At 37.1% G+C, this 72,089-nt stretch overlaps 2 protein-coding genes across 2 annotated transcripts; both read right to left on the reverse strand.

Annotated features, from left to right (window-relative positions):
• Positions 1 to 5,373: 5,373 nt before the first annotated feature.
• Positions 5,374 to 5,993, reverse strand: LOC108544220 (MICOS complex subunit MIC26-like). The gene has a single exon (XM_017895259.1). The coding sequence runs from the start codon at positions 5,991 to 5,993 to the stop codon at positions 5,436 to 5,438; it is 558 nt and encodes a 185-aa protein (XP_017750748.1). The 3' UTR covers positions 5,374 to 5,435.
• Positions 5,994 to 14,524: 8,531 nt separating this feature from the next.
• On the reverse strand, positions 14,525 to 52,600 carry YTHDC1 (YTH N6-methyladenosine RNA binding protein C1). The gene is made up of 18 exons (XM_017895260.1): positions 52,218 to 52,600; positions 39,838 to 39,941; positions 39,139 to 39,465; positions 38,591 to 39,017; positions 36,804 to 36,809; positions 34,916 to 34,999; positions 34,408 to 34,461; positions 33,717 to 33,811; positions 31,587 to 31,695; positions 31,394 to 31,511; positions 25,519 to 25,603; positions 23,832 to 23,998; positions 21,221 to 21,303; positions 20,007 to 20,043; positions 19,871 to 19,910; positions 19,700 to 19,762; positions 17,496 to 17,630; positions 14,525 to 15,517 (listed from the first exon to the last, which is right to left on the reverse strand). Exons 1-18 carry the CDS (start codon positions 52,243 to 52,245, stop codon positions 15,293 to 15,295), a joined length of 2,187 nt encoding a protein of 728 aa, XP_017750749.1. The 5' UTR covers positions 52,246 to 52,600; the 3' UTR covers positions 14,525 to 15,292.
• Positions 52,601 to 72,089: the final 19,489 nt, after the last annotated feature.

A 72,089-nucleotide genomic window follows, 5' to 3' on the forward strand; every position in this document is an offset into this window, starting at 1 on the left:
AGTTCCTTATATATTCTGGATATTAACCCTTTGTCAGATGCTTAGTTTGCAAATATTTTCTTCCATTCTGTTGTTCGTCTGTTTACTCTGTTGATAGTTTTGTTTTGCGGTGCAGAAGCTCTTTAGTTTAATTTGGTCCCATTGTCAATTTTTCTTTTTGTTGCAATTGCTTTTGGAGTCTTTGTCATGAAGTCTTTCCCAGGGTCTACGTCCATTATGGTATTTCCTAGGTTTGCTTCAAGAGTTTTAGTTTTAGGTTTTACACTTAAGTCTTTAATCCATCTTGAGTCAATTTTTGTATATGGTGAAAGGCAGGTGTCCAGTTTTAATCTTCTACATATCACTAGCCAGTTATCTCAGCACTGTCTTTGTCAGTGTTAACAAATATTAGATAGTTTTAGGCATGCAGCTTTATTTTTATTTGGGCTTTTTTTTTGTTCCAAATAAATATTAGAAATTTTTTTCTAATTCTGTGAAAAATGTCATTGGTACTTTGATAGGAATAGCATTGAATCTGTAAATTGCTTTGGGCAATATGACCAACCATTTTAACAATATTACTTTTTCCTATCCATGAGCATGGAATGTTTTTCCACTTGTTTGTGACATATCTAATTGGAAACACATCTTAAGTGTTTCCTGAACTGAAACACTTAATATTTTATTAATGACAATACTGCCACAAATGATATATAAATTCAATGCAATTCTTATAAAAACCACAGCTGACTTCATAGCATAAATTGACAAGATGATCCTAAAATTTATATTAGATATTTAAGGGGCCTAGAAATAACAAAACGGTCTTAAAAAGAACAAAGTTGGGGGACTTATACTTCCTGATTTTGAAGTCAACTGCAAATCTACAGTAATAAAGAAAATGTGGCATAGGCCTACAGATAGATGTATAGATTGATGGAATAGGTTTTAGAATCCTGAAATATACCATATGTTAATGGTCAACTGATATTCGACAAGAGTGCCAAAACAGTTCAATAGGGAAAGAGCCTAGTAAACAAATGTTGTTTGTTTTGACAATTAATAACACGTGTTGTCAAGGATGTGGAGGAATTGGAATCCTCATACATTGCTAATGAGACTGGAAAATGGTATGACCACTTTGGAAAACAGTCTAGTAATTCTTCAAAAGTTACACATAAAGCTAATATGTGACCCAGCAATTCCATCTCTAGGTATATACCCAAGAGAAATGAAAATATGTCTACACAAAACTTGTACATGAACATTAATAAATAACATTATTCATGATAGCCAAAAATTGGAAAAAACTCAAATGTCCATTAACTGATAAATAATAAACAAAATGTGGTATATCCATACTACACGTTATTTGGAAATAAACATGAATGAAATATTGGTATTTAAATAACATGAATGAATCTTTAAAATATTATGAAAAGTGAAAGCCAACCACAAAAGACCACATATTGTATGGTCTCATTAATATGAAATATCCAGAAAAGGAAAACCCATAGAGACAGATAGTAGATTAGTGTGTGGTTGCCTAGGACTCTAGAGATGCAGAAATTGCACAGGGTGGGGGCTGACAGCAAATGGTAAAGTTCTTCTTTTTGGGAGATGAACCTGTTCTAAAATTATTTTCTGATTTTATAAGTCCGTTAATATACAATGAAACATTTAATTGTACACTGATATGGCTTGGCTATGTCTCCACCCAAATCTCACCTTGAATTGTAATAATCCTCACATTTCAAGGGTGGGGCCAGGTGGAGCTAATTGAATCATGGGGGTCGTTTCCTCCATACTGTTCTTGTGGTAGTGAATAAGTCACATGAAATATGATGGTTTTATAAATGGGAGTTCCCCTGCACAAGCTCTCTGTCTTGCCTGTTGCCATGGTTGTGAGGCCTCCCCAGCCATGTGGAACTGAGTCAATTAAATCTCTTTCCTTTATAAACTACCCAGTCTTGGATATGTCTTTACTAGCAGCATGAGAACAGACTAATATACATATATTAGATTGGTGAATTGCATAGCATGTGAATTATATGTCAAAAGTCATGACTAAAGTGTTTTATAAAATACTCTAAAAAATGCTGATTCATCCATATAATTATTTTATCTCTAGTTCTGTGTCAAGGAGACTGAAGACAAAAGAGACTCTATTGCCACTACTTTTGGTAGTATTCTAAATTATATTACACAAATGCGATGACTTGTTCATGCAAAATCATTGATCTTAGCTGGATGAAAGTACTTAAAAACATAAAAGAGACATTAAATACATTTGTGTAAACACCGGGTCGTCTACGTTTTGTTTTTCTATTTGCCATTGACATGTTCAGACTACTTATATAATGTATTTACTTCAAGGGGTAAGAGTTATATTTTAACTTCCGGATTAATTCATCCTTGCATAAAAACAAAACGTCAGAATGGCAGAGGGAACAACAATTTAAAAAGAGGCATTGTGTTTTATCAAGATGGCTATGAAATGGACTTCAGCTCTTCTACTGATACAGCTGAGCTATTACTCTAGCTCTGGGAGTTGTGGAAATGTGCTGGTGTGGCCCACAGAATATAGTCATTGGATGAATGTAAAGACAATCCTGGAAAACTGACGCAGAGAGGTCATGAGGTGACTGTTCTAACATTGTTAGCTTCTATTCTTGTTTACCTCAACATAACATCCGTTACTAAATTTGAGCTTTATTCTACATCTGTAATTAAAGATTATTTTGCAGGGTTTTTCTCACACAACATATTACTAAATGGATACATGAACTTCCAAAACATATATTTTGAACATATTTTTCACTAATGCAAGAACTTCTTTGGGAATATTCTGGTTACACTGAGGAGTTCTTCAAAGATGTAGTTTTGAAAAAGAAACTTATGACAAACCTACAATAATCAAGATCTGATGTCATTCATGCAAATGCCATTGGTTCCTCTGGAGAGCTGCTGGCTGAGCTATTAAAAATATCGCCACGGGGACCAATGGCATTTGCATGTCACTTTCTAAATTGTAGAAACTAGATGGAATATTCTTGAAAAACATGGCTATGGCTATGGTAGGATTAAGTGATGGTGGAATACAAAGAGTTTTTAAATTTATAACGGTTACTTTTGTATATTAGAGAGAAAACAAATCTATGTTTAATTCTACAGTGACTTGTTTTAATAATCATTCATGATTTTGTATATACTAATGTGACATTAGAGTCTACCCACTTTATTACATATGTATGAACAACATCTATAAAATATATAAATTATGTATAATATGCACATTTATATTTGCTTTAGCAAAACATAAACAATTTTGGCTATGCTATTTCAAATGATTTTAGAAAATTACCTGGCATATTCACATGACAATTTTATTTCTTTTGCCTTCCCCCTCCCCCGCTTCAGTAAAATGCACTACTACTATCTGAGATCATGGGAAAAGCTGAAATGTGGCTCATTCAAAACTATTGGTGTTTGGAATTTCCTCGCCCACTCTTACCTAATTTTGAATTTGTTGTAGGACCCTACTTCAAACCTGTCAAACCCCTGTCTAAGGTAAACCTATTCCTAGATGTTTTATTCTGTTTGCTTTGCATTTTCACGGGGAATGACTGTATTCTTCGTTCAGAGTGTTTGTCTCATAGTGAGACAGATATGGAAAGTGAGGAAAGTGATCTGCCAGTTAGAAACTGGTATATTTGTTTTCTGTACCATCATAAGTATGTGAATTTCGTTACTATTACAGAATAACCTGAGATACCTGGGAGACTTTGAGAATACAGTCAATTAACTTAAGGTCTTATTATTCAACACATAAGAATCAATTATTCATTTAAAGAATATAGTGACTAAAATATACCAGAAGTGCCAGATTTGCAAAGAAACGAAGTAGACATGGCTTCTGCACCCTATACATCTTATCTTCTACTGTGAAAGATAAAATATAAGTAATAAAAACTGCATGAAAAGTGTCATCTTAAGGAGAGACTACAATGCTAACGAAGCATTTAGAGATTACAGAAAGTATCTCTGAGTCATTAATAATTAACGTGAGCCCTAAACAAGGTGGAGGGACAGGTGAAGGGATGAGAGGGAGAGGAAGAAACATAAAGAAAAGCAGGTAGAAAAGTAAGGACAGTTCCCAGAGACCCTAAGTTTAGTTCTGTAGGAAGAGGCTGAGTAATGAAGCAGATGATGCTGGTGAGGTAGTATAGAGCCAGATAATTATAGGAGTTTGAACATATGTTAAGCGCATGCGGAAGACAGTGAAAAAGAGTTAAACAAAAAAAGGATATTATCAGATTTCCTTTTTTTAAAAAAAATCTCAAGGTTTAGTAACTGGGTTGATTGTAGAGGGGCAGGACTATAGAAAGGGGAATCACTCTAAGGGGAACTTTTGTAAGAATGTTCTTGCAAGAATTCAGGCAACAAGTGACAGAAAACTAGAGTGTTCACAGAGGCAAGACGCAATGGCTTACATGTATAATTCCAGCACTTTGGGAGGGGGAGACAGGAGGCAGGCTTGAGCCCAGGAATTTGAGATCATCATGGTCAAAAACATGAGCCCTTGTTTCTAGAAAAAAAATGTTTAAAAGTCAGCTGGGTATGGTGGTACATGCCTGTGGTCCCAGCTACACGGGAGCCTATGGCAGGAAAATCACTTCAGCCCACGAGATCAAGGCTGCAGTGAGTCATAATCATGCCACTGTATCCCAGCCTGGGCAACAGTTGGAGACCCTGTCTTAAAAAAAAAAAAAAAAAAAAGAATGTTGATAGATATGACTATGCCTACTCATACAATAATAGGCCAACCTCATATTGTGTTGTGTGTGTGGAAAAAAATAGTTAATATAATAAAACACTTGAAATATCTCTGGTACATAGTGATCCAGAGTAATATTGACTCTTGTCATTATTGCTGTTTTGTTTATATTACTAATACTATTAACTAATTTGTGCCAGACACTTTAGATATTATTCCTCATTTTATAGAAACTGGTCTTCTAATAGATTAACATTGCATTCTCAACCAAAATCCTAGAGAACGGATATCCTGTGGATTGGTATAAAGTCAACGTATGGATCAGATGAACAAGTGGAAATGCTAAAATTTTATTGGAAAGGTTGAGGCTTTTCACTTGTATTTTAGCTTAAAAGAAACCATTCCTCAACAATATAAGTATACGACTTCAACTATATTTGCAGACAAAACTAACATTTACTTTCTTTCTTTCTTTAACTTGGGTTTTAATTATATACATATTTTTTTCCTGAAGAAGAAAGCCATTTTAATACATTCAATACTGACTTATCCTCCATTTTTCTGTAGAAATAGTGATTTATTGTATGGAGTTTCCAGTGTTTACCTTTAACTGATTAAAGTGGGTAGAGCATGGAGTTCTCTACTTAGTTCCAGGTGAATTCTTCACATTTCCTGGCTTTTAAAAGTTCTCCTTCCACAAATCTTCTGTTACTATATATCCCCGTAAACCCCAGTCATATAATCTCTCCCCACTGACCTTGGCAAACACGATGGCTTGTTGTGGATAACAGATGGAGGCAGCTAATCCCGTGAAACCAGGTGGACACACTAGCTTCTTTATTTTTGAACCTCTAGCCAAAAAGAGTCCATTAAGGCCAGCAAAACCAATAACACCAAGTCTTGGAAAAAATCCAAGAGGTGCATTTTGGAGATATTCATAGCTGTCTAACCGCCACTGAACCAAACTTTGCATCTTGGGCTTAGTTTGGGAGTATGTTTCCTGACACAAATTTGTATATGTCTCACAATAGCGTTGGAACTGTAAGATGTCTTCTTCAAGCTGGCTCCTTGACTCTTCTACACATTTCGATTGACCCTCAGGAACTGAGTACAGTGAAAGCTCATCAACCTTCACAGGATTTTGGGGAGATGAGTCCTTTTTTGGTGCTGCATAGACTTTGAAGGTGAGCAAGTGTAGGCTGGTTGGCCTCATGGACCTCTGAGTTACTTTGAACATGTCGCTGGCCGTGGTGGCTCTGGCAGGATTTACTTTCTTTTATTCTAGTTTTGTTCCACTTTTTTAAAACTTTCTTTTATTCTAGTAATTCTTTTTTAAACCAATTCTTACTTAAGATCCCAAAGTTTCACATCTTAGAGAATACAATGGTGGTTTACCCTATCAAAGAGTTTTCTGCCTTATGCCCAGACTATAGTACACCTCAGTAAAGCTCGCTTAGGGAACATGGGTCTTGCTATATCATAACTGCTTGATAGAGAAGCATAGAAAAATGTACAGTGCATGTATAATAAAGACCAAATAATTTCTACCACTTGTATCAGTTCTATCAGCATATAGGATGATATTCCTTATGAAGAAACACATGAGTCAACATATTCTAACTTAATATCATACTTTTAAGATATAAGCAGAAAGGCAGCATTCTTTATGTACTATATGATCTAAGATATTATTTTTGTCTATGTTCTTATTGGCAGCAATATAAAAGTGAGATCTTATTCAAGTGTTAAGACTCAATGTTCATTTTGACTGAAAGTTGCTTAGGCTGTATACGGTAACTTTCACAAGGTAAAAAGGTTGAGGTAGGATTGGTAGAATTTCTAACCAATTAACTCCTATTCTTGAAAGATTTCTTCATGCTTATAAAGGGAAAGTGATTATGTTGGCAAGGAGGGAAAAAGAGGAGGCGGAGAAGGAAGGCACAGAGAAAGGTAATAGCAGTATAATGGCAATCATTAGCAATATTAGCTGTTGTTACCAAGTTGGAGAAAGCAAGATTTGAAGCGATGTCAGGAAGCTTGTCCTTTTATTCTTTGTTTTTGATGTTATAGATTGTTATACAGTATCTCATATTGTTGATTATTGGTGTGACAAGAGCTGCTAAAATCTACTTAATAAAAGTCCTTAATACAATTTTATTAACTACAGTCCTCATCTTATACATTAGATCTCTAAAGTTGCTCATTCTACATGTTGGCTAATTTGTATTCTTTGACCTACATCTTCCCATTTCCTCTCACCGCCCACCACCCCTGTTGGTGGCGACTACTGTTTTGTTCTCTGTGTATCTGAGATCTCTTTAAAAATATATATTCCACATGTAAAGGAAATGATGCAATATTTTTGTTTCTATCTCTGGCTTATTTATCTTAGCATGAAGTCCTCTCTGTCCATCCATGTGGTGGCAAATGTTAACATTTCTGTCTTTTTGAGGCTGAATAATATTACACACACACACACATACAAATACATACATATATATATATAAATATATATATATACACACACACATTTTTAAATCTACTCATCAGTCAATGGACACAAGTTGTTTCCATATCTTGGCTATTGTGAAAACTGTTGCAATGAACATGGGAATGCAGCTATCTTTACAAAGTGGTGATTTTCATTTTTTGTTTTATACCCATAAGAGAGATTGCTGGGTCATATGGTAATTCTATTTTTAATTTCTTTAGGAACCTCTGTACTGTTTTTCATAATGATTGCACCATTCTGCACTCTTACCAATAGCGAACTAGGGTTCACTATTTTCTCCACACTCTCACCAGCATTTTTTGTTTCTTGTCTTTTTGATAACATCTATTCTTATGGATATGAGATGATATCTCATAGTGGTTTCATTTGTATTTCCCTGATGATTAGTGATGTTGAGCAATTTTTAATATGCCTATTGGTTACTTTTGTTTCCTTTAGAGAAATTTCTGGTTGGGTCCTTTCTCCATTTTTTAATAGGGTTATTCATGTTTTTTTTTGGTATTGATTTGTAAGAGTTCTTTACAAATTTGGAGTATTAATCCCTTATCAGATATGTAATTTGCAAATATTTTTCCCAGTCTGTAGGCTGCGTTTTTATTTTGTTGATTGTTTCCTTTGCTGTGAAGAAGCATTTTAATTTGATGTAATCCCATTTATATATTTTGCTTTTGTAATCTGAACTATTAGTATGATATCCAAAAAATCACTGCCAACACCAATGTTGAAGAGATTTTCCCTTATGTTTTCCTCTAGGAGTTTTATGGCTTCAGGTCTTACATTTAGATGTTTTATTCATTTTGAGTTGATTTTTGTTGTGTATCTCACATGTATAGTGTGAGATAAGAGTTCATTTTCATTCTTTTGCAGGTGGAAATACAGTTTTCCCAGCACTGTTTATTGGAGACTATATTTTCCCCTTTGTGTCCACTTGGTGCCCTGCTCAAAATTTAGTTGACCATATATGTCGCATTTATTTCTGTGCTCTCTGTTGTCTTCCATTAGTCCATGTTTGTTTTTTACCAGTATAATTCTGTTTATTACACCTTTGTAACGTAAGTTTAAATCAGGAAGCATGATGTCCCCAACTTTTATCTTTCTCAGTATTTCTTTAGCTGTTCAGTTTGTGTGTGCATCTGTCTATATGTATATGTGAGGTTCCACAAAAATTTTAGAATTTTTGTTTCTATTTCTGTAAAAAAACCCCATTAAACTTTTGGTACAGATAGTGTTGAATCCATGTGTTGCTCTGGGTAGTATGGACATTTAAAAAATATTAATCCCATCAATAAATAAGATATATCATTCCATTTATTTGTGTCTACAATTTCTTTCATCTGTATTTTGTAGTTTTCCTTGTACAAATCTTTTACCTTCTTGGTTAAATGTATTCTTTTGTTTTTGTGTGTGCTATTATAAATGGGGTTGTTTTCTTGATTCCTTTTTTAGCTAGGTGATTATTTGTCTATAGAAATGTTACTTTTGTTTCTATGTTGATTTGGTATCCTGCAAGTTTTCTGATTTACTCCAACAGTGTTTTTTAAGCATCTTTAAGCATTTTCAACGTATAGGATCATATCATCTGCAAATAGGGATAGTTTTACCTCTGATTTAGATGTCTTTTATTTTTTTCACTTATTTAATTGCTCTTGCTAATATTTCAAGTACAATGTTTAATAGAAGTGATTAGAGTGAGAATCCTCACCTTATACCAGATCTTACTGGAAAAACTTTCAGCCATTCTCCACTGATATATTATCTGTGTGTGTTTTTTATAAATGACTTTTATTATTTTGAGAAACTTTACTTCTATACCTGAAAGTCTTTATTGAGAAAGATGCAGAACTTTGTTAACTTCTTTTCCTGCATCATTTGAAAGGAACATGCGGTTTTTAAACTTTCCTTCTGATAATTCATGTGTCACATTGGTTTGTATATGATAAACCAGTCCTGCATGCCAGGGTTAAACCTCACTTGCTCATGATGTACGTTCTTTTTGATGTGTGGTTTAGTTGTTTGCTAATATTTTATTAAAGAATTTTGTATAAATATTCATTAGAAATATTGTCCTATAGCTATCTTTTCTTACAGTGTCTTTGTCTGCCTTGGATATGAAGGGGATTCTGATGCCATAAAATGTTTGGAAGTATCTTCTCTATTTCTATTTTTTGACAGTTTAAGAAGTATCGATAAAAATTCTTTTTTGAACATTTGGTATAATTTGGCCATGAAACCTTCTGGTCCTGGGCTATTCTTGGTTGGAAGGGTTTTAATGACTTCTCCAACTGATTTGTTAAGGATTGGTTCAAGTTTTCTACTTCTTCCTAACTCCTTCTTGGTAGGTTATATTTTTCTAGGAATTTATCATTTTTTTCTAGATTATCCAATTTGTTGCATTTATTATTTATTTATTTTATTTATTTTGAGACAGAGTCTCCCTCTGTCCCCAGGCTGGAGTGGCACGATCTCGGCTCACTGCAAGCTCCACCTCCCGGGTTCACACCATTCTCCCGCCTCAGCCTCCCAAGGAGCTGGGACTACAGGCGCCCGCCACCACGTCTGGCCTGTTGCATATACTTATAATAGGCCCTCATAATACTTTACTTCTGAGGCATCTGGTGTAATGTCTCCATTTTCATGTTTTATTTAGTTGAGTCTGCCCTCTTTTTGTCATAGTCTAGCTAGTGTTTTGCTGATCTTATTTTTTCAAAGATTACTTTTTGGCTTTTATTTTTTCTGTGTTGTTTCTGTTCTCTATTTTACTGATTTGTATTATTTTCCTCCTTTTGCTAACTTTGGCTTTAGTTCTTTTCTAGCTTTTGAGGTAAAATGTGGTATGTGCACTGGAAATGTATACTCTGCTGCTCTTGGATTGTAAGTTCTATATGTCTATTAGGTTCATTTGGTGTAGACTGCACTTCAAATCCAGTATTTGCTTAATTTTCCGTTTAGTTGAGCTATTCAGTGTTTAATGCAGGGTACTAAGATCACCGAATATTATAGTATTGCTATTTTTTTTCTTCACGTACATTAAATTATTTTGAGATGGAGTCTCACTGTTGCCCAGGCTGGAGTGCAATGGTGTGATCTCAGCTCACTGCAACCTCCGCCTCCCGGGTTATTTAAGAGATTCTCCTGTCTTAGCCTCCTGAGTAGTTATAGGTGCCCACCACCACGCCCAGCTAATTTTTGTGTTTTTAGTAGAGATGGGGTTTTGCCATGTTGGTCAGGCTGGTCTCGAACTCCTCACCTCAGGTGATCTGCCCGCCTCGGCCTCCCAAAGTGTTGAGATTACAGGAATGAGCCTTCGCGCCTGGCCAGTATCTATTTAGGTGCTCTGTTGTTGGGTGCATATACAATTCTTATGTCATCTTGATGAATTGGCCACTTTATCATTAATGACCATCTTTGTTTTTGTAACAGTTTTTACCTTGAAGTTTCTTTTATCTATTGTATATTATGCCACACCTGCTCTCTTTTGGTTACTATTTGTACGGAATATATTTTTCCATTCTACTTTCAACTTTTGTGTGTTCTGGAAGCTGAAGTGGGTCTTTTAGGCAGCCCATAGTTATATTGTTTTTTAATCCATTCAATCACTCTGTTTATTGGATAATTTAATTCATTTACAGTCAAGGTTATTACTGATAGGTAAGGACTTATTTTGCCATTTTAAAATTGTTTTCTTGTTTTGTAGATTCTTTGTTCATTTCTTCCTCTCGTTTACCTTTGTGATATGGTAATTTTCTGTAGTGCTAATAAGCTTTGTCCTTTATCGTTATCTGCTGTAATTTTTTGCTTTGTGGTTACCATGGGCTTACATAAAACATGTTATAGTTGTAATACACTATTTTAAGCTAGCAACAACACAGATCATATAGAATTATTCCAGATTTCTACTCTTCCCAATGCATATTTTTGTTGCCGTAACTTTTTTTTTTTTTTAAGACGACTCTTTGTCGCCCAGGCTGGAGGGCAATGGCACAATTTTGGCTCACTGCAACATCTGCCTCCTGGATTCAAGCTATTTTCCTGCCTCAGCCTCACGAGTAGGTGGGATTACAGGCATGCACCACCATGCCTCGTTAATTTTTGTATTTTTAGTAGAGGAGTGGTGTCACCATGTTGGCCAGGCTGGTCTTGAATGCCTGACCTCAGGTGATCCACTCACCTCAGCCTCCCAAAGTGTTGGGATTACAGGCGTGAGCCACTGCACCCAGCCTGACATTTTTTTATGTTGTATATTCCTTAGCTTTTCAGAGCTATTATTTTTTTACTATCTTTCAAATCTCTAGTATGAGGGTTACAAGTGAAAATATTTAAGTCAAGAGTCTATGTTTAAGACAGTCAATAGTATTTAAGATATTAGTATTTAATATATTGATTAGTATTTAATAGTCAATAATCTATATTTGACACGGAAGAAACTGAAAAGGAAAGAAAAAGTGTAAGATTTAGACACAAGAGAATCCCCACCCCAAAAAATTAGAGATTAAATGATCCACATGATAGATAACAGAATACTATGCATGGACTGCTTATACTCTAAGGATTCCTATTCCTACTATAAGGAACTTGGGGACTAAACTTGAGCTAGTTCTTTTCTATGTGCTTCAATGTTAGTATGTTTCAAACTGCATTTGGAATGTTTCCTATCCAAGTAACAAAATCTTAAAACATCAGGATAAAATTATCCATGTGTGTCACAGTCACCTTTACATTGGGTCAGGGAACTCTAGCTTGGTCAGTTAAGTGCTGGCAACAGTTCCTTCTTCCTTTCAATTCCATACCCCTGACATGCCTGAGGACTCAATGTTTAACATTATAACAAGACAGGATGTATGTGACCTTCAGAAAGACCACAGCATTCTACAGCAGAATACTGTAGAGATATCTACGGGCAAGAGGCCAATACTCTGAAAAGTGAGAACATTCAGGTGTTACAACTTGTATGAGATCCTGATTTAATGGACATCTGCTACATTTTCTCTGTCCATGTGTTTTGGAAACTCCTTCCTGATGTAATCCTCACAGAGGTGACCATATCATTTGCCTCTCTTGCTTCCCATGCTGGGAGTCAAAGGACCCCATTTCCCTGGAAATACAGATTGGTTTACGGCTTGCTCCAGAACCAACATGGCTGTTCAGTCCTTCGCGGGAATTGACATGGACACTGGGAGGAAAACGGTCTCTCCTGCCACTGAAACTACATAGATAACGGAAGCTTGGAGATAACGGCCATTTTCTAAAAAATTAGACCGTGCTTGATAAAAAGCCATTATGGGGGAATGAAATCCAAAAATTACATGCTTGAATTGTTACTCCTTTCAACTATTACTCCAGCTAATAAAATCCTTGACTGGATTTCTAAACTCTGAATGACTGAATTTTCTGTTTTTCACCTGAATACATCATACTAATGGAGATTTTTAGAATCACAGCACTGTATAGTACATGAAAGAAACCATGTCTCCCATGGTGACAAAAGCTGTCATAAATGTGTATGATTATTTAAAAAATTCTGATTTTTATATACTCTCCTGTATCTTCCATTTTTTATACAATGTTCCTGTAAGTTTATTTAAAAAAAAAATCAGGAAAGGATAACAGTGATGATTACATGAGCCAACATAACTGTTAGAGTAACACCAGATACTTGGTAAAAACTTGATGGCTTTTTAAAATAGATTGACTCAATACTAAGCTCTTTAACACTCAACATACAAAGCATAACTTAACACCTAATTGGATGGCACTTTAGAAAAATCTTCTGCTGCAAATTAAGCCTGAAGGAAACTTAATGTTTAAAAATCTCAGGCCAGGTGCAGTGGCTCACACCTGTAATCTCAACACTTTGGGAGGTTGAGGTGGGTGGGTCACTTGAGGTTGAGTTCGAGTCGAGCCTGGCCAACATGGTGGAACTCTGTCTCTACTAAAACTACAAAAATAGCCAGGTGTGGTGGTGAGCGCCTGTAGTCTCAACCATTTGGGAGTCTGAGGCAGGAGAACTGCTTGAACCTGGGAGGCGGAGGTTGCAGTGAGCCGAGATCGTGCCACTGCCCTCTAGCCTGGGCGAGAGACTCCATCTCAATGACGCATATTAATTTATATGCTATTTTTTCAAAAGTGATGAGGTGGCTTTAGAAACACCAAATAAAAACATGTATAAAATCTTGGCCCATCAATTACTACCTTTCTGATCTTGGGCAAGTTTACTAGCCTCTCTTGAGCCCATTTAAATGAGTCTGTATATAAAAGCACAAACTGTCTATTGCATACAAAGTGCTCAGTATTTATTACTATTATTTCAGGAAAATACCTTTAATATTACCTACCAGTTTTGTGTAACTGGTTACAGAAATTCTTAAAAAACTGTAGATATCATCCTGACTAGCTTACTGATGAACACAAACAAAATGCCAATGAAGTGACTTAATGTATATCACCAACAGGTTTAATTAAAGACAATGACAAAACTAGAACACAGGTTTCCTTTAAAGTATTTTTTCCTCGCTACCACAATGCAGATTTAAAACAAATCCTTAGGCTTTAGTTTTGTCACTGTAAATAAAACTAGTGTGAATGCAGGGAAGATACTACATGCTGGTATGAATATGAATGCAGTAAAACTATAGTTTTAAATATCCTTTAAGAGTAAAGTGCCTGTGTTCTTTTCAGGTCAATATAAATATAAAACAGTGCAAATCTGATACTATAAAAAAATTAGTCAAACATTCAAATATTCCTAATGTTTATAAAGGCCAAATTCCAAACGCCAAAACTCCAGGTATAACTCAAATTAAGATTCAAAAAATTATTTCATAGATTGTTTTCTTGAGCGGCTCCATTTCTGTGTTGAAGCTGGTTACCACTGGGAGAGCTGGACAGTTAACTTAAAATACAGAATATAAGAGGGTTAAAAGTCTATTTATGAAGTAAAGTAGAAAGCACGTACAAAGTAGTTCACTTACAGAAGACTAAAACAACAAATAGAAAAACTAAATAAACGATTCTGTGATCTGAGTAGACTCAAAAATATTATCAGGTGTGTACTTAACCAAACTATTAACATAACTCTGGTATCTTATGTTAGAAATAGAAGGAAGTTTTTAATACAACAGGCCTAGGTCAATCATTTCTGCTAAAATGTGCCTCAAAAAAGGCAAATGGGGTTCCTAAAATTCCTAAACAAAAAGCATTTTTATGTCTATTATTGCATAATAAAACAAACTAGTAACTGGATAAAAAAATACAAAAGATAACCATCAATCTTTACCAATTTATTTTATACAAAACAGTAGCAATGTAGAATATGGGAATCGTCTTCCGCTGCCACGCACGCAAGTTGTGAACATTCCAAGCCAATGAATACAATTTGGAGGGGAAGGCTAAACAATAGCATCAACCACGCTACTGAACATAGGAATTTTCATTTAAAAGATTAAAATTAGATAGCAATGTCTTCTTAATATTGCTCTCATCATTGAAGACTGAGGAAAATAAAAGTGACTTTATAAGTTTTTTAAAAAAGAGGCAATGGGAAAAAAACAAGAGGCTGCTACAACACTGCCATACAGTCAAACCATCATACTTCAACATTTGCATACTTGATAGCAGCATTATTTTTACTGAACCGTGTGCAACTACATGTAGAAACACATCAAAGCAAAATATCATGGCAGTTATCAATCAAGATCCAAAAAGAAAAAAACAAACAGAAAAATAACTCTAGGATGAACACACTATAAGAACATTTATGGAGAAAGAATCAATATCTACATTCTTGGACTGTTCCATTCTGCCCCAATAAAAGTGTCAATTCAACTGTCAACTGTGGATTTTGGCGGATTTGAGTTTTCCAGTTCTTATGATACTGCATGCTTGGAACAAAGGGGGTCATAATAAATCCTTCTACACAATGAACTTTATAGGTAGACAGCTGAAAATAAATTTACTACTTGTAAACACACACAAAAAAAAATACAAGATTTTTTGTATCTTTAAACAATCAGTGCTTCCAAAGCCCATTATCTTCTATATCGACCTCTCTCCCCTCGGTCTCTGTCTCGATCACATAATCGCTCTCTTTCTCTTTCTCTATCACGTCCTCTATCTCGCTCTCTGTCTCGTCTGTTATCTCTAGGGCGGTCTCGCTCTCGTTCCCGATCTCTTTCACGGGGTCTACTTCTCCGGCCACTGACAACAGCTTGTGTGCGACGAAGGAAATCATCCACCCTCATATCATAATCATGCTAGAAAAGGGAAGAAATGTGTTAGGTACGTCAAAAATGCAAATAGTGTAAGTGGATCCCTGATTTGAAAAAAAAATTATATAAACAATTTTAAAATACAAAAAAAGAAAAAAGTCTCTATATTATAATTGGTGGAGAGAACAATCTAAAGAAATGCAATAATAAATTAATCCACAGAAGGTTAATATGCTGACATGGTTTAGAAAAAGGATGATGTCTCATTAGACATCTACAACAGATTACTCAAATGCAGTTTTCTACTTAACTTTAATGACTTTTTCATCGGATCCTTTCAATAAGATTTAGGCCAAAGAAATTAACTAGTGATGACCTTCAACTATTATCCATATATACTGCCAATTATGCTAAATGTCATCAATGTTTTTCTGGCACAGGCTAGCTCGACATTTTTCCTTCAATTCTACCAACTTCAATTTTACAAACAGAGTATTATGTTCCAGATTTTCTTTCAAACTAAATTGTTACAACTAAGTGATGTGCAAGAAAAGTTGTGGCTGCTCCTAAACTTGGCCTCTGCTCTACTTTAAACTTTCTACTCTTAGTTCTCAGCTCGTCTTACTGATTTTGGTGTTTTCTCAAAATTTAGCCGAAATAGGATTCGAAAACACAATCCTACATTACCTTTTATATATGTGATTATATAAGCAGAGAATATGTATACTAACCAAAACATCACTACATAAAGATCCATAAAATAGAACTTGTTAAAAAGGATAAATACAGTTCAGGAAAACAAACAAACAAACAAAAATCTTAGACTTCCTATTTTAAAAGCCATGTGATCAGTTAAGAGAATTTTTAAGACACCATAACCCATCTAGTCAACTAAGATTTCATATAGACAGACTGTGTATTTCTTTCTTGTATGCCTAACTGAAAATAAACTACTAATTAAAAGTTTGTGAATTAGTTAACTAGTACCCTCAAATTATTTTACACGTTAAAGGTCATATGACTTGATTTAGAGAAAATTACTATCTTTATGAGGATAAGGAAATTACTGACAACACATAAAAATGTCTCAAAGGCCAGAAAGCTACTCTGATTCTCACAAATAGGCCCACTCGTCATCTTAAGCTGGAAAACAAAAGTATCTTTATTTGGCCCCATACACACTCATCACCGTAAGTAGGGAGTGGAAAAAAAAATTCTAACTTGCATATCCTACTTAGTTTAACAACAAAACTACCTTTCTAAGGCTATCAATCTTATATGCATATGAATTATGCTTCCAACACCTGCCAGAAGACAGATTCCACTTTTAAAATAAAAGTACTATTAGGGGGAAAAAAAGCATTTAATAAACTCAGCCCCACTAGTTAAAAACCCAGACAACTCAAACTAGAGTCTTTTTTTCATTGGTCCTGTTTTGAAGCCATCAAAAAAAGCTTTCACATCAATCTTATCAAATAATTAACAGAATCAATGAATAAAGGACATACCTGCTACATATGGTAACATCCGGTTAACATCACAATAACCAGAGGTAAAACAATTCATTAGTTACTAGCTTTAACATATGGTAAAAATAAAAACAAATGACTAAATGAGATTACAGCTTACCAGCTAACTTAATATACACCATCTATCCTATAAAATTGAATCAAAATACAAAAAAAGTTGAAAATACCTATTAATATTAATTACACAGCATAATTAAGGTCTCAATATGGAAAGAACATAGCCTAGGTACTACCTAAAAGGAGTTCTATTTGTAGGCGTTTGCCTTAAGCAGTTTGTGATCTGATCAGTAAAAGAAATATATTCTACCTACATAATCCAAAGGGGCATAATCAGGCATTTTTAATAAAAAACAAACTAGGAATTACTCCAAAATAGTCTGCAGTTTAAGAATATGCAATGGTCTGTCATTCACCATACTGTGGTCTCCCCATATTTAAATTACCTACAGAATTCTAAGTAGTTCCCTCACACCTTTGCCTCCTTGTGCACTTACTACTCGTTTATCTCTGTATCTTGCTTCATGTGGTACTGGATGATGTCCTGAGTAAGGGGGATGAGCTTGAGGAGGTGGAGCATGGTGCTGATAGTAAGGATGGTGTGGAGGTTGTTCCATTCCTGGGTAAGGGGGCTAAAAAAGGAAAATCATTCCCATTAAGAATCTACCAAATACCCTTGTAAACAAGCCATTCTTAGAAACCTTCATCCAAAATGCCAATCCCAAACAAGTGAATCTGTACTAGACATTTACTTTGATGGCATTAAGGTGTTTCAAAATATCCTTTTTGTTTGTTGAAAATTTACACATCTTCTAAGATATAACATGTTTATACTTTTCTACTCCTATCATATAAATACTAAGGGAAATAGAAAACCCTTACATGGTGCCTACTGTGAGCCAGGCATTGTTCTAAGCACTTTACTAGTCTCATTTAATTCTCACAACCTTATGAGATAGATACTATTGTTCCCAGTTTACAAAAGGGAAAACCGAGGCAACAAGCAGTTAAGTAACCTGCTTATAGTCACACTACTGTTAAAGTGGTGAAGCAGACATACGGCATCAGGCATCCTAGTTCTACAACTGGTAAACTGGTTAACCACTTTGTATGTATCTACTCTTAAAAACTTCAACAGGCCCGGTGTGGTGGCTCATGCCCATATCCCAATGCTTTGGGAGGCTGAGGGAAAAGAATCCCTTAAGCCAGGAGTTGGAGACTAACCTGGGTAACAGAGTGAGATCCTGTCTCTATAAAAAAATTAGCCAGGCACAGTGGCATGTGCTGTAGTCCCACCTACTCAGGAAACTGAGGCAGCAGGACCACTTGTGCGCGCCTATGAGTTCAAGACTGCACAGAGCTATGATCACACCACTGCATTCCAGCCTGGGAGACCCTGTCTCTTTAAATGAGACCCTGTCTCTTTAAAAAAAAAAAGGGGGGGGGGGTCAGGAGCAAATTACCTTTTAAATGCCATTAAAAATGAATAGAAGGTAAATTAAAGATTATTTTCATAGTTACTATCAAGATAATATATTAAATTTTTAAAATTTCCCAGAATATAAAGGGAAAGTCTCATAATCATCTGCATACAATAGTATAAAACTGTATACCTTAAACAGACACAAAAGTCAGATGAAGAGGCCATATAACATATAGCATTTAAAATAAAGAGATAAATTAAAATGTAAGAAAACAGTAGAAGCTAAACTTCCAGGTTTTTATTTCTTGAAAATTAATGCACCAGCTATCTTCAATATCTTAAAATATACTCTAAGAAGACAAGTTTTCTTAAAGGAAATAGTTAAAAAGCAGGAATAATCAGGGTTTAATTAATCTTATTTTACACAGAAAATTTATTGAGTATTAGATCAGGCACTATGCTAAACTTAACATGCACTTTGTAAATTTATCTTCTTGACAATGAGAATGACACTAATACATTAAATGTTAAGCTATACCAGGACAATCATGATGTCAATTTCATTCACCATGACATAATCAGAACAAGCACAGTGCCTTCCACAGAGTAAGTACTAAATATTACATTTGATAAGCCAACTATAGAATTTTACAGATGAGGAAAACTAAGAGTTGTATTAAGAAATTTACCCAAGGTCACAGAGATGGGAAGAAAAAGAAATACATCTGAACCCAAGCAGACTTTGCACTACTAATCACTACCATAATATGCTATTACAGTTCTGAAACCTGTACTATTAACACAAATGAGCTTTTGGTCTTTAGTTTGAAAGACAGTATACAATTATTTATCACCAAAAATCTGTATTTTAAGTCTTTTTGAGATGGAGTCTCCCTCTGTTGCCCAGGCTGGAGTGCAGTGGCGCTATCTCGGCTCACTATAACCTCTGCCTCCTGGATTGCAAGCAATTCTCCTGCCTCAGCCTCCCTGAATAGCTGGGACTATGGGCATGCGCCACCACACCCAGCTAATAGTTTTTGTATTTTTAGTAGAGACGAGGTTTCACCGTGTTGGCCAGGCTGGTCTCGAACTCTTGACCTCAGGTCATCTGCCCGCCTCAGCCTCCCAAAGTGCTAGGATTGCAGGTGTGAGCCACGGCGCCCAGCCAGTTTAAGTCTCTTTAATGAGCAACTGTAACAATCATATTCTGAGTAAGCACCTGAAATATTAGAACGGCAAATGAAGTTATGTAACTTATAAAAATAGAATAATACAAACCATTCCTTGCCAAGGTGGTGGTGGTCCCATGTTATGAAATTCCCTCACATAATCATTGTAGGACTAAAATGAAAGATGATAATGTCAATATAATTAAAAATTATCACAGAACTGCAAAATAAATCAGAGCCTGATTTTATCTACATTAAATAGATAAAATGAAATGCTTACCCCATTTAAAAACACATCTCGGCGAACTCCTGAAAATCGTCTGTTGGGAATAAGATTTGTGAAACTAAATTCAGGTAATTCATAAACTAGTTCCAAGAATGTAATTCAAAGCTAGGCAAGAGTGAACCCGACTTACCTGTCTACTTCCTGGTATCGTGGATCCTTTAAATACCCTGTTCAAACATCAAGCATTTTAGTAAATCAAATTTATATTTTTCTATTATGGCATTATAATTAAACCTTCCTTACCACTCGTTTCAATTCTTTCCATGAAATATGTACTTTAAGTGATGCTACTATTGTATTATCCCATTTTCAAATTTTCTTCTCAGATTACATGATAATCTAGGAAATAACTAATTATATCACAGAATTGTAAACTGCTAGAGAAGCTTTCATATACGTATCTTCTACGTTCACAGTCCAAATCTTGCTAATCAGAAAATTTCTTCATTCTGCATCACAGAGAAGGTAAGGGCAGAGGAACTACCTTGAGCACAGTATGACAGGACTTCCTTAAATGTTTACTTTCCACCTTGGGTATATGTAGGCCTTACCAAGTAAACCAGATAAGCTTTTAAAATGTTAACTTAAGGGGAGGGAAAAAAATTGCAAAAGTTGCAAAATGAAGATGTATACACTGAAAATGAAAATCGATGGTGATTAGAAAATATTCCTTCCCCTGCTTCTTTTAGTAAGGACCCAACAAATTAAAATGTAGAAACATATGAGTGGTCATGTTACTGGGGAAAAACTATTTTCACTTTCTACAACAGGATATCCTATTTTGGAAGAATGAGGCTAATCAAGCCACCTGTTCCATAATAGTGCTATAACGATCACCAACATCAATCTCCTAACTGCCTAAGTTTCACAAGTGTATCACTGACTCTGTTCTAAATACATGATATCCCTTCTTGAATATAGTTTGCTATCTCAAACTCCAGTAAGGGATAGATTAATTGAAAAGCTACATTTAGAGATTACGTACCAAATATTTCCCATTCCTCTCCAAAGACATAAAGATTTTTATTAAAAAGCCTGATAGAATATAAGGTAATTGCTTTTCATAACTACATTTAATCTTAAACACATGTGCAGGTAAGTTTCCATTTTTGCAAAATTGGCAATTTCAGGTAATAGCATATGATGAGTTACACTGGAATAGACTGGACAAAAAAGGAAGAATTACACTAATGAGAACTACTAAAATTTCCCAAGATTTAAATAGTCAGGTCCTGAATTTTTTTCACTTTTAAAACTGCAGGATTGTGAGGGTTGTTTTTAATTTTTTAATTTTTTTTTCCAATAATTTGAAATCAAATATCTGCAGGATTATAAAATATTAACCTGGTCTCTGGTGAAACTCAGGGGGATAGTCAATCCTTGGTTTCTTTCTGCTGTTATGAATATCATAATCTTCTGGTCGACGCCTACACAAATTAGACACATTAGAAATTAAACCAAAAACTGCTGGGAGAACAAATAGTAAAGTAAGAGTTTCTGACAGAGATAAGTACAAAACATAACCCATTATTTACTTTAACATATTAATTTTTAGTTTTAAAATTCCTGCATTTTGATTCTCAAATTAATTCCTATAAACCAAACCTTAAATGTACTGCTGGAAGTAGATATTCTCTGCCATCTCATGCTATGATGAGAAAATTGCAGACTAATCCAATCAAAACATGTAAATCACATTTTAGTAGTCTAAACAAAAGTAAACAGAGCCATTCTCAAACTAAATACCAGTTTAACAATTAAAACATTTTCCCAAATAAAGTCTCCATTCAGTTGAAAATAAAATTAGAAAACCTATCATCATTGTACAATATGTAACTCTAAAATCTATATATTTAAAACTTATGTCATTTTAGGTTAAGGTCTAAACAAAATTAAGAATTTATTTTTCCTCTGCTTTTGCACAGAAATTATGGTTTTTACATTGATCATACAGAAAATTTGATACTTTATTAAAAGCACTTTACAGGAAAGGTTTTTTAAAATCTAATAGTTTAAAAAACTAATTCTCTTAATATTCCTTAATAACATTTAGTTTTTCTTTCTACATTTAATGACATTTAAGAATTAAGGGAATTTTTTTTTCCAGAGACAATGCCTTGAAATAAAACTGGCTTTTATAAATTGGCAAGTAATGGGTCAGAATTTTAACAGAGTTCATAAAACTAGTTCAAAATATATTCTTTAGAAGCTGAAATTTTACTGACTACAAAGGGCTGTTCTCTACTGTCTTTCATAAATTGGGTTTACTTAACACATCATTAAATACACTTCAATTTACTTTGCAGCTAATAAAAGTTAAACAAAAAAAAAAGTCCAAAATATTTAGAAAATAAATCTTTTACCCTTAATGTCAAATAAAAACTTGATAACAACCTGGCATTCACTAGTTTTCAGCTATTTGTCTGAATACCAACTACTTTCATTAACTTTTTCAACACAGTTCATTCAAACTGCAAAGTTAAGTGCAATAATCCCAAGCCCCCCCAACAGAATAAAAACAGTTGCATCTACAATAAATAATACTAAGAAAATTAAAAGCTGGTTTAAAAAATAAACATACCGCTTTCCTGTAGTTTGGGGAGTGCATTTACGACCGGTATAAAACATGATAGTAACAGTTCATATAGTAGTCCAACTACTGACTTTAAGCTGTAAGCCACATACATAAATGGAGGCCCTGGCAGGCTTGAGAGAAGGTGTAGTGGTGTAATAAGTATAGTTTGCAGTCCATTGCAAAACTGAGGTAAAAACTTCACTTGTATATACTGTATTGCACTGGAAACCTCTTAGTTTAAAACTTCAAAAGACATCTTGGTGCTCAGTCCTTTTAGGCCAAAAATAAGGGGCTCTGCCAGGTTTCCTCCTACCTACTCGACAGTGTCCTTTTTAAGCTCAAAGAAATGGGGACTCTTGTTGGATTATCTGTACCTACCACAGGATGTTTCCACCAAAAGGAAATTTAACCAAAGGTTTCATCCCATCAACCATACATCCAATAGTCTTTAGCAGAATATTTTAGATTTAGCTGTATGCAAATCTACACAGGGGAAGGTGTTGGGTAGAAGGGCTTAAATCAGTCCTTTGCAAAGACTTCTCCAATTCTGTAACAAGTTAAACCCCCTTTTTCTGGAAAATGCTGTTTAGTTCATAAAGTAGTGATCAATAACCATGGCGATCCTCTAAAAAACACTTTAAGTCCACAGGTACTGCCAGCATCTGGAAAAGTTGTAAACAGACACAGCAACAGCCCTTCTTTTTGGTTTGTTGCCGGGTCTCCCAGGGCCACTTGATCCCCTTTGGAAAGAACCTATTGTTTTCAGAAGCTCAGCAAGATGTGTGAATTCACTGGGTACATGTTAGAGAATATTTGGCAATAGGATTAACACATCACGGTGATAAAATCTGAAATAGTCCCAATAATGCTCCTCTTGAGTATCAAAATAACTTAAAATATTTTATCCTCTAAATGAGGCGTCATCTTCTGAAAAAATATTAGTGATCCTTTATAAAAGTCCCATATCTGATAAGGCTTATCCAGAGACATACCTGAAAGAAAAGGCTTTTAAAAAATATTAACAATTTTGCAAATAAAGACTTCCTCCTCTTCCTCCTTTCTAGCCTGTTCTTAGCAACAAATGCCTACCTCATTTCAATTGTATACATTGTATTATCAGAGTACTATCTAATCTAAACTGGTTATCACTGGTTATACTTTTTTCAGAATAAGGAAAGATCCCCATTTTCCTCTTGAAAAATGACTGAGACCAAGGTGACCATGTGAAATCCTCAATGAAGCCACAAACTAGTCCATGCAGCTTGATTTGAGGATTTTCTCTTTCTTCTTTACCGCAGGACAAACTTTTGACGAATCATATTCCTCCATCATGTTATTCTGATACATGTGCCTATTATCAGTCCAAAGAACGTTTCTAACCTTCCCACATCCCGGACTGGTTCTCGACGGGATGGACGTCCTCGTGATCTGGGCTGAGAATGCATTCTTCTCTTGTGACGCATTTTATGAATGACCTGATACAAGTCAATACTTTCATCGGGGGGAAACAGAAGACAAAGCTGGGTTCCACATTCAAGTTCAATTTCCTAGAATAGGAAAGCAGTAATTTATAAAACAAAAACAGACCCTTTCAACAGACTTGCACTTTCCTGATGTACCAGAACAAAAACTGACTTGGAGGTTTTGTTCCCAAGTTGATGATCATGTGCGATTCCAATAAGATTTCCAGATTTATGAAACATTTCAAAAGTGTTTTGTGTATTTATATAAAGGGTAAAAACTGAAAGTGTAGAATCACCAAAATTAAATACACAAATGCAGTTGCTTAAAATTCTGTGACAATCACCCTCTGAAAAGAAGGGACTATTTCTTTGTGCAAAATACAAAAATACCAGGACAAAGTCATTTAATACAATGGAGAAAAAACACGTTAGTGTGTGTACCAACAACTTTGATAATTATGATCTACTAAGTGCACTGAAATACATTAGATTTACCACAAAGGCAGACCAATCTATGGGCTCTTTAAAATTAAATCATTTTCAGTTATTTGTAATTGAAAAAGTGAAAACATTTTTACTTATGAGCAATAAAATGTCATATTGCTTTTGTGTGGCCAGGCACAGTGGCTCATGCCTGTAATTCCAGCACTTTGGAAGGCCCAGGCAGGCGGATGGCTTGAGGCCAGGAGTTTGAGACCAGCCTCGCAAAATGGTGAAACCCGTCTTGCCCAAAAATACAAAAATTTGCCACTCTCATAATCCAGTTTCCAAAAAAATTAAAATTAAAATTAAAAAATAAAATAAAACAAAACTCCTGGTTCAGAATTACATGTGACAATTGCAAGGGTCAAAGGTTTTGGTTTTCAATTACTCCACATTTTCAATTCCATTTGTAGACTTGAAAACCTGAGTACATATATTTAATCTTTTCAGAAAGCTGCTTTCTACTCAGAAAACTTTAGCACACACACTAAATGGCAATTCTAAAATGTATTACAGAAACTGAAGAATCTGTTAAACAGTGATAATATAGTTAAAAATTTTTTTTAATCTGGCAAATTCTCTTTAGAAATATTTCCTTCAGGCCGGGCGCGGTGGCTCAAGCCTGTGACTAAGCACTTTGGGAGGCTGAGACGGGCGGATCACGAGGTCAGGAGATCGAGACCATCCTGGCTAACACGGTGAAACCCCATCTCTACTAAAAAATACAAAAAAAAAAACTAGCTAGGCAAGGTGGCGGGCGCCTGTAGTTCCAGCTACTCGGGACGCTGAGGCAGGAGAATGGCGTAAACCTGGGAGGCGGAGCTTGTAGTGAGCTGAGATCCGGCCACTGCACTCCAGCCTGGGCGACAGAGCAAGACTCCGTTTCAAAAAAAAAAGAAGTATTTCCTTCAATTATATCAAAAGAAAGTACCATACAAAGCTGCCTATATTTCAACATTAATGGACGTCTTATTAGTCTTAATCAGTTATTATAAACTTCAGGTAAGACTATTTTTTCAAATTCTCACATGATCTCAGATGGTTAAAACAAATACATCAATAAAGATCTCTAAAAGGGCTGATTAAATGTACTTCTTAAAGAATCAATTAAAACCACAAACCTGTCCATCACGTCCGATCTTTACTGGTTTATGTTCATTCCAAGGATTGGTGAGATGAGCCGACTTAGTGAAGGGTAATTCACGCCTAAACACAAAGTAATATCAATTACATTCTTCTGCAGAATCCTTTAAGGACCTTATACTACTTTTAGCAGTGAATTCCTGTATTAATTGTAACTTAAATATGACTAAAATTTTAAAAATCACTTACAGTGGTTGAGTTTATTCCCTACAGAAAGCCTCTTCAGAGACTTTTCCATATTCTCCAGTTTTCTAAAAAGAACTTAAGAGCAAGGGCTTGAGAACCAAGATAACTCGGGGCTTAAACCCCAGCTTGCTCTCTTCTCTGAGCCTGAATCTATTCCTTTGATAAAAAAGAATATCACCATCTACTTTACAGTTGTTTTATGCAGTTTGCAAATGAAATGACACAAAATATTCAGCATATCCCTTTCCTCTACAACCTCAAAACACTTAAAACTGACCAAAAAGAAGCTGGACCTTAACCCAGCTGTTAAAACCAAATGAAAATAGAAGTGTCCCCTATTCTCAGTTGGAGGCTGCTTTCCCTGTTCAAGTGTACTACCTACCTCACTGAATATGGCAATATTCTTCACCACCCATAGAATGGCTTGAGTTGTGCAATAAATTATTTATAAATGCATATATTTATATTAATTATGCCCTTTACTGAAACTCAAAGGCAGTATCTACGTAATTTAAATATTAAAAACCTGGTTTTAAGATCTCTGAGCCATAGGACAAAATGGTCTCACCAAACTTAAAAAGATACCCTGTATTTTTATAGTGCTTTGTCAACCTAACACAATGTCACATGAATACAAAGATGACACAAAATCAACAGTTGTTAGCTGTCAAGATATAATTGTAAATTAACAGTATTTAAGGTTTTATATGTCTGTGCATATAAAACAAATAATGCCAAAATAAATAAAAACTTTAAAGAACTATTCACTGTACCTATAACACAAATGAAACTGTTCAGCCAAAGGACATACAAAGATGAGAAAGATAAAAGAGTTTGCATCCCTAACCTTTCTTCCATAGCCATCAAAGAAAAAAAAAAAAAAAACCAGGCACACACAATTTTCAAAGAGAATGGGTACTATGTGCACAATACAGAAGATTTGTTTTGTTTTTAATAAGAGTGGTCATGTCTATTTTCAAAGAAAGAAAAATAATCACAAAATGCTTCATGAAAGAAGTGGTACATGAGTGAAGCTTGAAAGAAAAATAACCCAGGTAAAGCCTTATGTAGAGAACTAAGGCAGGAATACATCTGAAACAAAGAGAAGGGCTAGAACAGAGGCATAATGGAAAAAGGAAAACATAAGTAACTTTACCCAGTGAACATGCCACATAACCTTACATGAATTTCCTTGAAAGTGAATACTGACTGCTCAGATCTTTCTTTAAATTTAATTTTTTAGAGATTGGATCTCACTATTTTGCCTTGGCTGGTTGCGAACAAATGGGCTCATGCAATCCTCCCACCTCAGCCTCCCAAAATGCTAGGATTACAGGTGTGAGCCACCACACCTGGCCTGAATGCTCAGATCTTATACAACTTTTTTTAAATCTCAGGAAAAACTGACATTTTCCAGGGAAATAGAAGTATTTTAGAGTTAAATTAACAAGGTGGTATGTTCTGTGATGGTAGTAATATATATATACATGGAAGAGTGGTCAGTGAATAATGAAAATACCCACTAAGTATCACTTAAAGGCTTGGTTTCTTTTTCTAATATACACCCTACTTCACCCATCAAGAGTGAGTCAAAAATAGTGAATGTTTTTTTTCCCCTTTTCAGGATGTCAGAAGCAGAAAGACTAGAACAAGTCCACACCAAAGCTTGAATATCCAGAGGCAGATACCTAGTTTTCTTTGTATTCTGTTCAATAATTTAAATTTTTCTTCTAATTGCCAGTTTAGACCAGTTATAGGAAAGGAATAAATGAAAACCTATAGCCAACAAAATATAAGAAGGTTATAAATTAATGGGATTATCACTGTTATTTAAATATCAGCAAGTAAATACCCATGATCCAAGCAGAAGTAAAAGCATAGGCCAAGCTAGATGTATCATTTGGGGTTGAGATTCTTTGGTGGCACTGGTTCCAACTATATTCAAGAGACATCTGTGCACTGTTTCAACACAGTTAATCTCAGCCAGAACATCACAGAAAACTGTGAAGTCTGAGGCAAAACAGGGCTCAGAATTAAGAAAATTGAAGGGTCTGTGATCCATGTATCCTTCTTACTTTATCCTTTCTTCTCAGATCGCAATCATAGAACAACCAAACAGTTACCTTCTGAGCAGCTATGTTATGAAGCATACAGATACAACTTATCTTTACTGTGAGTTCTTTGAGAACATGTAAGGGACTCTCTGACCTAAGTGGTTCTGCAAATACTGCAAATTTAACAAAACAGTGTAAAATTGTGCACAGTTTTTTGTTTTGTTTTGAGACAGTCTCACTCTGTTACCCAGGCTGGAGCGCAGCAGCATGATCTCGGCTTGCTGCAACCTCCACCTCCTGAGTTCAAGCGATTCTCATGCCTTAAGCCTCCCATGTAGCTGGGACTACAGGCATGCGCCACCACATCTGGCTAATTTTCGCATTTTTAGTAGAGATGGGGTTTCACCTTGTTGGCCATGCTGGTCTCGAACTCCTGGCCTCAAGTGATCCACCCACCTCAGCCTCTCAAAGTGCTAGGATTACAGGCATGAACCACTGTGCCCAGCCATGCAGAGGCTCTTACAGGCTGGACAGTAGTTTGCTGATTAATGTTAAAAAGAAGAATGGAGGCCGGGTGCGGTGGCTCATGCTTGTAATCCCATCACTTTGGGAGGCTGAGGTGGGCAGATCACCTGAGGTCAGGAGTTCGAGACCAGCCTGACCAACATGGAAAAACCCCGTCTCTACTAAAATACAAAATTAGCTGGGCGTGGTGACACATGCCTGTAATCCCAGCTACTAGGGAGGCTGAGGCAAGAGAATCGCTTGAACCTGGGAGGCCGAGGTTGTGGTGAGCCAAGATCGCGCCATTGCACTCCAGCCTGGGCAACAAGAGTGAAACTCCATCTCAAAAAAAAAAAAAAGAAAAGAAAAATGGAGACACTAAATGAAAAGAGAAATGGGTTATTTGGAATGGACATGAAAGGAAAATAATATCTAGTCAGTAAATGTAACTCTGGATGAATAATATTTCATAGATTATGCCTTATTTTGAGCTAATTACAGGTGGCAACCTTAGTAAGTCACTTTTTATGCCTCCATCTTTATCAGCTAAAACACTTATCTGGTTGCAATCTTCCATGTGCCTATCAACTACTTGAACCATCAGGAATTTAACAGGTTTGAGGTGGGTCTCAAGATTGTGCATTTTAACAATCAGATGCTACTGATACAAGTGATCCAGTGATCACACTTAAAGAGGCTTAAGTCTAGTTATTATTATATCCAAAGTGTATTTAAATAGAAACCTAGTAACTATTATATCTGAAAAAGAAAAATACATTAACAGCAGTTACTGTTATTGATAGCAAAATCCTTAGCATTTGTATTTATTAAATTTAAATCATTTTAATTTTGAGACTCAAATGTAATTCTCAGTATATATAGCGAATTTAAACTCAGAGTTCAAATGACTTATCTAAGGAAAATACCAATGTTAGAAATATCACATGCCCTCCAGAACTGTAAAGTATTGCAAAATTGCTCTTGAATAGAACTTAGGAGTATTAAAAAAGTTAAAACTATAGTTTTATTATGTAAAAATACTATTTCTAGGTAAACCCATAAACTTACTTTAAAATAATAAAAGCCCTTTACTGCCCATAATTTTACATCTCATGTTAGTAGGATAGACAATTTGAGTCTGTCTACCTCTTCGGTTGCTTAATACGCTTCAAACAAGTCAGTAGAATAGTCAGTAAGTCAATGAAGAATATGAAGAATGAATAATCCACGAAAAATTAAATTCATCTTAAAATTAAGAAACAAATTTCCTTATCAGTAATGTAAAAATGAAGGTTAACAGAACAAATAACATTCAAAACAAAATCTGCTGCACCCACGTAAAAATGGGCAATTATTTTCTCTCCTGTTCTCAAGAAAGCAACACCTGCAAATATGTTACATTACAATGTTTCCTCTAGCCTTTACAGAGCAGTCACATACACACACAAAATAAAATAAATAAAATGTGCATCTCTCTGCTGAAAATAATCACTCCCTTTCCCTATAAATTGTCACCAGATTTTCAACTTTAATTTTGATTTCAAAAAAACTATTAAATTTATATTTTAAAATCCCTGGGGGCAATATAGAGGAGGTGGGAGATAGTACTAACAGTCTCACCACCTAACACTGCATTCCAATACCGTAATTATGGATTTTTTCATGTTATACCTTTCCATGCTGATATGTGCAAGATTACTTCCACATATATTTAACAGACAAATTATAATCTGTTTAACTAATTTTCTATTTCAAAGAATTTATATGATTTCCAACTCTTCCCCACAGAAAGTAATAATGGGATGAGTATTTTTTCTGCACATGGCTTTTTGCTATGCTATTATCAACCTAATACAATTACGTGTCACTTAATGACAGGGATACACTCATCAGGTGATTTCATTGTGTGAACATCACAGAATGTACTTACACAAACCTAAATGGTCTATCCTACTACATACCTAGGATATATGGTATGACCTATTTCTCCTAGCCTACAAATCTGCACACCATGTTACTGTATTTAATAGCGTAGGTAACTGTAACACAATGAAAATACTTGTGTATCTAAACATAGAAAAGGTATAGTAAAATATGGTATTATAGGTACCTCTTACAAATCCTACAGTCTTATGGGACAAGATTCTTCCTTGATGGATATGTCACTATGCAGCAAGTGACTGTATGCTATTTGTAATATATCACCCCCCTATCTTCACAGCTCCCCACTATCCTACAATAAACGTTTAGGCTGACTCACATTCATTCATTCTTATCCATCTTTGCCCTTTGTTCTTCTCTTTTCCTAACCATCTCCTTCATAAAAAAAGGTAGCTCCCTATCCCACTCACACAACCACATGCCCTCCCCACCCACCCCGCCCATAGTTTGTTTCCATGCTCTTCTTGACTTAGGCTGCTTTCCTTCATATGCATAGCATTTTTCTTTTTTTTCACCCAACTCCTTCACGCTCATCAAGATCTAATACCCAAAAACAACTTAAAACTCATAAAGTAACCATCTCCTTTCAGACACTTTTTAACTAAAATTAATTTTATAGGTAACAGATTTGTGTATGCCACATAAAGATCACTTAAATAATGAGCTTCTTGTGTACAATAATTCAGTATGCAGTAAGGACCTAAAAATAGTAACAACTCAGTGTTCAAAATAAGCCTGATTATTTTTCTAATAAATATAGTTAAATCTTAATTCAGTTTTAAAAGATCACAATGGCAACTAAACATCATTTGCTAACCTCCTTAAAAAATACTGTTCACAACTAAACTAGTTACCTCCGAAATTGTTAGCCAAGTCAGAGTACTTATTCCACAATAGCTAAGTGACATGTTAAATCACTAAAATTATACAGATATGCCTGACAACATTTCAAGCAATTGTCCAATTCATTTACTGCTGTATTACTAATATACAAAACAAATCAAATACATAAAATTTCAGACTTAATACACTTTTGTTGTGTCCCACATTAGATAAAGATAGTGAATAAGGTAAGATACGCATACGATGACGTTTTTACTTTAACACATTATTCTAAACTGGCGGCGTATTCAAAACTTCAGTTATCTATACTCAAGTGTTAATTTACCTGCAAATCCAGTCAATTTTAAAGACACCTCCCAGCATTTTAGCACTCATTCCTGCTGGAAGCACCCAGTGTATAGGAGATCCTCCGTGATGTGATTCTGAAGAAAGTCTTGCAAACCCTAAGAGAATCATATCATAATATGTAGATGCTAATATAATTAATGTTTTATATGTCCAAATTATTTTATTCTTACCTTGAAATTTTCCACTCTCTCTGACAGAAAATATTAAGATAACACTCCTTGCAGATCTAAATGCAAGATTCAATTTCTTCTCATTTACAGGGAGCGTGGACCATACACCCTATATAAATAACATAAAGACCAAAAAGTGAAATTAATTACAACTCTTTTGTGTTTCCAGTTATGTTTGCAAAAAACAACAAAAAAAAACTACATATTTTGATGTGCTTTCAATTTAAGTAAGCTATAATGAAGAAAGATTTTATTTATCAGCTGTCAAAATAATAAAAACCTAAGGGAAAAAATAATAGAAAAGGTATAGTAAAATATGGTATTATAGATACCTCTTACGAATCCTACAGTCTTATGGGACAAGATTCTTTCTTGATGGATATGTCACTTCGCAGCAAGTGACTGTATGCTATTTGTAATATATAACCCCCCTATCTTCACAGCTCCCCACTATCCTACAATAAACGTTTAGGCTGACTCACATTCATTCATTCTTATCCATTTACCAATTTACCACTTTACCATTTTACCATTGGTAATTAGACAATTACCAATTTTACAAAATTATTAAAGCAACTAGTAAACACATGGAGATGAGGTTAAAATCTAAGGGACTAGAATTCTACATATTGAAACAAACCACCTACAATTATTTTAATATTACAACGATTTGCTGTGGTAAATACATCCTGTTTGAAGGTGAACCGCAACTTAGAAGTTTGTCTTCTTGAAAACTGTGCCTAATCAAATAATTAAAATTACTGTATTAGTCAAGAATCTAGCGTTTTCTATTTAACTTCGTTTTTTTAAAGCAGTTTTAAATTCAAATTTTATGTATCAATAGTTTGACTGAAGAGGCCTATGTTCTACCTAGAGCTGGAAGATATTTGTTAATTTCTAAAGCATTTTAACCAATTCTTCATTCATAAAAGATAAAAAGAAATGGAATTATAAGGCAGATGCTATCATTCAGCTCACACCAATCTGCTCATACAAATGACATCTCATTCAAACTAAGTGCTTACAGTTGTTCCTCAGTCTCTGTTGGGGAATGGTTCCAGGACCCATGCAGATACCAAAATCTGAGGATGCTCAAGTCCCTTATATAAAATGGCATAGTATTTGCATATAACCTATGCATATACTCCCATATACTTTAAATCACCTCTAGAATACTTACACCTAATACAATGTAAATGCTATGTGAACAGTTGTTATACTGTGTTTAAGTTTGTATTTTCTGTTGTATTATTTCTCATTCCTTTTTCTGCTATTATTTCAATCCAGTTAGTTAAATCTAAAGATGGGGAATCCTGTGGATACCGAGGGCTAAGTGTACTTCTGCCTAAATCCACTTAAGCTAGAGAGCAGAATAAGGCTATCTGATGTACTATTTCCTTCTGTTTGTAAAGTTTTATGGGTAGTCCTTAAGTTAGAAATACAAAATATTGACAGAAATATCGTTAGAAAAATGTCTAACTTTAGTTTTAAGTTTCCGAAAATCAGTTGAAACTGTACTCAATTTAAACCAAGAATAGCAAAACATTATAACAGCTAGTGTAACACACAATGTATTTTGTAGCCAAACATAAAAGAAAATTACAATCTTAGAACATCCTACAGCAACTATGCATATCCTTTTGCAAAGTCTGGAGTGGGCCTTTAAGCTAATTCTTCCTTTTCTTCTAAACACCAATGATCTTAATTTTAAAAAAATAGAAACTCTCCATAAAAGAATGATTTCAAAAGAACCTCAAAGTATACATCAACCATCAACATAAAACAGTAATTGGTTAACTAGAGGTACTGTTAGAAGTGTTAGCACAATAAACGAGCCACTGAGGAAGTACAAAAACAAAAACCAACAGAAACAGGATCTTTTACAGCAAAACTTAAACTGTATAGCCTTCAACATTTAATATTCTGACTCCTAAAATCATCTTTAAAAAAAAAGAAAACTGAAATTACAAGTAGGCTGCCTGACTACAAACCAGATGCTAAGTGGTAACTGCAATGTAGACCTTTAAAGTCGTAATGAAAACCATAATACCTACACTACTTGATACAAGTCTACTTTCCCACTTAAAACTTTTAATATTAGGATAGTTTCAACAGAACTGATGCTAATACCTTAGCTTTGGCAAGAGACACATTCTCATGGTTGTTACTCTTTATGAGGAAAAATCTTGCATCCTGAAGCACATATTTGAGTTTACTGGTTTGATCTGAAAAAAAGAAACCCAAATCAATTAACCACAGGCCATTATCACACAAAGGGATCAAAACTGTACTAATTGAAATTAGCCCTCCACAACCCAGCTAAACTTTTAAAACAATCACCCATTCAACCTGGAAAGCTAAGCCACGACATGTAATAAAGCAAAGCTAAGAAAAGACAACCAGCATACTGCAAGAAAGTAAACCTAACCTAGTGATGTTCCGATATATCAAATTCATATTTACGTATGAAAATGGTTACCAAGTTTTACAGATTTTCTTACTCAGATTCAACAGTGATAATAGACCATTATATACATACATAAATATACACACACATCTATATGTAACACATACACACATATACACACATACACCCATCCCATTTTGTCCAAAAACTAAAATATCCTGAAATGTTTGGTATTATTCTAAAAGATATGCAGTAAGAAGCAGACACAGAGCTTTCAATGTAAGATATTATTTTTTGCTTCATGTAATATATCGGAACATTACTACATTAAAAGCAGCTATTAATGGAGAACCAATAAGGCAAAATAATAACTGTGCAGCATGCAATGAAAACAATTTCAAATTTAAATGATACCTTTTCGGACAGCACGAACGGAAGATGATAATTTCTCATGCTTCTTTTCTGAACCTGTATTTAGCCAAAGTACATTTGTTCAGATTGAGCTTTAATAGAGATAAGACAAAATTTCTACAGTCTTGTCACATAAAATTCTCATTCAAGACAAATTTCTTCCTGGCGCACCCACACACACAAAAAAACTTCTCAATGTGTACGAGTGTTTTGCTTTTTGGGTTGTTTGGATTTTTTTAAAAGTATGTGTTTGAACAGTTTCCCACTCAGAAAACTAGTCACTGAATCATCATCTTCCAAGAAAAAAAAGTGAAAATTCCACTTAAGCAGTAACAGAACAGGATTAAAATAATAAGAAAAAGCTTAGTTTTCTCTAGAATTATTACACTGAACATGCCAAAAATCAGTACTAATGGACATCAACAAGTTCACACTAAACTACAGCCTCCACACGCTTTCTAAAGCAGATTACATTAGAATCAAGTCAGATATGATCACAAAATGAGAATACCTGCATATGACTCTGATGCAGAGCTTCCACTTCTATCAAAAACAATTGGAGATATGCCTCTAGCTCTCTTCCTTTCCTTCTTTTCTCATCTAAAAGAACAAGAGGTTTTTTTTTAAATCACAATATAGAAACAAAGAGAAGTAATCAAACAAGAATGTATCATTACATGTCTAGTTTTTGCATAGCCCTTTAATTAGTCTGTGCTCCTCTCCTGATCCCTCAATTTCCTAAGAATGTTTTATTTTAAAAATACTGTTTTAAAAGTACAGGCATCTTATCTCTTTCATCAGTTTCAATCAAATAAAAACAAATGAAATAACTACAAAGTCAGGGCCTTAACTGGCATATATAGGTGACCCTGAATATTGAATAGTTTTCCAAGAGGGGAAAATTTGCAAAGCAAAACAATTTCTTTCAAAACTGTGTCCTTTCTACACACCAGGTAACACTGTCTTAAGTCCTTATTTTTTGAAACTCCACTACCATTCTTCATCACAATTCCAATTCTGATTCTATCTTAAGAGATTTGATGAACCCCTGAACCCAAAGTTTTACAAATGGAAAAAATATATATACCATAATTAGCGATTCCCTTCTGGTTGCCACTGCTTGTTTTTGTGTCTTCTATTTCATTCTCCTTAAACATTTCCTCCCTGGATTACTGCTCTTATTTTCAAATTCAATTTAAAATTTACCCCTACAATTTTAATGGTAGCCTGTGTATTTCTGTAGAGAGCTGAAAATCTTCAGTAAATAGAAAAGGTTTGGATTACCTGTCATGTAAGAACCAGTCCCAAGCTTAATCTGGAACTTTATAAGCATATACATGAGGACTTGAAATGGAATTCAGCTCTCCTATCTGTTTATTTTTATCTTAATTTTACCATGATAAGCTCCTTTTACTTTTCAGCTTAGAGATAAGGGAATAAGAAGAAAAAAATGCATGCTTATTTTATACAAACAATGGAGAGCTGAAAAGAATAATCAGTGATCATGTATACAGTAACCCACTATATAATGACAGCTATTTAAAAAGCTTTAAGTACTTATCTCCTTTAATTCTCAGAACAAGTTTACAAGATATTCTCATTACAGATGAAGAAACCTTGGATTAGACAAGTGGTTAGGCAACTAGACTAGGGTCCCACAGTTCCTGGGTGGCAGAACCTAGACTCAAGGGCAGGTCCTCTGGCTTGAGCAAGTAGAAAGGATGTTTTATAACTATTTCTGAAAGGGGTTACAGGTTTAACTGGTCTAGGGGCTTTTTTCATTGTTCCTTTCAAAAGTTCTGACATGTTCTAATTTTCCCTCCATGGATATTTCTTTCAGGAGTCTAAGCATTATGAATGGATCAGATTTAGTGTAATTTATCTCTTGTTGCTGTTAAAAAAGAATTATTTTATGGTCCAAAGTACCAAAAAGGGCCTGGTGCATGCCTATAATCCCAGCACTTTGGGAGGTCGAGGCAGACGGATCACTTGACCTCAGGAGTTCGAGACCAGCCTGGGCAACATAGCAAGACCTTCTTTATATAAAGACAAAACAATAATAAAAAAAAAAATTACTAAAAAGATCTGAGATAATGCAGGGAAAATAACAGAAGAAGATCCTACTCAATTGTTTTTATATAATGCTAAACCTAGCATTAGCATTAGAAATCTCCAAGGAATTTTCATCATTTTTGTATGAGTAACTCCCAATGCTCTTAAGTTTATGGCCCTCTCCCCCAACTGTTACTCTTAGGTCAAAAGAACAATGAAAATCATCTAATAAACAAAGCGTTATCCATCAGCCTGTTGCTTTTATAAACTTACCACAAATTCTGAGAATAAGGTAAAATGAACTGGAATCTAGAAAATTCATGACACAGAAACTAAATTGTGATCACTTTTATCTAAAAATGGATGTCTCCTAATGAAGAAATTTCAAAACCACCCCATTCTCTTTCATAAACTATTGTATAAAAAAAAATTCCTGCTTATTAATAAAGTACCTAACGCATGTTCCACATAAGGGAGTTTCCTTTAATAAGGAAAATAAAAATTTCAGGTATCTCTTTTAGAATAAACCTAGTCTAGTAACAGAGTTTTGATATCAAGATTTGTTATAAAACTACAGTTACCATTTAATTTGAAATGTCTTCTCCACAAAAACAAACTGTATCAATCAAGTTACCTTACTATGGTATCATCTAGGAGCCTGTTACAATTGCAGATTTCTGGTCCTACCATTTAAGTAAGTTCCCTTTGTTTCATGTAAACAATACAAACATTAAAGTCTAAGAAATAACACAGACACAAAAAAGATTCCTACAACAAAATGTTCCCTACCCATGGGAGAGGTTTCACACATTCTCCACAATAAATGAACATTCAACACATACTGCTAATGAAATTTTTCTTATTATCTTAAATTATAAAAAATACATCCTATCAGTTTGCAAAAGGCACGACGGAAGCACAGAATTAAAGATTCCACAAGTTTTTACAACAAATCCAACTACTCATCCATTCCGTTTATCTCTACTTCCCTTGAAGAGCCTATCTTAACTCCCAAACCTAGAATTCTAGCGAACAAAAGGTTGAAAGCACTTCAGTTGCCAATCACTAGAAAATAACTGGCCATCTGTTCTACTTGTACTGTATATAGTATAGATATAAACCATCTATATAGTATAAATATGTAATATATATAGTATAGATATGTACTATCTGTATGTAGTATAGGTAGAGCAGATGGCCTTATCTTCTAGTGATTGGCAACTGAAGTACTTTTCTATACTATATATATATAAAAGTACTATTATAAATGATCAAATTCTATAATAATGAAACTGTAAATGTATTTCAAAAAATAGGAATTTTCTTATGTTTAGTACATTTTGCTTATGTAGCAATCTGGTAGCATCTTTACGTAAGACAGTCATACAGTGCTCTGTAAGTACCCTGACCTCACCTTGCTGTACCCTCCCCCCAAGAAAGGTTCCCCTAAGCCTAGTGCCTCCAACTATCTAACAGTCATACATTTTTGTCTCATAGGTATAGAGAGGCAGGATAGATAGCATTGAATAAATGACTCAAGACAGCTCTTACCTGATTTTTCCACAAGAATTTTATTTATAGTCTTCGTCTCCATCTTATACCTTACACCCCAGCCCTCCTGTCGACCCTGTCTCAGCCAGTCAACTGACAGACACAGAATTAGAAGAAAAGTCTGTGCTCCCAGGGAAAAAAGAAATAATTTGTTTTGATTCTGAAGGCATATGATGGAAATCCAGGGATATTTTACCAAGGAAATACCGTAATACCCAGTGGACAGGTTTCATATGAATATACTTCAAGTACATCAGTGTTTAAATAAACTGCTAACTGGTATGAAAATCTAAGAATTTACAGAAATCTGAAATACATTTCCTTATACAGAATCAAATGGACTTGTGCTCATTTACAACGCAACCAATCTGTAGCCAGGAAATGCCTTTACTAAAATATGCAAATCTTATTCAAGATTATTCAAATATATTTATCATATTCAACAGCATATAATTATAAAAGATCACAAGACAATCCTATTAATATCCCCCATCTCCTCAACAATTTTATAATTTAAACATTTTCAAGACCAAAATCTATCAAGTTTTTTTAAAGACAAACTTTTACAAATAAAAAGTAGTACCTGATCCATCTGTGCCTGAACCAGATCTGACGGACCCATCTGTGAAGGAAACAGATTCAGAACCAGAGTCACTGGCCTCACTTCGAGTGTCATAATCATTTCCCTCCTCTTTCTGGTCTCTCTCATCCTGTTCATATTCTTCTTCTTCCTCCTCCTCCTCCTCTTCTTCCTCTTCCTCCTCCTCTTCCTCCTCCTCCTCTCCATCTTCATCCACCTCTTCATCTTCTTCTGCATCTTCTTCTACCTCTTCATCTTCCTCCACATCTTCTTCCACTCCTTCCTCCTCATTCTCAGTGTTGTTGCCTTGCTCATCAGAAGAACCACTGCTGCCAGTCTCATGGTCAGAGCCATATTCTTCAGAGTTCACTTCTTCCTTAGAAGACTGGCTGGATCTGCTTGCACGTCTATCCACTTCAAGCCCAATTCTCTGATGTTTAAAGAAAAAGGGGATCAGCAGTCATATAAAAGACAAGGTCAGGGTGAATAAACAGTTCTAAAGCCTCAAAAAGAATGGCTTTCTGTTTTATATCTGCAATAATATTTACTACCTCAGAACCATCTGGCGTAGGAGATTTGGCCCTCCTTTCAGGATCCCTTTTCCGGACACAGGTTTTTTCAGGTTGATTCTTGTAAGGTTCTCTGGAGGCACTACTTGATAGACGAATTTTCCGATCAGCATCTAGACGCTTGTTTCTTTCAGATCTTTGATATTCCTCATTTTTATACTCTGTGACTGACTTTCCTTTTGTACTAACTATTCTTTTGTTATTGCTAACAGATGAGCTCAGTGGCTTAGAAACCAGTTGTCTTGAATGGACAGAAGGCTTTTGTCGTTTGGTATCAGTAGATTCCATTCGATCACTTTTCTTTTGATCCTTTAAAATACAAAAAAAAAAAAAAGTAGTATTTGTAGTATATTCCATTTATTTCACCAAAGATTGACAATAATATACATCAGGAAGGGGGGAAAAGGCCTCATTTCTTTAAAAGTCTTCTGAAAGATTTCTGCTCCACAGTTAATCTAAAAGAAAACATAGCTTTCAACTACAGGAATAAATCCATATATTTGAAAAGTTTCATATATTAGAAAAAAACAGATTATCCCCATTCATATGGATATCAGTTTGTTATGTACATTTAGTGTTAACTGCCTCAAGGAACAAGTACAAAAAAGCACTGAAGTCATTTTCTTAAGAAATTGAATCTCCTCTATTTATACTGTTATTTCAAAATAATAGAACTCTTACATACCCTTTTCTCGTTTTATCTTGTTCACTCTCTGGATTATACAGTTCATCATCTTGTTCTGGTACTTCAGTCAAAATATCATCTAGAACATTAAGTTCTCCATCTGCAAATAAAATTAAAAATTAATAGGGAAAAATCACTATCATTAAGCATGTACTTTTGAGTACTTACTAAGCGTGAGGCCACAAGTGCCCAGGGAGCTTTTACTTCACTTTTACATTAAAAGCATTATTTTATTTCAGAATCAAGACACAAGATTAATTTCTATAAAACAATAGAGGGTAAAGAATTGGCCAGTCATGGGGGCTCATGCCTGTAATCCCAGCACTTCGGTAGGCTAAGGCAGGCCAATCACTTGAGGCCAGGAGCTCGAGACCAGCCTGGCCAACATGGCAAAACTTTGCTCTGCTAAAAACATAAAAAGTAGCAGGGCGTGGTGGTACATGCCTTTAACCCCGGCTACTCGGAAGGCTGAGGCACAAGAATCATCTGAACCCGGGAGGCAGAGGCTGCAGTAAGCCAAGATCGCGCCACCGCACTCTAGCCTGGACGGTAAGAGTGAGTGTCTCAAAATATATATACATACATAGACACACACACACACACACACATACACATACACATACACACACACACACACACAGAGAAAGAGAAGTCTGGGCTATCTGGTCTACAAAGCCAGGAGTATACATCTCAGAAGGCGTGAAAAGATATATTGAAGCATAAAAAGAAAATGTAAGAATGTCTCTATTTTACCTCATTCTTAAATTTCTAAAATTTCTGATGGCTTAAAAATGTGTATAATAAATTAGTATAGAAATACATATGTACAACCTATAAATACACATTGACCAAAAATGTGCACTCCACAATTACAAAGAGAAAACAACATTACAGTGGAGAAATGTCGCAAAGGCCAAATTAACTAGATAATTAAAGTTAACATCACAATCATCAATGTTGATTGAGACAAATCAACATCATGGACCTCCTGTTACAACGCTCTGAGAACAGAACTAAGCTTTTGTAATGTTCTATGCAAAATGGAAAAGCTGAACCTACATGAGGAAAAAATCAGACAAACCCAAAGTAAAGGGTATCCAAATATGTCACTAGTCATGAAACAAAGAGTAAGAACTATTACATATCAAAGCAGACTAGAGAAGCATGAAAACTGAACACAGCCCACAATATTGGATAACTGGAAAAACTGGTGAAATCTGAATAGTTTGTATCAACGTAAATGTATCCCATTTAACGTGTTTATCAACGTTATTTGGTGAACTCAAACATTTGCACGTCTATTTCTTCATCTACTAAGTAATGAATGATTAAACATGTCTTATTCTATATGATTTGTATATATATTTTAAAATAATAAAATTTTAAAGTGACAAAATATTTTAAAAGTAGTAAGCATTGGTTAATATTTGTTGTCTTGAAAAAGGTTGTTAAGTATCAACGTTATTTTTCTAATTTTGACTGTACTATGGTTAAGTCAAAGAAAGTCCTTATAAGACATATTTAAGTATTCAGGGACAAAGCTGTATTATGTCTAAAACTTACAAATGGTTCAGGAAAAAGTGTGCACACACGCACGTACACACACAGACACACAGAATGAGACAAACGTGACAAAATGCTAACATTCGCAGAATGTGGCTGGACACTAAAAGAAAATTCTTCACACTGCGCTTGTCGCTATTATGCTTATGTGAAATTATGTCAAAAAGGAAGTTAAATGAAAAAATTATCAATGCGCTATATAATAAAAAAACGTTTAGAGCCTGCTGGTGTGGACTGTAAAAGCATAAAACTTATTCAGACAAGGGAACTATGACTATATTGACATATTCAATGATCATGAAAGCATAAAACTCAGTTTTGTCCCCACTTCCACCTTGTCCAACAAGACAAACCTTAGAAATACACACAAATGCCATTTTAAATTTTAAAATAATGTACTAATGCTAATAGTAAATGTTTAAACATTAACTATTCCAATACCAAAAAAATTTTTCCAAATTTAAGTTGTGCCAAAGAGGAAGTATAAAGCAATGAAAACTGATGAGACAGAACAATTATATTTGTGGCTTCAGGGAAAAAACAAAGCCCACCTGAATTACAGCAAGGTCTATTAATTAACCTGGGGGCTATAAACAGGTTAAATGGGATTCAAATTTTCCCCAAAGTGGGAAAGAAATCAGTGACTGAAGAGAATAGTAAATACAAATGATAAGAAGGTTACACGGGAAATGGAAGAGATAACATTTTCCTTTACATTTGAAGACAGACACAGTCTAAAGATATCTGAAAACTACTATGTCTGGAATAGCAAAATTGATTATTTTGGGTGGTACCAATGCTGATATGTACTTTCTATCATTTTCTAAAATGAAAACAGGTTACACGGGTTATTTTGTTTACTTTTAAAATCTTATTTAAAATCCAGATATGTCAAACAAAAAAGCGTCTCTCATCATCTAGATTCATGTTTTGCTAAGACAAAATTCCTTCAAGATCTGAACGGTGGCAAACACCATTTTGGACTCTACATCATAAATAAAAAAAATAGTTTGATAGAAGTAAATCCACATTTTACAGATGTTTAATAAGTACTGGGTCAAAGCTCATTAATCAATAAAAAAGTAGATTCAACAGGTCTTCACAGAATCAAATACATTTGCAGAAAACAAAAAGAAAAAATTTAAGACTATCAAATGAAATAGGCAAATATAATGCTATACAAATCTTTTCATAAAATCACTAGATCTTATTTGGAAATATCACCCCCGAACCCTGAACATTTATATATTATACACTTTAGACATGCTAAATTTAATACAGAATGAATTTTGCAGAATGTTAATTTAAATAAATTTAAGTTTCAAAGACACTTAAAGCCTGGTTTTCCTATAAAAGGGGGTATTACTGTTTTAAAAAGTTTTAATGAATTCAAATTCAGACATTGGTTGCAGTTTTAGAAAGCACCTACAACCTTTTTCAAGACAACAAATATTAACCAATACTTACTACTTTTAAAATACTTTGTCACTTTAAAATCTTATCGTTTTAAAATATATCATATATACAAATCATATAAAATAAGGCATGTTTAATCATTCATTACTTAGGAGATAAAGAAACAGAAGTGCAAATGTTCAAGTTCACCAAATACACTTTTCTAATAACAAACAGATATTAGTATGAAGTTCTGGCTTTACAAATCTACAGTTAAATTAGATGGGGAACAATAAAAGCACCTTTAACCAAAGTATAAAGAACACAAATGCAAAATATTAAAAGGACATATATACTAGAACATAAATTTCAAATCAGTGCACCAGAAAGCTCTATATCTTTAACATTACAACATTTAAAATCTACTGAAATATTCAAAATCAACTATAACATCCTCACTTAAATGATGTACACACTTTTATCCATATTACAGTCCATAACATCAATAAACTGTGTGGTTTTACCACAAACTGGCAAACTAAAACCTACAGGATAAACGTGGCCCACTGCCTGTTTAGAATGGCCTGCAAGAATGGTTTTTACATTTTGAAGGTGCTTATTAACAAGAAAAAAAAAAAAAGCAAAGAATATGTCAGAAAACACAGCACACAAAGCCTATCTGGCCCTTTACAGAAAGTTTTGCCACCCCTGACAAAATACAAATGACCAAATTTTAAGTTACTTTTCTCCATCACTGAAACTCCTTATATATACACTGGAATATGATATACAAGGGAAAAAGTCTTGGAGGTTAAGAAAATACAGGTTATAGCTTACATTTAGGTATCAGGAAATTCCCAGTCTTTCTGAGTTCAAGATTCTTCACCTCTCTTAAGAGGCACTTAAAAAAGATCAGTTTTGGGGACAGGAAAAGGAGGACATTTGAATCTTCTATGAGTTTTCAACTTTTAAGACTCCCCTTCCTTATCACTATCAGACTTTAAGAGGTTGCCTGCCCCAATCCTCTTGCTAATGGGCTACACGATACATATAAAACCTGGTCCAGAACACAAAACAAAATCCCTTCTTCAACAAAACAGATATGGTATATACATACATGTTCTAATTATCTACTGCTGTGTAAGATGATCACCCTAAAACTTGACTTAAAACAGTAACATTTTTCATTATGACTCACGGTTCCAGGGCTGGACCTGGGTCTCCCATGTGGTTGCTGTTAAATGGGGCTAGGGCTGGGGCTGAAATCATCTGAAGCCTTGTTCATTGACAAGTCTGGCTGATGTCTAGGCTGGGAAGATTCAAAGCTGGAGCCTCTCCAATTCTCTCTGTGTGATTACTCATTACTATGGCAGCCACAGAGGAGGCAGACCTCTTACATGGTAGTTTAGGACACTTGTGTCCCAACAGAAAAAGGACCAGGGAGAAATCCAGCATCACATTATTTATTCATCACAAAAGCTTACCTAGGTTCAAAAGGAGGGGACACATACTCTAATCACTGTTGACAGAAGTGTCATATAATAATACATGACAGATGTTTCCAAAATGACTATAGTTTTAAGGATAAATATTTTAATTATATATGTGAAGTGCATTTTTAGTAACAAAAAAATTCATTTAAATAGGTCAGTGTTAAAGCTTATAGTATTAAGTTATAAAACTAATATAAACTGCTTCCTCTGGCCATATCCTTCACTGACTTGAAAAAGTACACCTTCCATACATTTTAATTCTTTTTTCTTAAAGTAGAATGAATTACAAAAGCAGAAACATTTTAATACTCTCACAAGTTACTGCTATTAAAGATAATAATCATCACTGGCATATCCATTTTTAAGAAGAATTATCTCTTTAAGATATGAAGTAATATCCACTAGTTCTAGGTTGACTTTCTTTAACCTACCTGAACAAATGTTTTTAATCATTTCCTTTGTCCTGAAATTTAACATTATTGATATTCTATATAAATAGAAATATGTATGCTTTCAATTACTTCACAATAGTTTGACAGTAGCATCCCAACCCAAGAATAATAACAGTAAACAAAGATTAGAAATGCCAGGTTACGAAAAGGTCTATAAACATACAATTCATGCACTACAAAAATCCTAATTTCTATGACACAAAGCACTTCACATTGAAAGTTTTTTTAGATGTCTACATAGACAACTATACAGATATTAAAAATAACTTTTTTTTTTTTGTAGACGGAGTCTCGCTCTGTCACCCAGTCTGGAGTGCAATGGCACAATCTGGGATCACTGTAACCTCCACCTCCCAGGTTCAAGTGATTCTCCTGCCTCAGCCTCCCGAGTAGCTAGGATTACAGGCGCTCACCACACCATGCCCGGCTAATTTTTGTTATTTTTAGTAGGGACAGGGTTTTGCCATGTTGTCCAGGCTGGTCTCAAACTCCTGACCTCAGGTGATCCACTTGCCTTGGCCTCCCAAAGTGTTGGGATTACAGGCATGAGCCCGGCCTTTAAAAATCACTTTAAATCTCTAAAAAAAAAAAAAAAATTTTTTGAGAAAGACTTGCTCTGTTGCCCAGGATGGAGTGCAGTGATATGATCTCAACTCACTGCAACCTCCACCTCCCAGGTTCAATCAATTCTCCCTGCCTCAGCCTCCCAAGTAGCTGGGATTACAGGCACCCGCCACCAGGCCCAGACAAATTTCTGTATTTTTAGTAGAGAAAGGTTTTTGCCATGTTGGTCAGGCTGGTCTCGAACTCCTGACCTCAGGTTAAAATCTATAAAATTTTGTTCCAAAATTAAGATGTCACAAAAAGATGGATTTTTTAAAATAATGTGCCAGTGCAACAAATAAGCTTAATAAAACAATCCTACATTTAACACTATTTACATTTAGAGTTAAAATTCAAATCCATCCAAAAGTTTTACGCTAGCAGTCTACAGAATAAACTCAGCTCTTGAATGTTGTTTTAAAAAATTCTAAGGATTTAATATGAAAACCTGCTTAAAAAAATACTACTTGATTATTAGGGGCCCAGATTCTCACCTGAAAACAACCAGCTGGAGTAGTCTAGTCTTCAGTTAAGACACAGAGAAGGTAACATATGTCAAAGATTTGCATGAGACAATCTGGGTTTGTATCTGGTGAATCAGTGTATTTACTATCACTACCTGAACAAAGAGCATGCTGGCTCTTTAAAAAAAGACAAAACAAAAAACCCATGATACTATTACCTAATGTATTAAGCAAGCACTTTATCTGCCAGATTCTGGCATGCACACATATCTGCAAACCCTGAATAACACTGATCTTAAACTTCAAAAAAATCCAAGGTTCTGTTTAATATACTAAGGCACAGGAACATCAAACTAGTTTTAGTATACAGAATATAATACTTTGGGAAAGAGGAGGAAAGCTAAAGGGGATAATCCTACTCTACTGCAGATTAACTTCCTTGACAGTTGCAAGCACTGTGTTGTCAGATCTTCCACATTTTCAAGAGGACTCTGAAACCCAGATTTTTATTTGGAATTGCATGACTTTTAAGTGCTGCCTCAATTAAAAACGAAACAGTTGGCTGCTAGATTCCATAGTTGGCTGCTAGATTCCTCCGTGAAAGTATAACCATGCGTGAATGTTTTGTATTAATATTATAAATCACAAACTATTAGCAAAATGAGTTCTGAGGTAAAGGTATAGATTCCCAGGATATAGGAAGTAAACAAGGATATAAAAAGAGTAACAGGTTGGGCATGCTGGTTCACACTTGTAATCCCAGCATTTTGGGAGGCCAAGGCAGGTGTATAGCTTGAGCTCAGGAGCATGAAATCAGCTTGGGCAACGTGACGAAACCCCATCTCTACAAAAAACACAAAAATTAGTGGTGCGCACCGCATCTGTACTATCAGCTACGCAGGAAGCTGAAGTGGGAGAATCACCAGAGTCTGGGAGGTCGCGGCTGCAGTAAGCCCTGATTGCACTACTGCACAACAGAGTAAGTTGTGCAGTAGTGCCTGGACAACAGAATAAGACCCTGTCCCCCCACAACCAAAAAAAAAATCATCATTATTTTTAAAGCCTGTTCAAAAACTGACAAGATGTTAGAAATAACAAAGCTAGGCCGGGCGTGGTGGCTCAAGCCTGTAATCCCAGTACTTTGGGAGGCCGAGACGGGCGGATCACGAGGTCAGGAGATTGAGACCGTCCTGGCTAACATGGTGAAACCCCGTCTCTACTAAAAAATACAAAAAAAAAAAAAAAACTAGCTGGGCGAGGTGGCGGGCGCCCGTAGTCCCAGCTACTCGGGAGGCTGAGGCAGGAGAATGGTGTGAACCCGGGAGGCGGAGTTTGCGGTGAGCTGAGATCCGGCCACTGCACTCCAGCCTGGGCGACAGAGCGAGACTCCGTCTCAATAAAAGGAATAACAAAGCTAGCTGTTTGTTGCTTGGTTGGGGGATTTTTGTTTCAGGTAAACATGGAAACTTAAAATTTACCATAATCTTTACATTCTTGTCCAGGAAGGTCACAAACCTTAACTCCAGGGATACCAGGGTAGAAAATTAACCTTTATCTGGGACAGTCATTTTTTACTGCAGAAGCTTCTGGGTCAGAAGACTGCACTATTTATTAAGATGTGAGGTTCCAGCATCAGACGAAGATTTAGTATTTAAAGAAAGTTAAATATTAAATATATTACACATTTTGTTTTCTAACACAAAGTACCAAAATAAATTATATTTTAACTCATTTAATATAATTTTAGTGGGATCTGGAAATGAAGCAAGATTACTAGAACCTCCCCCTTCTATATCTTGTAATGTACATTGTACGTTTAGACTAGTTTCTCAGTTTTTGTCATTCAAAATTTTCATTCCTCCAAATGACGTTTAAAAACTTAGATTTCCCATCCAAAATTGCTGTCTTCTAAAAAATATACAATTTAAGTGCAAAGAAAGCATTTAAAATTTTCTACCTTACTTCTCCTATAGATAAAATGAATATATTGGAATATCAATTACATACTCTATGCTTTACACAGCCGAAACTAAAGTGAACCAGGAAAGGCAATTTTATCCTAAGAAATTATTATAGTGAGAGCCATAGTATATACACAGTCATCATGTGCCACATTTTGGTCAATGATGAAATGCATATATAAACGACAGTGGTTCCATTAAGATTATAATGCCTCATCTTTACCATTTTGATATTCAGATACACAAATACTTTCCATTGTGTTACTACTGCCTACAGTAGCATGCTGTACAGATTTGTTGCCTAGGGACAACAGGCTATATCATACAGCCTAGATATGTAGTAGGTTATACCACCTAAATTTGTGTAAACACACTATGATAACACAACGAAACCACCTAACAATGCCCACCTTCACTGTTAAATGACACGTAACTGTATGTGTGCGCACAACACTCTGTGTGTGTGTGTGTATATATATATTTGTATATGCCTACATGTAACCGTGTGTATAACAGCTGGGCATGGTGGCTCACACCTGTAATTCCAGCACTTTGGAAGGCTAAGGCGGGCAGATCGCTTAAGCCTAGGAGTTCAAGATAATCCTGGGCAACATAGGAAGACCTCGTCTCTACTAAAAATAAAAAATTAGCTGGGCATGCTGGTACATACCTATAGTCCCAGCTACTACAGAGGCTGAGATGGGAGGATCACTTGAGCCCTAGGAGGTTGAGGCTGCAGTGAGCCATGACAGCCCCCACTGCACTCTGGCCTAGGTGATAGAGGCTGTCTGAAAACAACTGTGTGTATATATACAGTAGTCCCTCACTTATCCAAGGTTTTGCTTTTGAGGGTTAGTTACCCCCAGTCAATTGAGTCAATCACTGTCCAAAAATACAAAAATGGAAAATTCCATAAATAAATAATTTATAAGTTTTAAACTGCGCGCTAAGTAGTGTGATGAAGTTATGCACCGTCCCACTCTGTCCTGCCTGGGAAGTGAATCATCCCTTTGGTCAACAAATATTTGCATTATGTTACCTGCCATTAGTCATTTAGCTAACTGTCTCAGGTAGTAGATCAGCTGTTCACATATGGCAGTGCCAATGTTCAAAGTAACCCTTATTATACTTAATAATAGGCCCAAAGCACAAGAGTAGTGATGATGGCATATTGTAATGACTGTTCTACTTTATTATTGTTGTGGTTGATCTCTTACAGTCCCTAACTCATAAATTAAACTTCATCATAGACATGTACATATAGAAAAAAACAGTATATATAGGATTTAGTAATATCCATTGTTTCAGGTATCCACTGTGGGTCTTAGAACATACTTATCGGCCGGGCGCGGTGGCTCAAGCCTGTAATCCCAGCACTTTGGGAGGCCAAAGCGGGCGGATCACGAGGTCAGGAGATTGAGACCATCCTGGCTAACACAGTGAAACTCCGTCTCTACTAAAAAATACAAAAAATTAGCCGGGCGTGGTGGCGGGCGCCTGTAGTCCCAGCTACTCGGAGGCTGAGGCGGTAGAATGGCATGAACCCTGGAGGCGGAGCTTGCATTGAGCCGAGATTGCGCCACTGCACTCCAGCCTGGGCGACACAGCGAGACTCCGTCTCAAAAAAAAAAAAAAAAAAAAAAAAGAAAAAAAAAGAACATACTTATCAGGAATAAGTCTGGTAGAGGTTGGGGGTGGGGGGAAAAGTGTTGTATAACTTAAACTGAGAAACTCTTAGCTTTGGTTATCACACTGCACGTGTCATATAACCAATCAGTTAAGGAAATCCAACCTGGTAAATATTCAAGGTACTGAAACACAATTACTGTATACAAAGAACCCAGTGAACAAGACAGATGTACTCCGGGCCCTCAGGGAGCTTCCAGTTGGGTAATGTAGAAAACATGTTATTTTTAATGTAGTAACTCATTACACATTACTCATACACGTTTTGGATAGATTATTTTTTAACTGTTCTTTGTAGGAAACTTTGTAAAAGCTTAATAAAATTTATACAAGGTGTCTGCAATAACAGAAAAGATGCATATTTCCTCCTTATAGAGAAAAATGGCATTTAATATTAGTTAACATCAACATTGCAACACCTTTCAAATCCAGTTTACTGGGCAAATTATCACCACAGGAATCACAGGGAGCTAGCAATCTGCCCAGTTATATGGGTTTCAGCTTCTAGGTATGAATATTATAGAAGCATCACTATAGATTATAGAAATTAATGTCTTTATTACCCAGATAGGTGCAAAACCCATTAATTCAAGAACTCTATGAACAGGAGTCTTTTCACTGTTCTGTGATTAATATAATTGCCAATTTCTGCAACTTAGACTCATTCGTTATCAAGATCTTAAACCATTTATGGAATCACTTGAGAAGGAACTTAACGTTTGTGACATGACTGAGATTTTTAGAGGGTTTATCCTTATAATTTCCTGTTTCATAGGCAATAAAGCACTTAGAGTACCATTTTTCCTTAAGAGAGGAAGAGCCAAGTATTGATTCTAACTATAAAGCTAGGCGTGCAATGATCAAGTAAATGATACAACCTGTAGGTTACCTAGAACTCTCCCAAAACGAAATAAACAATTCCAGTAGGTAAGTGCTAGTTCTCCATGCAGCCCAGAAACAATCTTTGTTCTAAACTATAAAGATAAAGCACTTACATAAACTTTTTAAATAAAGTTGTTATGAAAATTAAATTTAAAAAAAACTAAGCAAATGTGAGGCAAAGAACCTTCTCAAAAGTGGGGAAACGTATCCTATGTATAGACAACAGGTGACATCACTCCTTCCCAATAATAGCTATACAGTTTATGCATTTGTATTGCATTATCACCACTAAATCATTTCTAAAGCAAAACTTTTAAAATCATCTACTTTTCTTCTTCAATGTGCATTACTGCGTCTACTCTACCAATGACTTGTAAATATTTTCACCTTAGACAACGAATTCTTGAGAAGTACTGAATTTTACTTATGTTTGTGTTTGGTTCATTTCGCCCACCACAACCACTACAGACTCCCATATCCACAGCTCATAAATTACAATCAGATGTTTGCTGAATACTTACTAATTAAGAGTACGTATTTTTAATAACTGAGTTAACTAAGTAAAAGCAGTTTCTTTTACTCACTAACACCATGCAATCCTATGTTCACATTCCTTCTGGATTTCTCAGAAAAAACAAAAAACAAAAAACAAACCCAGGGAGATTTTTTAGCATTTAGTTTAAGGATGGAACATCAAACTGCTATAACCTAAGCAAAGAACTGCTTTAGGATAAGGGCAGTATCTTAAACATATTCCCACCCACTCCACTTTCCAAGCTTGTCTCTATCCTAGGGCAGTTCACTAAAGCATGAAGACCCTCCTGATGTAGAAACCAGAAAAATGAAGAAAAAAGGATCGCAGGCCTAAGTAACTTGACTCTAGAGCCCACTTAACCCCCACAAAAATCTCCCAAATCAGTTAGGCACACAGAAGAGATGTGTGAGACACAGAGCAGCGACCGTTGTCATATTATCAACTAAAATCTTTCCAAGACTATTATGTTAATCTTAGGGTTGAAAAAGATCTTAAAGCAGCATTTAATCTAAACCACTCTCCAGACAGATATTGATCTAGGACCTACATTAAGATCTCTAGGGCTTGGAAACTTAGTATATCTTTCCATTATAGCAACATCAGTTCTCCCTACATTTCACTGAAATTTATCCCTCCAACTCTCTATAACTTGCATCCATTTGTTTCTGACTGTACCCTCTGGGACCTACACACGTTTTTCTAGCATAATAGACCCAGGATTTCTTTGCCAGCCTAAGTCACATAGTTATCTTTCCAAACTAAGTATTCGTTTTTCCAAGTACTATGTTTTTCCAAAATGAGTATTCGAGGAACAAAACGGCTAGTTCCCGTTGCCTACTGAACAGGAACAGCCAGAAGTTATTTGCAGATATTTCTCAAGATTAATAATCTGCCAGTGCCACTTCTTAAACATGCTCACTTACCACACTACCAGTGTTGATCGCGGCATTAGGGGTTCTCAAATTTTAGTCTAACAGAAATGGTTGTCCTGAAAATACGCATTACATCCGCATGCTCCTACCAGGAAATAAACCTAGGAGCTTGCAACTCAGAAAGGCCCCCTCTCAGCCCAAGACAGCTAAACGGAAAATCAAGCGTGAAATCCGGATCAAAGAAAAACCCTACCGAGATGAAATGTTAGGCCATATGGAGACCGAGGAGGAAAGGGCAGGCCTGGTCTCCGCCAATGAGTCCAAGTGTCTCGGTGGGGGCGACCGGCTCCCCAACGAGGCAAGCTAACCTCCCCAACCCCCACTCCCGCCCCGCAACGGCGACCACTGCTCCATCACTCCACTCCCGAGCCCCAGCCTCGCCTCCGCCCGTCACCTTTCTCCGCACTAACCTTTCTCCTCCCGACTGTCGGCCGCCATTGCTCCCCTTCGGTTTCCGCCGCTGCCGCCGCCGCCGCCGCTTAGACGCGACTCGCGCGGGTGCCGCAGCCGCGGCAGAAGCACGGGCCCGTCCGTCAGTCCGTCCGCCCGGCTGCGCGCGTAGCACTTGGCCTCTTTAACGCTCAGCCTTCTCGACTCTTCCCTCTTTTTCCCTTTCTCCCTTCCTTTCACTCCAGCTTCCAGCGGCCTAAGCCTCGCCTTCTCGTTAGGGCTCAGACTCGAGCGAGGGTATGGGGGAGGGAAGGGAAACAGATGGCGACGGCGGGCGGCGCTAAAATGGAGCCTGCTTCCTGCGCGAAACAATCCCGCTCCCGAAATGCCGTGCGCTGTTTACGCTTCATTCCTCTCTGGGAACGTCACAGTGCGGAGAGGGGCGGGGAAGCGGGACGTGCAAAAGAACGTGACTTGACGTCAGCGCGTCACCCTGCTGCCCTCAACCCACTGGTACCTGGAAGGAGTCCTATGCAGAGATTACCCAGGTTGTTCATGGAGTTCCGGCTGTGCTGGCTATACCCGGATGGCGCAATTTTCCAACCTGAAACTCTTAGTGGAGTGCCTGCCAGGCTTTCTTAGCTAGAGTCGCTCTAAAGGACTCCTGATTCAGTTCGGGAAATCGGAGGAGGTCTTATTTTTTTTTTTTTTACGGATCTCGCTCTGTCGCCCGGACTGGAGTGCAGATGCCAGATCTCAGCTCACTGCAAGCTCCGTCCTCCCGGGTTCACGCCATTCTCCTGCCTCAGCCTCCCGTAGTAGCTGGGACTACAGGCGCCCGCCACCGCGCCCGGCGTAGTTTTTAATTTTTAGTAGAGACGGGGTTTCACCGTGTTTAGCCAGGATGGTCTGGATCTCCTGACCTCGTTGATCCGCCCGCTCGTCTCTGGCCTCCCGTTAAATGTGCTGGATTAACGAGGCTTGAGCACACCGCGCCCGGCCCGGAGTCTTATTTAGGAAAGTCGGGTGATGCCTTTATAGTTTACCAGATGTGCTTTTTTAGTTGGGGTTCCACTCTTACTCAAAGGCAATGCAGCATGCAACCAGCTCCTTTGTAGTCACAAAAGCCTACTAGTTTTTGTTCAAGAGGGATTCTCGCTCCGCTGGAGTGTAGCGGCGCCATCTCGGCTCACTGCAACCTCTGCCTCCCGGGTTCAAGCGATTCTCCTGGCTCTGACTCCCGAGTACCTGGGATTACAGGCGCGCGCCACCATGCCCAACTAATTTTTTTTTATTTATAGTAGAGGCGGAGTTTCACCATGTTGGCCAGGATGGTCTGGATCTCTTGACTTCATGATCCACCCACCTCGGCTTCCCAAAGTGCTGGGCTCACAGGTGTGAGCCACCACGCCCGTCCTAGGTTTGTTTTTAATTGGGGAAAGAATTGTATCGTAATGTCTTTGTAATTAACAACTAATGTAAACATGCATCAAGGCCCTGGGGCACAAAACTGATTGAAGCAGACCATCCAGGAATCGAAACTACAGAAGAAATGACCAATAGATGCATAACTACATAGTGTGGTAAAATCTGCAAGAGAAACTTGCTTAAGATTCATTGTCCAATGGAAAGAAAATCTAATTTTGCTTCCCTGAACTATAACTGAATTATAAGGGTAAGAAAAATCTGCAAAAAGGTAACTAAGTAACTTTGGATATGAAGACAAACTGGCAAACTAATTGCATATTCAGAGAAAAGTAGTCTAGAAGTCTAGAATGTGGTACCACTTTTTTTTTTCTTGAAACTTGGTCTCACTGTCACACAGGCTGGAATGCAGTGGTGTGATCGTGGCTCACTGCAACCTTGGGCTCAAGTGATCCTCCCACCTTAGCCTCCCCGGTAGATGGAACTACAGTCATGCTCCGCCACACCCGGCAAATTTTTTGGCATTTTTTGTGGAGATGGTGTTAGCCATGTTGCCCAGGCTAGTCTCTAACTCCTGGGCTCCAGCAGTCTTCCCACCTCGGCCTCCCAAAGTGCTGGGATTACAGGTATGGAGCCACCAGGACTGGTCCTGTTTCTAGGACCTTAATTGGACATTAATTTGAATATATGAACACACACACACCACACACACACATTAAATAATATCTGATGATCCTGAGGAATTGCTATTTGTATTTTTAGTTGTAATAAGTTATTTTTTTAAAGAATTTCTTACAATTTCAAGATTCATATGAAAATATTTGCAGGCCAGGTGCAGTGGCTTCCACCTGTAATCCCAGCACTTTGGGAGGCTGAGGTGGGCGGATCACCTGAGGTCAGGAATTTGAGACTAGCCTGACCAACATGGTGAAACCCCGTTTCTACTAAAAATACAAAAATTAGCCGGGCGTGGTGGCGTGTGCCTGTAGTCCCAGCTACTCGGGAGGCTAAGGCAGAAGAATTGATTGAAGAAGGGAGGTGGAAGTAGCAGTGAGCTGAGATTGTGCCACTTTCACCACAGCCAGGACAACAGAGCTAGACTGTGTCTCAAAATAATAATAATAAATATTTGCAAATGAAATTATATGGTATCTGGGATTTATCAAAATAAACTGGTGGCAGGTGTAGGAAAGTGGGTGGGAGAATAGATTAAACAAGTCTACCCATGAGTTAATAATTGTTGAAGCTGGGAGATACACATGTGAAAGGTAAATCTTCCCAAAATCACGAAGCCAAAGGAAGAAGTCAAACTGGTGATTGATGTCTCATATATCCTTAAAATGTATAAAATGAAGCTGTGCATGAACACGTTGGGCACATGTCATCAGGACAGCTTGAGGCTGTCATGGGCTCTTAACCTTGGCAAAATAAACTTTCTAAATTGATTGAGACTTGCCTCGGATACCTTTTGATTTACACATACATTAGTAGATATTATACTCTCTTCTCTACTTTTTGCAATTTGAGTTTTCTTTAATAATTTTTATAAGGAAGAGCAAAAGAAAACAGCCAAGTAATTTAGAAGATATCAAAATGCCATTTTCCCTGATTCTACATTTGTCCTATTGGAACTAAGGTGGAATTTTTAATGTAAATAGAATTCCACATGTGCATCTTCGTTATTAAAATAAGTTTATGGGGCCAGCTGCAGTGCCACATGCCTGTAATTCCAGCCCTTTGGGAGGCCGAGGCAGGTGGATTGCTTGGGCTCAGGAGTTTTAAGACCAGCTTGGGCAACCTGGCAAAACCATGTCGTGCACACCTGTAGTCCCAACTTCTCTGGGGGCTGAAGTGGGAGGATTGCTTGAGCCGGTGAGGTTAAGGCTTCAGTGAGACATGACTACACTCCTGCACTCCAACCTGGGCAACAGAGCGAGACCCTGTCTCAAAAAATAAACGGAAGTAAGTTTATGTTAAACTAAGAGCACAGCTGTAAAAAAAAAAGTGGTTTTTAATTCAGTTATGTTAGTAAATAGGAAAAGTTGTTGAGATTATAAAGAATGAACTCTAGATATGTTGAACATTGGTCTGAAGGTATTGTATAGTGATTAAGAGAGTAAGCTTTGCAGTCATAATGACCTGGGTACAATTTCCAGCTCTGTCTCTCAATAGCATGAGACCTTAGCGAAATTAACTTCTAATCTTTAGTGTCTTCATAAATGGGAACTTAGAAATAATTTCTGAAGGATTGTTACAATGTTTCAAATGATTTTTTTAAAGGCAGTTAAGTGATCAATAAGCTGGAGCTATTGTTATTTTATTGTTCCTGTAGTTCAGGAAAGATTGATTTTCTAACAATTATTGTTGGTGAACTTAAACAGAAAATGTAATATTGAGTGACTCAGATTTTTGGCCTAGCTATGGGTGGAAATAACTTTCTGGGTAAAGATGCTGAACTAAAAACGTACAGCTGAAAATCCTCTTCAGACCTGAGGGATCATCACAATATTATTGTAAAAATATAACAATGAACATGGGAGTGCGGATATCTCTTTTGAGATCCTGATTTCAATTGTTTTGGATATATACACAGAAATAGAATTGCTAGATCATATGGTAGTTCTATTTTTGAGGAACTTCCATACTCTTTTTTTTTTTTTTTTTTTTATAGTCACTGCATCGTTTTACATTCCTGCTATGGTGTATAAGTATTCCAATTTCTCCATATCCTTGCCAAAACTTGGTATCTTTTGAAACAACTTATACATATGTTGAAAGATGAATGGGTTAAAAAACATACGGTTTATACATTCAATTGAATACTATTCAGTCTTAAAAAAGAAGGAAATCGGCCAGGCACAGTGGCTCATGCCTATAATCTCAGTACTTTGGGAGGCCAAGGCAAGCCAATCACTAGAGGCCAGGAGTTCGAGATTAGCCTGGCATACGTGGTGAAACCCCGTCTCTACTAAAAATACGAAAATTAGCCTGGCGTGGTAGCTCGCACCTGTAATCCCAGCTACTCAGGAGGCTGACAGGAGAATCGGTTGAGCCTGGGAGGCAGAGGCTGTAGTGAGCCGCGATCGCACCACTCACTACACTCCAACCTAGGTCACGGAGGAGAGACTGTGTCTCAAATTTAAAAAAAAATTAAAAAAAGGAAATCTTGCTGTATGTAACAACATGAATGACCCTGGAGGATGTTATGCTAAGTGAAATAAATCAGTCGGAGAAGGACAAATACTGTACTGCATGATTCCACTTTTATGAAGTATCTAAAATACTCAGATTAATGCCAGGGACTGGGGGGAAAGGGAAATGGGGAGTTGCTGTTCAACAAGTATAAAGTTTTATTCTGCAAGACGAATAAGTTATAGAGAGCTGGTGTACAATATTGTGCCTACTGTTAATGTTACTGTATTCTACACTTAACATTTTGTTGAGGGTAATTTCATGTTCAAGGTTCTTACTATAATAAAATGTTTTTAGGCCGGGCGCGGTGGCTCAAGCCTGTAATCCCAGCACTTTGGGAGGCCGAGGCGGGTGGATCACGAGGTCAGGAGATCGAGACCCTCCTGGCTAACACGGTGAAACCCCGTCTCTACTAAAATACAAAAAACTAGCCGGGCGCGGTGGTGGGCGCCTGTAGTCCCAGCTACTCGGAGGCTGAGGCGGGAGAATGGCGGGAACCCGGGAGGCGGAGCTTGCAGTGAGCCGAGATCGCGCCACTGCACTCCAGCCTGGGCGACAGAGCGAGACTCCGTCTCAAAAAAAAAAATAAATAAAAAAATAAAATGTTTTTAAAAAAACCTCAATAATTACCAAAAAAGTATTTCAATATGTAGTGAAAAGAAATATAATGCTTCTGAAGGCAGTTCCTTTTATACTGATAACGAATTGTGAATTGAGATGAGTGGAATTTTGCAATAAAAAGTGTCGAGAGCATTGGGCAATATTGATGTCAATTCTACCTAATTTCATCTATAGATTCAAAACAATCCCAACCAAAACCTCAGTGTGCTTTTTAACAGAAATTCACAATGTGAATAGAAATTTACAAGGAAATGTAATGGACATAGGATAGCCAAAACAATTTGGGAAAACAATAACAGTTTTGGAGGACTAGCATTACCTGATTTCAGGACTTATTATAAACTTATGGTATCAAAACAGTGTGGTATTTATGTAAAGTAAGACAAATACATCAACAGATCGGAATGCAGTGTCCAAAAGTAGAGTCACAAATATTATGATCAATTGAATTTGACAAAGGCACCAACATAACTGAAATGTGCAGAAGGATAGTCTTTTTGACAAATAGTGTTGGGGCGATTAGATATACACATGGAAATAAAATGACCGTGACCCCTACCTTACATAATACACAAAAATTAATTCAAAATGGATGATAGGTCTAAATATAAAAGTTGTTTTAAAACTTCTAGAAGAAAACATGGGAGAAAATTTTTACCACCTTGGAGTAGGATAAGATTTCTCATATAAAATAATCACGAGTCCTAACATTTTTAAAAATTAATATAATTGCAGCTCAAAAAATTAAAATGTTATGATCTTTAAAGGATGGTAAATGAATAAATAAGTGAATAAGGCACATCACAGACTAGGAGAAAATAGTTACAAAACATTTGTCCAACAAAAGACTCATAGGATATATAGAGAGGACTTGCTACTCAATAAAAAGACAAATATCCCTATTTGAAAAAATACGCAAAAGACTTCATCATAGAAGATGTGTTGAACGGGCAATTATCACATCATTGTCATCAGGAAATTAAGCCATAATGAAATATCACTTCAATCCCACTGGAATGGCTAAAATTAATAAGATTGGAAATAGCAAGTTTTGCCCAGGCATGGTAGCTCACACCTGTAATCCTAGCACTTTGGGAGGCTGAGGTGGAAAGATTGTTTGGGCTTGGAGTTTGAGACCAGCCTGGGCAACATAGTGAGACGTCTCTACAAAAAATTTTAAAAATTAGCAGGGCATGGTGGCACGTGCCTGTAGTCCCAGCTATTTGGGAGGCTGAGGTGGGAAGAACTCCTAAGCTTAGGTGAGCCCTGATTACACCACTGCACTCTATCCTGGGTGACAGAGTAAGACCCTGTGTCAATAAATAAATACATAATAAAAAAAGAAAATAGCAAGTGTTGGCAAGGATCTGAAGCAATTAGAGCATTTATGCTTTGCTAGTAGGAATATTTTTACCACTTTGGAAAACAGTGGTAATATTTATTATGAATCTAAACAAGTTCTTATCATAGAACCCAATATTTCTCCTCCTAACAAAAACAAATTGTGTCATATTTATCTATCAATCAAAATACTGCTCAGCAATAAAACAAACTACACATGATGACATGAATGAATCTCACATATATGTTGAGTGAAAGATGCTGGACACAATATGGTTGAGACAACACTAGTCATTAAGAAATAAATCACATTTGTGGTTCCCAGGTGTAAGATTGTTGGGGGGAAGTTTAATGGCAAAGGAGCATGAAAAACCTTCTAGGGAGATGGAAATGCTCTATATCTTGACTGTTGTGGTGGTTACGTGGATGAATACAAAGACTCTCTCCTTGACCAGACTTTAGTCAGGCTCCTCTGATCCCTTTTGTCAACTGGACCTTGACCTTAGGCTTCCATGTCTATATTTGTCCAGTTTTAGCTAGAATTTTGCTAAGTCACTTTAATAAGAGTCTCTTGCTCTTGATAGCTGATCACATTCAATATCTGATCAAATTCATCATTCTCTACCTTCCCCCAGATGGTATCTGATCACCCTAACCTGCCTTTAGAAAGAATACTATCAAATCAGTTTAGCAAGAATCTCCTCTTACCCCTTGCTATGATTTGAATGTTTGTCCCCTCCAAAATCATGTTGAAATTTTTTTTTTTTTTTTTTTTTTTTTGAGACGGAGTCTCGCTCTGTGGCCCAGGCTGGAGTGCAGGGGCTGGATCTCAGCTCACTGCAAGCTCTGCCTCCGGGGTTCATGCCATTCTACCGCCTCAGCCTCTGAGTAGCTGGGACTACAGGCACCCGCCACCTCGCCAGGCTAGTTTTTTGTATTTTTTAGTAGAGACGGGGTTTCACCATGTTAGCCCGGATGGTCTCGATCTCCTGACCTCGTGATCCTCCCGTCTCGGCCTCCCAAAGTGCTGGGATTACAGGCTTGAGCCACTGCGCCCGGCCCATCATGTTGAAATTTAATTGCCATTGTAACAGTATTAAAAAGTGAGACCCTTGAGAGGTGATTAGGCAATAAAGGCTCCACCCTCATAAGTGGGACTGATATTAAGAAAAGGAGACTTCAATTGTCTGTTGGCCTTTTTGCCTTCCACTATATAATGATGCTGCAAGAAGGCTCTTACCAGACGCCAGCACCTTGACATTGAGCTTCCCAGCTTTCTGCACTATGAGCCAATAAATTTCTATTCATTATAAATTACCCAGTCTCTTGGGCGAGGCGCAGTGGCTCACGCCTGTAATCCCAGCACTTTGGGAGCCCAAGGCAGGTGGATCACCTGAGATCAGGAGTTCAAGACCAGCCTTATCAACATGGAGAAACCCCATCTCTACTAAAAATACAAAATTAGCCCGGCATGGTGGTGCATGCCTGTAATCCCAGCTACTCGGGAGGCTGAGACAGGAGAATCGCTTGAACGCGGGAGGCAGAGATTTCAGTGAGCCGAGATTGCACCACTGCACTCCAGCCTGGGCATGCAAAGCAAGACTCTGTCTCAAAAAAAAGAAAATAAATAAATAAACAAATAAATAAATAACGCAGTCTCGGGTATTCTGTTACATGCAGAGCAAGACTCTGTCTCAAAAAAAAGAAAATAAATAAATAAATAAACAAATAAATAAATAACCTAGTCTCAGGTATTCTGTTACGGCAGCACAAAACGGACAAAGACACCCCTAATGTTTTCTCTTAGTAATTTTCAATCCGCTGACCCCCACCCTATTCATTGGCTATAAATCTCCTCTTGTTCACGCTGTATTCAGAATTGAGCCCAATTCCATACTGAGGTTTATTTTCCTACATTGCAATAATTACTAAATAAAATTTGTTTTTTCTGCTCTAGCTACCGTTCAACTGTGGTTTTCTTTAACAGTGTAATGCAGCAGAGTCGTTTTTGTTGTGCCAAGTTCCTGCCTGTACAATTTAGCATATGTTGTAGTTTTAAAATAACTAACAATTTACCAATACATTTACTTATAACTTCTTTTTCACGTATATTATCTTATTTAACATTCTGAAAAAGCTTGTGATTTAATTACAATAACGGCAATTATATTTTAATTGAAAATAAAAGGAATATTTAAATATCACTGGGTATTCTTAAATTTGGAAATATATTAATCTTCAGATTTAAGGCCAGGTATCTAAGCCTTTTCTTCCACACCAGGATGTCAACGTTAAATTTTCATTTAGCTTTTACATGTACCACAGAATGCAGCCTTGAATCCTTTAATAGCAATTATATTGGTTTATTGAGTCTCATAACAGGAAATAGACTATCAAAATGTAAGTACTTCCAAAAAAGGATAGAATTTTACAAAGCCCTTTTTTGGAAAACTTAGTTAATTATCTCTGAGATTTTTATAGAATTCTGGAATTCTGAAGTTGTTCTGCTTACTTTTGAGTAATATTGGTAGCTGACATTTTCTGAGTACTGACTGTGCCCAATCTGCTCTATGTGCTGCGTATATTTTACCTCATTTAATTCCTATAACAGTCTTATAAGGGATTATTGTTATCTTTTTTTTTCTTTTTTTTTTGAGACAGAGTCTCTCCTACGTGGCCCAGGCTGGAGTACAGTGTGCGATCTTGCTCACTGCAACCTCTGTTTCCTGGGTTCAAGCGATTCTCCTTCCTCAGCCTCCCAAGTAGCTGGGACTATAGGCAAGCACCACCAAGCCTGGCTAATTTTTGTATCTTTAGTAAAGGTAGGTTTTTGCCATGTTGGCCAGTCTGGTCTCGAACTCCTGACCTCGGCCTCCCAAAGTGCTGGGATTACAGGCATGAGCCACAGCTCCTGACTTGTTAGCTTTACTTTATTAGGAACTAAGTTTCTTCTGAGTAAACATTTAGTCTTTTTGTTGTTGTTGTTGTTGTTGAGACAGGGTCTTGCTCTCTTGTCTAGGCTGGAGTGCAGCGGCATGATATCGGCTCACTGCAACCGCCTCCTCCTGGGTTCAAGCATTCTCCTGCCTCATCCTCCCAAGTAGCTGGGATTACAGGCATGTGGCACCATGCCTGGCTAATTTTTTGTTGTTTTAGTAGAGATGGGGTTTCACTATGTTGGCCAGGCTGTTCTCAAACTCCTGGCCTCCAGTGATCCGCCTACCTTGGTCTCCCAAAGTGGTGGGATTACAGTTGTGAGCCATCATGCCGGCTTCTTAGTGGCATCTTGATACAGGGTGTGCTGGATATCTCTGGCCCCCCGATCAGTTTTCTACCTTGCTCTGTACCTTAAGAATCTCATCCATAGGGACTACACAATAATTGTTTATCTTCTCTTAGTTTTGGTTGAGTTCAGGCAATTGAAGATAGGAAGAAAGTAAGGGTTTTGAACTATTTATTTTCGTGACTCCCTCTATGTAGGATTAACATAGTAGGGTGGCTCTGTCTCTCTATCCATGACCTCAGTTCCTTGTCAGCCGTATCTATACATCTATTCTATTTGGGTTCTGGTAACTCTGCCCTCCACTTGCCCATCCAGGCCTAGGGTAGTGCTATGGAATGAACTCTATTGCCCCCAAATTCATATGTTGAAGCCCTATTCCCCAATGTGACTACATTAGAAAATAAGACCTTAAGGAGGTTATTAAACTTAAATGAGTTCATAAGGGTGTGGTCCTGATCCAGTTGGGTTAATGTACTTATTAAAAGAGACAAAAAGCCTGCTTTCTGTTCTCATTCAGGCACCAAGGAAAGGCCATGTGAGGACAAAGCAGCTGTCTGTAAGCCAGGAAGGCAGCCCTCACCGCATATTGTACGCTACTAGAATGAACCTTGATCTTGGACTGTCCAGTATCTAAAACTGTAAGAAAATTAATTTCTGTTGTTTAAGCCATCCAGTCTGTGGTATTTTGTTGTGGAAGCCCAAGCTGACTAATTGGGGTAGTAAGGCACTATCTTATATAGTTTCTCAACACTCTGCCCACACTTTTGTAAAGAGTCCCTTTATTAAACTTCCCCTAATTGGCATTCATGTTAATTGTTTTGTGATAGGATCCTGATTCATACAAAGGAGACAATCAGAGAACATTACCCAAGCTAAGAAGAGTGCCTGACTCAAATATTCTTCTCTCCCAGAACTTGAAGGCATAATAAGAGTGCAACTTATTTCTCTTGGTGATTAGGCTTCAGTTTCTGGTTTGAAGTATATGAGACTGCTGTAACTCATGCTCTGTTCTTTTGGCCCATCCAGTGTATGGCAATTTCTTATAAGGATCACAACCCACTATCTCCCCACGCTGACCAGATTCTTCACTTCAACTCTTGCTGGTACTGTGGAGTTTTCAAGACTCACACATGTGCATACTCCATTTGACCCCAGCACTGGCCTTTGCAGTGGTGACTCCTTGGAGAAAAACTCACTCAGTCCATGGTTAACTTGCACACACCTCCAGAGTTATGTGGGCATTTCTGGTTCTCTTCACATCTTGGGAAACCAAGAGACAATCTCTTAGGCTCCCCCTGCTTAAACATGCTACTTAACCATTTTAACCCTACTGTGGCCTTCACATTGGCTCTAGGCACTCTGCTTCCAAAATTCCAAACAGGAAGTGGGGTGCAAGTCCTATGTACTTTCACTTAATGTCTCTGCAGACATTCAGAAGCACATTTCCACCCAATTTCCCTCTGACCCTCTTCTTGGACAAAGTTTTTGTGATACCACTTTGATGATAAAGAATCTAGTGAGGCCTCAAGATACAACCTAAGAAAGAAGGTCAAAAACTGCAAACTAGAAAGAATATTTAGATTTCTACAACTTTTGTAATTTCTTGTGTATGTGACGTTTGTGTCCTTATACCACAGAGATTACCAAAACAAGCACCAAAGGGAAAAAAAAGATGATCACCACCACCACCACTATTTAATAAATAATGTGTTTAGCATAACTTCAGGATGAAAAAAGAAAGTTAGAGCTGGTAGGACAGTGATTCTAAGACTTCTAAGAGGTGATTTCCAGGATGACTACTCCAAAGAGAAGAGGCAAGTAAACTGCAGTCCTCAGGACCTGTTGCTAAGAAGAAAAGAAACTCTCAAGAGTCAATTCAGATCTGAAAAATATTGGACTAGGTCTTAACTCTGTGAATTCCCAAAACACACTTGAAAATATAATCTGTCATACATTTTCTCATTTCTTAGGAGTATAGGCTTGGGCATAAGATTAGCATTTTAGCAAACATTTACTGCTTAGAAGCTACATGAACTTGGAGAAGCATAACATAGAGGTGAAGAGCCCTGGCTCCAGAATTAGGGATGTGGCTTGAATCCTCGCTCTGCTACCCAGAGCAAATTATTTACTTCTTTGAACCTCATTTTGTTTTCTTTAACTAGGATAGCTAATCTAATAGTTTTTTCTTCATCAAGTGATATGTGAAGTACTTATCACTAACCTGTTGTGTGTATGCATATTAGTACTAAGTACTTCAGTAATTGATCATTATTATTATCAAGCTGAGAAAATTCTCTTTACTCTTGTGAAAGGAAAATAAATCTCAGGACCCAAAAATCACTAAGCAAAAGGAAAGTCAAGCTGGGAACTGCAACGGGCACACCTGCCTCCCATTCTATTCCTAAATAAAATAGCTACAAAGACAAAAAAGCTACATACTTCCCTGCCAGTTTTCCCACAAGGAAATTCCATGTGAACAAGAGACAGACATAACTCAGACTCATCCTGTGCTCACGTGAGTCAGAGTCCAGCCTGGGCAGTGCAGTGAGGCCCTGTATCTACAAAAATTTAAAAGCTTAGCTGAGTGTGATTGTAATTGGAACTCATGCCTGTAGTTCCAATTACTTGGGAGGCTGAGGTGGGGGGATTGCTTGAACCAGGTTGCTCAACGCTGCAGTGAGGTATGACACTGCCACTGCATGTCAGCCTGGAAGATAGAGCCAGATCCTATCTCTGAAAAAAAAAAAAAAAAAAAATGCTTGTAGAATGTAAACATGAGGCCCTGTCTCTACAAAAAGTCACTTAGGTGTGGTTGAGCCCAGGAATTTGAGGTTGCAGTGAGCTATGATTGTGCCATTGCATTCCAGCCTGGATAACAGAGTAAGATACTGTCTGAAACAGGAAAAAGAAACAAAACAACGTTTGTATGTGGGTATGTTTTATTTCGGGGGGGCTGCTATAACAAAGTATTACAGATTGTGTCTTCATATTTTGGAAGGGGAAAACAAGCTCATTGGGGCCTCTTTTATAAGGGCACTTAATCCCATTTATGAGGGCTCTCCTGTCACAATCCAATCACCATCCAAAGGACCAACCTCTTAATACCAACACCTTGGGGGTTAGAATTTCAACAAACAGATTTTGGAGGCAGAGGACATAAACCGTCTGACAGCAGGGCTTTTTAGAAGTGTCATGAATAATTAAATTGTAATCATGGTAGCCAAGTCATGTGTCAGCTTTCTTATAACTTAATTAGAATGCCAAATACTGTGGAAGAAACAACTATATTGCAAGCAAATGTGTTATTGTTACTTTGAAGGAAGTTATCTTCTAGTATAGTAGAAGTAGTAGATATTGTAGTGGGGTAAAAGGTATTTTCTGACAATGGCTCCTTTTACCAGTAGTGAACTGGTAAATGTTTAACAACCAGCTCTCTAGAAAAACAAAACAAAACTTATTTGTAATGTTTGTCAATTTCTATGGTGTAATTACTCCTACCATGACCAATTTCAAACTATCAATGTGACATCATATCACTGAACACGGGAAGAAATGCGAAGTAACACAATTTTATAGTATTTTCACCATATAGATGCAATAATTATAAATGTAAATAACCTTAAGAACAAATATTATTAAGTTATAGTTGAAAGAATCAGGAAGTGGTAAATTTTGAATATTTATTACTTTTGTATTTAATATAATTTACTTAATATTAGTAACTCTGTATAATTTATCTTTTAATAATCCCTATGTTTAACAACCAATCTACAAAAATTTTAAAAATTTAACAACTCACTCTTATAAGTCATTACAAGCAAGCTTCAGCACACCACTATGCTTAACTGCCCCTCAGATACACAGCACTCATAGCCATAGATGTATGATGTTATAGTATATCCTGGCCACAGCTGATGAGAGTAAATAGGGATAGGAATAGATTCAATGTCACTTCTCCCAGAATTTGGAAAGGGAATCAGAATGGAAATCATCCTGTTTGTGTGACTGAAACTATAACTCAAGAATATTTGAAGTTACAGGCAGTCACTTTTTGACCATTATGTGGACTGAGTAGCAAATAAGATTTATCTTCCAGTACAGAAGCATAAAAATATGCAAAGGGAAACCAGAAATGGGGAAATACATCTCATTTGTCTTAAAGCATTCTAGATTTCAGCGGCTGTTCTTGAGACCTGGTTGCATTCTACCCTTAGATTTGGACAGACAAATTTACCCTCACAGTAATTTTCCTTTTCCTCTAATATAACTTGAATTGCTTTTGTTATTTGCAAACAAAAGATGAACATGAAGGAAAATTAAATATCAAAATATGCATAATAATAAGCATAGCATAATACAGGGTGAAAAATGTTCAATTGCTCTATAGCTCATAGATCAAAATAGAGAACTTTGCCCTAACTCTATTCATAGATAATGAACATTAGGATAAATATTTCAACTCTCCTTTTTGAGAAAACTACAGTCTAAATACAGCTACCTTTCTCTGTAGATTCTACTGTAATGTGTGCTTGGATTTAAATGCCTCTTATTGTAAACAAGATTGTTTTGAGGCAGCTGAAAGGTAAAGAGCTTTCCTTTGGCAAGCCCAACAACTCCTGTGGCTTAATCGTCATTTATACAAGAATGATTACTTCAGTCAAACTTCTCACCTGATGTCAGTTCTTTCCTTGACATCTTTTCTTAGATGTCTCATGATTAACTCAATTTTAAAAACCTCAACAGTATCCCCTTGATCCACCACTACTCCCACTGTCCGCTAACTTACTCATGCTAGGGATCTGGGAATTAGCCTTTTCCTCACCCCACATCTCCAACACTTGCAGTACAGTCGGGAAATAAGGGTGAAGGGGAAAGGGAGCTAAGGTACAGACAATGGCTAATTTACATCTCTTGGTGGCAAGTGTTACAATAGCAATAGTATAAAATACTACAGAGACATACAATGGGAATAAATCCATGAATTAGTCATATGCTCCTTTCTAGACTGTTCTCTCGGTACTCACTGCCTCAAAAACATGATATTTTCTTGCAGGTTCCAGCTATTTCTGCATCTCACCAAGTTTCCCCCATGCTGTTCTCATGACAGTGACTGAGTTCTCACCAGATCTGATGGTTTAAAAGTGTGTGGCGGTTCCCCCTTCATGCTGTCTCTCTCCTGCTACCTTGTGAAGAAGGTGCTTGCTTCTCATTCACCTTCCACCATGATTGTAAGTTTCCTCAGTCTTCCCCACCATGCAGAACTGTGAATCAATTAAACTTTTTTTAAAAATAAGTTACCCAGTCTCAGGTAGTTATTTGTAGCAGTGTGAAAATGAACTGATACACCCTTGTTTCCACTTTCTACTTAGTCTTTTAGTAATGACAATATAGCCTTTTGCCATCCCCTTCTCCAGACACTCCCTACAGGGTAAGTGCATCTATGAGCTCTAAGATGGAACTCTCTTTGAGAGTTAACAGTCGATTTATAGACCAAATCATGCCTGCTATTGAACTCTCACCCACCAGAGGGTTGCCTCAAGAGATAACAAATGAAAAACATGTCCACTACTCTCTCCCAGCTAGGGAGTTTTTAGCATAGTCCTGCCCACAAGATGCCAGAAGTCACCAGCTTGACCTCCTGGTAGATAAGAGACCAAGCTAACATGCAGACCTCTCACCTTGCTCACTTCCTCTCCTGCCTTTTAAAAGTGCCTGCTTTAGGTTCTCAATCATAAGTAGGAGTTGAACAATGAAAACACGAGGACACAGGGAGGGGAACAACACACACCACGGCCTTTTGGGACGTTGGGGGCGATGGGAAGGAACTTAGAGGACGGGTCCGTAGGTGCAGCAAACCACCATGGCACACATATACCTGTGTAACAAACCTGCACATTCTGTACATGTATCCCAGAACTTAAAGTAAAATAAAAAATAAAAAAAGAAGAAAAAAAAGAAAATGAAAAAAAAAAAAAGTCCCTGCTTTTGCTCTACAAACAAAGTAGTACGTTTAAAGTCAAGACTCCTGTCCTTCTTCCCCTAAGCTAGCTTGGGAAATAAATCACTTTTTTTATACTAGACCTTGCTTTTGTTAATTGGGCTCTGCAAGCAGTGAGTGACTAACCTGCATTTATTAGTTACATTCCCACTGCATTTGTACTTGTCTCCATCACAATAATTATAGATAAATTTAAAGCTGCTGTGGAACCCCAGCAGAATACCTGTCACATCAAAAGTATCAAGCAAGTATTTAGTAAAGAGAAGAAAAAAAAAGAATAAACAGAAGGTATCAAGAACTCTGGATTCTGCCAGTGACCAGCATTCAATTAACTCTATATACATTATTCTCTCTCTTCCTATATTTTCTCCTTTGTCCAGTAAGAAATTGTACTCGTGGCCAGATGCAGTGGTTCATGCCTGTAATCCCAGCACTTTGGGAGGCTCAGGTGGGTGGATCACTCGAGCCCAGGTGTTCTGAGACGAGCCTGGGCAAAAATGGGGAAATCCCATTGTGGGGGTTCAGTCAGGCAGGTAGGAAAAATTTTAGTTGGAATAGCCACATACCCTCTTGGAAGGCCTGAGAGTTTGCATAACTTCAGTAATAAATCTAGCTGAAGGCAGCCTAGTCCCTTTACCTTTAGTTAAATAGGTTAAAGTAGATACAAAGGAATGCGGTGGTGGGGGGTTATCTAACTAGCTCGTTTACTCATGTGGTCCTAAGACTAATCTTAGGGTGCTTAATTGCTTTCTACTCGGGAGGTCCACAATGTCAGTTACCCTCTAGTGGTGTTCACTCAAGTCTTTGTCAATTAATCTTTTTTTCTTTTTCCTGATCTCGGCTCACTGCAAGCTCCGCCTCCTTGGTTCATGACATTCTCCTGCCTCAGCCCCGCCAGTAGCTGGGACTACAGGTGCCTGCCACCACTCCTGGCTAATTTTTTGTATTTTTTTTTCAGTAGAGATGGGGTTTCACTGTGTTGGTCAGGATGGTCTCGATCTGCTGACCTGGTGATCTGCCCACCTCGGCCTCCCAAAGTGCTGGGATTACAGACATGAGCCACTGCGCCCGGCCAACTAATCTTTACTGAATGAATGTGAGTCTTGCTGACTGGTTGAGGCTGGTGGTTACAACTATTTACAGCACTCTTCTTGGCATCTGTAAGTGGGTCGGACGCTCAGCTGGACCGGCAAAACAGAATGTCTGTGTCAGTGCACGTTATTCATCCATCATTGGGTCAGGGTCTGCAGGACAGACTCCTGCACCCCGTCTCTACAAAAAACACCCCCACAAAATTTCCTGGGCATGGTGGCACATGCCTGTAGTCCCAGCTACTTGGAAGACTGAAGCGGGAGGATTCCCTGAGTCTGGTAGGTGTAGGCTAATACGAGCCGGGATCGTATCATTGCACTTCAGCCTGGTTGATAGAATGAGACCCTGTCTAAAAAGAATTAAAAATAAATAAATAAATAAAGGAAAAAAAAGAAAAACGAAATGGAACTTGAACTTTCCTTGACTTTGGGCAAGTCACATGGCTTCGATTTCTTTGTCCATAAAATGTCAACCACAGAGTTATTGTGAAGATCAAATGAGCTGTGCATGTGAAAGTACATTTACAAGCATTACATGCTGTAAACATTTTAAGCATGGCTCTTAGTAGTTTTAGCTCTAATTTTCTATTATTCTAAATAGTGCAGCATGGTAGAAGCATATATCACTGTTTTTTCTTTTTTTCTTTTTGACCAGTGGTGGGGATAAAGGGAATGAAAAATCAAAAGGGAACTTCTTACTTGGGTAAGTTTGGACTTAATTGTGTCAAACTTTCTAAAGCAGCTTTCAGGACAAATTTCCAGGAATATTTTAAAAATTGGGCTAACTGGAACACAGATGTGCAGCCACTTTTTTTGTGCACGTGTGACTATGTGTGCCTCTGGAAGATTTCAACACAAACATGCTCTCATCTAAATTAATGCTTTCCTTTGAACTGACTCATTTGACCAGTACAACCAGTTTGCATGCCAGTGCAAGCAGAGAGAGTTGTAATAAAAAGAAGAAAAGAATGAAAGGCATTTAGAAATTGAGTGGTTACATGTACACTTAGTTAATCATTGTATTTGTTTTTCAAGGGCTTCCTAACCTTTTGGAGAAAGAAAAATAAGGCAGAAAGCTGACTGAAGTTTGAAATTAATATGAGCAAAATGTCTGTAGAGGATCTAGTCTATCCTCCTTTCCTTCATCTTAAGACTTAATTTTATCAAAAAATTAAGTAGCCTGATTAGTTACCCTTGCTTCCTTCTCTTCCTGGCTCCTCGGGTTTTTTCCTCCATGTATTTGTTGAACATCTATTACAAAGCAGGCACTGCCCAAGGTATTGTTTTCAAATAGGAAGTTTGAAATTCATCCTTTTGATCAAAAATTCTCAAATTATACAGTGTATATAATTCACAAGGAAAATTTGTCAAAAGTGCAGATTTCTAGTCTTAATCCCAGATATCAGATTTGAGGCTCTTCGTAGGGCCTGGCAATCTGCCATTTTAACAAGTGTCTGGGAGAGCTGTGGCTCATGTCTATTATGCCAGCACTTTGGAAGGATGATGCAAGAGGAGTGATTCGAATTCGTGACCAGCCTAGGCAATGCTGCATGACTCTATCTCCACAAAAATTTAAAAAATTAGCCAGGTGCGGTGTTACATGCCTGTAGTCCCAGCTATTTGGGAGGCTGAGGTGAGAGGATGGAGTGAGCTGTGATCGTGCCACTGCACTCCAGCCTGGGTGACAGAGGTGAGACCTTGCCTCAAGAGACAATAACGGGCTGAATGCAGTGGCTCACGCCTGCAATCCCAGCACTTTGGGAGGCTGAGGTAGGCAGATCACCTGAGGTTGGGAGTTTAAGACCAGCCTGACTAACATGGAGAAACCCCATCTCTACTAAAAAATACAAAATTAGTCAGGCGTGGTGGTGCATGCCTGCAATCCCAGGTGAGGCAGGAGAATCGCTTGAACCCGGGAGGTGGAGGTTGCAGTGAGCCAAGATGGCACCATTGCACTCCAGCCTAGGCAACAAGAGCAAAACTCTGTCTCAAAAAAAAAAAAAAAAAAAAAGACAACAACAATGGCTGGGTGCGGTGGCTCACATGTGTAATCCTAGCACTTTGGAAAGCTGAGGAGAATGGATTATCTGAGATCAGGAGTTCAAGACCAGCCTGGCCAACATGGTGAAACCCCGTCTCTACTAAAAATACAAAAATTAGCCAGGCGTAGTGGCGGACACCTATAATCCCAGCTACTTAGGACGCTAAGACAGGATAATCACTTGAACCTGGGAGGCAGAGTATGTAGTAAGCCGAGATCTTACCACTGCACTCCAGCCTGCGTAACAGACAGCAATTCCGTCTCTCTCTCTCTCTCTCTCTCTCTCTCTCTCACACACACACACACACACAAACAAAAGACAGCAAGAACAAACAAGTGTTAAGCAATTCAAGGAACTCCATTAACCTCTATGAAATTAATAAAACACTTAGTGATTAGGTTAGGTTGATGGGCAGCTGAACTCTTCGGGATTTTATCTATGTCTCTTTAAGAACTCCAGAATCAGGCTGGGCGCGGTGGCTCAAGCCTGTAATCCCAGCACTTTGGGAGGCCGAGACAGGCAGATCACGAGGTCAGGAGATCGAGACCATCCTGGCTAACACGGTGAAACCCCGTCTCTACTAAAAAAATACAAAAAACTAGCCGGGCGAGGTGGCAGGCGCTTGTAGTCCCAGCCACTCGGGAGGCTGAGGCAGGAGAATGGCGTAAACCCGGGAGGCGGAGCTTGCAGTGACCTGAGGTCCGGCCATTGCACTCCAGCCTGGGCGACAGAGCGAAACTCCGTCTCAAAAAAAAAAAAAAAAAAAAAGAAAAAAGAACTCCAGAATCAGGGCTCTCTGTTCGAATCCAGACCCTGCCACTTAGGAGCTATTCAGTTGATTGTATTAATCAAGTTAACCTCTTTGTATTCTGTGTCCTCCTCTGTGACAGTACATGGGA

This window comes from Rhinopithecus bieti, unplaced genomic scaffold (genome assembly GCF_001698545.2).
Source record: "Rhinopithecus bieti isolate Rb0 unplaced genomic scaffold, ASM169854v2 scaffold_26881, whole genome shotgun sequence".
Taxonomy (NCBI): domain Eukaryota; kingdom Metazoa; phylum Chordata; class Mammalia; order Primates; family Cercopithecidae; genus Rhinopithecus; species Rhinopithecus bieti.

Coding starts and splice junctions, on each gene's coding strand:
- YTHDC1 (XM_017895260.1), bottom strand. CDS start 52,245: ATGGCGGCCGACAGTCGGGAGGAGAAAG. Junction 39,942..52,217: donor CGACAGTCGGGAGGAGAAAG/GTTAGTGCGGAG, acceptor TTTTATTTGCAG/ATGGAGAACTTAATGTTCTA. Junction 31,696..33,716: donor TGTCTCTTGCCAAAGCTAAG/GTATTAGCATCA, acceptor TTATTTATATAG/GGTGTATGGTCCACGCTCCC.
- LOC108544220 (XM_017895259.1), bottom strand. CDS start 5,993: ATGTTCAAAGTAACTCAGAGGTCCATGAGGCCAACCAGCCTACACTTG.